The sequence below is a fragment of the Stegodyphus dumicola genome, chromosome 10 (assembly GCF_044657685.1).
Source record: "Stegodyphus dumicola isolate Sdum_Otavi_A_Nest chromosome 10, ASM4465768v1".
NCBI classification, from domain to species: Eukaryota; Metazoa; Arthropoda; class Arachnida; order Araneae; family Eresidae; genus Stegodyphus; species Stegodyphus dumicola.
In genome coordinates, this window is record NC_140777.1 from 93936642 (window position 1) to 94008730 (window position 72089).

General features: G+C 33.8%; 1 long non-coding RNA gene across 1 annotated transcript; it reads left to right on the top strand.

Moving 5' to 3' along the window:
* Nucleotides 1-17753: 17753 nt before the first annotated feature.
* Nucleotides 17754-43553, top strand: LOC146995036 (uncharacterized). The gene is made up of 2 exons (XR_015043484.1): nt 17754-18023; nt 43211-43553. It is a non-coding gene; the product is annotated as an uncharacterized LOC146995036 (long non-coding RNA).
* The last annotated feature ends 28536 nt before the right edge of the window (nt 43554-72089 follow it).

Below are 72089 nucleotides of genomic sequence, written 5' to 3' on the forward strand. Positions count from 1 at the left end.
GAAACTATGCAAATACTAAAAAAGAAGTTATGTTAAATTTACATATTTTGTACAGTAGTTTCTTGTTATAATGCTGTTCAATATATCTTCAATACTTTTGTAAATTTAACGACATTCTTTGCAATTACTGTGGGGCTTTAAAAAGAAGTTTCTTAGTTATGCTTTCTAATAAGAATGTGTTAAAAATTAAGTATTATGTATAATAACTAACAATTAAAAAAACTTGACTGCATGAAAATGCTGTTGCTGTGTAAAATAAAAAATAAGCTTTCTTTTATGCTTTGAAATGAATTACATGTGGTTAAGTTGTCCTTTTACAATTTAAGAATGTGGTTAACACACATTCTTAAATTGGACAGGTTTTATCTAAATTATTAGTATAAAATATATAAACTATGAATTATTTTGTAACATAACTCAAATTACAAAATTCATTCTATATACGTTCAAATTTATTATCTTTTATGGAATAACTGTTTTTTAATTTAGGTAAAAATTGGATTTTTAGAAGTATTACAAATACAATGCAACACAAAGGTGATCTGATTGGAGAGGAAGGACTTTTTATTACGGTTTCTAGTTCGTATTTATATTACATTTGGTGAAAGTCATCCAAAACACAGAATGCTGTACTTTCTTCTTCCATATATGTTATGAAATATTTCACACATTTAAAAGAAAGTGTTTCTTCAGAGTCTTGCACAATTATTTCCATATACCTCAGACTAAAATGACAACATATTCTTAAGTTATTTTTTTAGTATGAATTTACAGTGTTTTTATGGAAATTTTTGTTAAAATGTCATTAAGATAAATTTATTTGCACACTCTACGCTTTAACTATTTCCCCATTTGACACTATTGAAAGTTTTTATTCATATCTTATTTATTTTAGTCTGCTAACGAAACTGAAACATCTAAAGAATAAGTTATTTTGAATATGTTTACAAAATATACGCGAAATTTTTATTTAAGTGAAAACGTCTATATACTATTCGAGAATTAATTAATTATCCGAAAAGTTTATGTGCGCTGAATGCCGCGCGTCTATAAAATAAATCTTTAAAAAAAAAACAGCAGACATTCAGCCAGAGTGTGCGATAAACGCGCCAAAATTGGTAGCGCGTTCCCTCCCTCGCCAAGAGAGAAAAGTTGGTGATTCAGCCTGGTCTAGAGGAGCCTTAAGCCCTTCTATTTATCCCTGAGAGGTATTAGCTCCTCCTTCGCACCGCCCACATTTTGACGTCAAACGATAGTACAGCAACCAATGAGAAGAGTTGTTGAAAAATAATCGTAACTTTAATTTTTTTTTGTTGTAAACAGATTTGTAAACAACGTATCTTTTTGGAAGTGTCTACCCGTACGACGTCGGATGGCTAGCTCTAACATGGTAAAAATGCTAAACCTACGACTGGTTGCGCAGAGACCATCTGCGCATGAACATGCCTCCAATGTGCCATGCGAATCGAGCGCCATTTTGTTCTCGAACGTGGTCTGATGGTGTGGTGGTGAGTATACGAGTGATATCTATTGTTCCAAATTTTAAGTTGAAATTCAAATAAATTAAAATTCTAATGCTTTTTCCACTTAAATGAATAGCCTTTTTTTAATTTAATTGTCTTTTTGATTAATTTTAATCATTATTTTTTTTCTTGCACAGACCGCAATTATAGGCATAATTCTTTTTCTGCTGAATGTATAGGTAAGAATTATTTTTGATTTTGTAAATATTTAATTAATTTTGAATACAAAATTATTTATGAATTGTATATAGTTTATCGGTTGGTGTGTGCAGTTAAAAGGAAGAAAAAAAAATCGTGTCCTTTATGTACTTATTCACCCATTTTTCTTATTAAATACTGCGAAATGTAATATATTCTTGTATTTCTGTGTTCTTTTGAACAAATATACTCATTTTTTCATGTTCTCTTTGATAGCGTATTAATAGTAATGTTAAATATCTGGCTGAGCAAATATTTTGGTTATCTGCGCTCAACTTTCCAGACATTATTGGAAATCAGCTTTAATAATGCATCTAGTTGAACGTGCTTAGCCAGAAACATTAACATATTAACTTCAGCCTGGCTAGAGCGTGTAATAATAATACCAAAAGCCTAACATTCTATGTACATTTATTGTAAGCAATTCTAGTATTATTCTGTTATTTGTAGCGAAATTAAAAATTGCAGCAAGAAGCAGTAGCTTTTGCTGTGATGTGGTTTTGTTATTAAGCCCAGTTAAATGTTCTCTTGCCTGTATGCAGCGTGGTGTGGGTGTGATGCGGGTATTCTCATTCTTGATTGTAAGGTAAAATTTATAATCCATTATTTGCTTAAATGAATAGGTTTTCAGTTGTAATTATTTATGTTAATTCATTTTTTTAAAGCAAACTGGTGAATGCGATCTGGCGATCTTTTTTACCTGAATTTCTGCATGTATAGGTTAGTAAAAACTATCTTTGTAATTATTTAATTTCAGTACAAAATGTGTATTAAATGTATATAATTTGTGTGTATTATTAAATTTCAGAATGTAGTCGCAGATTAAATAATTACATGGTTCTGTTCGATTCAGGGTAAGAAATGAATATGGTGTACTTCAAAGGTATTCTTTCAATGCTGTGGGCATAACTCTATTTTCTTATTCAAATGTAATTGTATGGTGTGGCAGTGATATTGATGTGCCTTTTTTTTTTTTTTTTTTTTTCCCCTGCTGCTTATGTGCTTATTTACACAAATTTCTTATTACATTCTGTGAACAAATTTATAATTTTGTTGTTGTTATTGGATGAGCATTGGTACTAAATGTCTAGCTGAACAAATTAATATTTTTCTTAATATCAGCAAATATTTCAGTTATGTGTTCATTTGGCAGCATTTACTGCAAACCAGTTTTAATGTTGCTTCTACTTAACCAGAAACATTAACATCAAAGTTGAGCCAAAGTATGTTTTGCCAGGAAGCTAATGTGTGCTATTTTTTATGAGATTCTGGCCATGTCTAACCATATGCTTTTGCAGTGCCTTTTTTATTTTTTTGTCTGCCATGGTCCATATGATTTGTTTTTAGGATTACAGTATTTTTAAATTGTTAAACTTGTACTCATCTTCAAACATGTCTTTTCACAACAGCAATATGGTAAAACTAGATATTATGGTCCAGATTGGTGAGTTTTAAAAAAATTGCCAAATCGATTGTTTTCGTGCTATCATATCGCCGGTTACAAATTTGAATTAATTCTGTAAACATGCAAAAATATCTATAACAGGACTTCAAGAAAAACAATGAAGAATCGCCCACTGCTTGGTGCATTTTTAAGAATTACACATCCTCGGTATCCATGTACACATCGACCAATTTTTTACTTGAAGAAACATCTTAGAATTGCAGAACTGCAGAGTCGTAGGCGAGAAGTTGAGTATGCAGCTGAAATCATAGAATGAATGTCAGTTTGTGTTTGCTTCACTGTGTTTTAACAGTTGTGTTAAGTTGGCATTAAGGTAAAAAATTACAAGAAGAAAGCTTCAATGTAACCTTTGTATGTATTTATGGGATTTTGTCTGAAGTCCCTATTCTGTTTTGACATTCAAAGTTAAAATATGCATCAGATGATTGTATAGTTCATTAATGCCATATATTTTGTTAATTTCACAAAACTGGATCAAATTATTTCGTAACAGTAGTATATAAATTTCATAAAGTTGCCTGCTGGAATGTCCTCTGGAGCAGGATTTTTAATTTTCTTTTCTGTTTCAAGGGCAAACTTGCTAGCAAATTCCAATCTGTGTAATTATTATCATATATTAACCCATTAAATGCTGTGGTGCTCATTTGGTTATCATAAACAGTTAAAAGTCTTTAATTTGGACTCTTCGGCGATTTCAGATTATCGGTTTTTTTGTATTATAGCTCATCAGTTTAAAATCTTTTAAGATGGCATGCAGAAATTATAAAATTAAAAATATGAAATAAAGAGCAATTATGATCTAAAGGGTATCAAAATTTACAAAAAAAAGTTTAATATTTATTTGTTTACTTTATTAAACTTTTCTTTCAAAGTGCGCATGCGTAAAGCATACCTTACGCATAGTCGAAATTAGAAAATTGCAACCAGAAAGCTATTTCTTGTGTATTCATGATATTTATAATGATTAATTTGATTTAAATCATATCAAAGACGGAGTACATCGAGATAAAATACTACATTTAGTGAGGAATTATAAGCCGAATAAAATAGAAAAATATGCCCTGAAGATGATAGTGCTGACAGATCAACTTCCAGTTCATTGCGCGCTCCGACGTACCCCCCCCCTCTCCCGCAGAGCAGCGCGAAATTGATAAACAGATTTCGGAATGGTTAGAGAAACAAATCACCTCTCTGTCACTTTCTTCATGCCTCTAACCATTTTTTGCAGCAATTCCACTTTTTGTTTGATGGGCATCAAAACATGCTTTCGCTTGTAAATCCTTTGATATCTCCAGAATCGGAAACTCTTTTTGACATAATCGAAAGTTCAAGCTTACTTTTTATAAAATTGCTCTAACAGTCTGCAAAAAATAATAAGCCGGATCCAATTAGAAGATTAAGGAACAACGCGATATGCAACATTAACTGAAATAGATCATTTTAGCTTAGCTTATACCGTCCATTATACATTAAACGCATATGCGCATGCGTTTAAGCATGTGCAGGAAGTTTGTAGCTTTGAGGTCCGGATTATAGATCATTCCGGATTAAAGACTTTTGACTGTACTTTAAGCCACCTAGTAACACCATCTAGCTATCTTGGAGGGGAAAAAAGGCAACATTCAAGTCATCCACTGAATGTCATTTGTAGAAAACCTAAAGTGATCACTACCTATACGCTCTTATGCTGAGCTCATGTTCATTTCCACATTCCACTCTCCTCTTATCACAAAAGCGAAACGTGTTTTGAAAATGGATTAGACATAGTGGATTGAGGCTAATTTTGGTCATTGTGATTTCACTATATTATTTGTGAGTGTTGATTAAAGCGGTTATTTACTTCTAGCAACAGTCCCTGCTAGACGGGACTTTCCTGGGAAATAAGATTTTTAGTAGCACTGGTTTAAATGGGAGGATTCTTAGAAAAAAAAGAATCCCACCTAGTTACAGAAACAATGTAGCGGCTATGTGATAGTTCTTCAAACCTCGCCAAAAATGTCTCGGCTGAAACTCTGTCCTGGGTAGAAATGAACCAATCAGATGAAAGTTCTGCTTCTGAAGGATCACATGGTCCCAATCTGAGCGATAATCGATTATTGTTTGGCATTGTCTTTGTAGTAAGTGAAAATGGTAACCTAGCTACATGGGTTTCCTGGAAATGTGCGGGTTCTGAGAATTGCCCCTTTCGTCATCCAGTTCGGCATAGCCGAAAGATAATGCGATTTTAAAAATTAGATAATGCTTTTTTTTTTTTGTTTTTGGTCAGTGTAATTTGTATAGATGATGGACACAAATTCATAAAGCCACATTTGGAGATTACAGTTGATACTGAGTAGAATTTAAACAGGCATTTTATGATTGCATTGTACAAGAAAAGGCTTGAGAAAAGCTTTGAAAGAATTTAAAGATAATATTTGATTCTCAGAACCTCTGTAATTCTGCCTTTGAAGATGACGGCAAGGATTTTATAAACGTGGAGCTTCCTCCACAGCAGGTTCATGGAGTTTTCTGATGATGGACTAGAGGCAGAATGAGGCATTGCTAGGAGTGAAAAGTGTTATTTAAGATTCTGTGGTTAGCAATGAATCATTACGGGCATTTCAATAGAGATTAAAAATTGTCTTCAGTTAGTCATTTATCTTGAGTAACATACGAGAGGATGCTGAACAGGCACTGGAAGCTGTAGACACACTAATGTTTGTGAAAAATGCAACACCATGAAGGAATTGTTGGAAATGAATGAAATTTATTCCGCATATTACCGATAGTGATACAAGTAAATGATCACATTTACAAACGAAAGTTGGAAAATCAGTACTTTGAGTTTCTGTCATGCCGAGCGAGAGCCTGTACACATCGTGGCATTGAATCGTATAGGTTCTGAATGTAATCCTGGGGAATGGCTTTGACTTGATGTCAAAGTTCAGTTTCAGTGTGTGCCCCACTAGCTGTACGTGCAAGTCGCTAACCGATGAAATCCTAGGCATACTGATTGAGCAACATATCTGGGGAAGATGCAAAACCTGTTGTACCTTAAAGAAGGCTTGTGCACAGGTATTTTTTTCCCCTAAAATATAGTGCCTGGAATGCATCGAATAATGCATACTCTGTCATCATTATACTCCAGATTGTAGCCAGATTTGTTGGAGAAAGCAACTTGTTGCCACAGAGCACGCCACGCACTGAGTTGCAGTGCTCACTGAAGTCGGACGCATATGTTACTCAGTGACAGGGCAATCCTGCGTAGAGGAACCGTTGCATGCAGTTCATGTTGCAGCAGACAGTGACGAACACTTGTAACCGTGCTCCAATATTGTACTAACATATGAGAGGATGCTCTACAATCCATCACAGCCATGCAGATGAGGTGTTTGTCGTCCTGTGCTGTTGTGTGCCCCATTGCCAGGATTTCACCTTGTTTGGTTCTCGCTGTCCATTTCTTCCAAACATGCATCACTGTTGTGGCATTGTGCTGCATGCGGGCTGTGATTGTTTGATATGAAAGTCCACCCTCTTGCGTACAGACGATGTGGCCTCGTTCAAACTTGTTGTTATGGCATCCTCCGCTGTTGACGAGGCATACTGAGCACAAATTAAATGTTCACTGCAGACGGAGGATGATAAACAGATTTCAGCACAACTTTACAGTCCTTTAGTACTGCCAGTTCTCATTTCATGCATGCATAATCCCTTTGTAATTCTAATTCTTTATTTGTGTGTCTTAACTCACTTTACATTTCATGTAAGTTTGGTTCAAAGTGCATAATTTCTTCATGGTTGTGATATTCACAAACATGAGTGTATATTATGTAGTCCTAACTAAAAAAGCATCTTGAAATAAAAGTATGCAGTTGTACAGATCAAATGTTTGTTTTACAGAAAAATATAAACAGCTTATGCATACATGCATTGTTTTTATAGGATTCTGATCATACCTGAATAATAATTTTTCACTAAGTTGTATTTTACAATAATTCTTTCAAATAAGTAACAGTTACTTATCCATTATTTTAATTAAAAGAATTTTGTATATATTTTTGTTCTTATCAACTAATGAAAGGGATGTATATGTATTAATTTTATAAAATTCATGTGAATGTATGCAAATAAATTGTTTATAAATGCCACATAAGTTTATACCTCCTTAAACCATTTTCATGTGAAACAGAAGCCTTATTCATAACAATATAATCAAACATACCAAGGTATAATTTTATTAAGACCCTGAGTTACATCAGTATGAACTTATGATGGAACTATTGGAACAATACTCATCATGAGTTGAGGATTACTTATAATTTGTCAGTAGGCATGTATGAAAATGGGTTTTGTAATTAATATTGAATGTATAACTTTTTCTTTTCATATAAATACAGAAGGATTTCATGTCTGCAGATAATGTATTACAAGAGGCTGTTGTTGTGCCAGTGGACAAGCTGGTGAGAAGCTGAACACTAATAGCTTGAATCCTGGTGAATGGACTGCCTGCATAAGCGTCGTCATGATTTTTCCACGTGTAATATGAATGCAAGCCAGTTTGCCTTAAAGCATCCCTTCTTGGAAAATATCTTCTAGTGTTTCATCACAAAAATCAGTCAAAAACTTTTTCTCATGATTTGAAAAATGCGTATAAAGGAAGTCAAATTTAATTGATAAATTGTGCATGCTGGGATTGTATACTATATCATATACATTTTTAATATATTTTCTGTATCTCTAATGTTGAGAATTTTGGTGTTTTAATTTAACCCTGAATAAAATGTTAAGTACTATATGCAAAGTAAGCAGTATTGTATTTGATGTCAGAACAATATTTTTTTATTTTATACTTGTATATTTTTGCTTATAATTGGAATTTTAGTACAAATTATTTTGGCATGATGTGGCCTGTTCTCATTTAAAATGCATTTTGTATTTTTTTTCTTCTATTATTTGCATTATAATAGTTTGGCCATAACAACTATGGATGCCAAATCAACATGTATGGGAATAACTGTATTAAATTTTGAGAAAACCTTTAGGTGTCATTTATTATAAAGGTTGAGATGATTGTTTTTATAAATTCGTTCATTCTTATCTATTTAAGAATTATCATTTAACATAAAAATATGAAAAAGAATAATATATTATAATACTAAATAAAATATACTTTTATATATATATATATATATATCCAAGCTCACTATATGCACACTCAAAGAGATACATTTCTTTTTTGTGATGTATGTGATGATAATTTACTGTTAAGTATCTTAAGTTGTTCATAAATAGTGCTCATTTTTCATAATGCACCAAACAAACCTCACATAATTAATTTAATAAAATATTATTGCAGAGACATATTTTTGAAATTGACATTAGTCCTCTATCTGTCCGTCCCATAGGGATAACTATGGGCCAGCTTCTGGGCAGATTCCTACTGTCATCTACAATATGCCCAAGCCCTTTGCCAATGACAGCTGCTTCTCAATACCCGTATTTCACAATTAAATTCACGAATCTGATCTGGCTGAGTTTCACATCAGGGAAATTAAAAAAGCAAAATACATTCATTACCTAAAACCATTTTTCTCCAACTAGCTGGATGATTATGTGATTGGTGTGCATGGATGGTAATGTGAAAGGATATGATTAGATTTCTTCTAGGTCATAACAGTTTTTAATAATGAAAAGCTCTTGTTCTTTTTTCTTTAAATTCTTGTTTTTTTTTTATTTTTATTTTTTTATTTCAATGCACACTTTTTTAAAAAGTAAACTGAATTTGCTGGATGATCACTACGAGTTTCATGACATATTTAAAAGTAAAATATTGCATCTACATTCATTTTGAATAAATTGTTATTACTATAGTCTGCAATCATTGAGTTCATTTTAAGATTATTTGTCCTTTTTTTGTTTGTGGAATAGGAGGCTGTATTGTTTAGATTTTCTGTTTATTTAGCCAGTTTTCTATATAATGGCTAACATAAAATATAATTTATGTTAGCCATTATATAGAAATTTATGTGCCCTGTTTTAAAAATTATGTATATCTTAATTTAAGTTTGTCTCATGTCAGATGAACAATGCTGCTAGTCTGGTTGAGAAATTAAGAAAGTCTGACCATTCCATGAAAAATCTTTTAGAACAGCTCACTGATTAAAATACATATACACACCAATTAACTGTGCTCATCAAAAGTGCTGTATTGTTTAATGCTTCTTGTCATGAGCAAAATTCAAAGCATTATTTCTCTTGTTTTCTGTGTATGAAGTTTGTAGCAAAATGGAATTATTATTTTTTTTTAAATTTCATTCACTGATCTCACTATTTTTATATGTCTGATAATGATCTACTGCATAAGTAATATCTATATGCAAACATAAACCAAAATCTTGCTTTAGAAGAATTCCACCGGTTTCGGTTCTCGAATAGATAAGACCACAGAATACTGGTGATACAATTTAGGTTTGAATTCTATCAAATGGGTTAGTTACATCTCTGTTTTTACAGTTTTCGCTATGTTTAATACGAATACAAGTCAGTTTCATTCAAAAAGTGCTCAAAGAAGGGCATCTCTTCTTTTAAGCAGATAGCCCTCAGGACCTTTGCCATAAAAATTCAACAGCTGAGCTATATACAAGACATAAACTATATACTAAAAGATAACATAGTATACAGATGTCCATTTTATAACTTTCAAATGAAGTGGTCGATTTAAATTTCACATCTAGTGCTATAGCAATATATGTGACTTGGGTAAACAGCCAGTTGATATGGTCTAAGAACGGGGTTTTTAATTTTATTTTCTTTTTGTATAGCAAACTAGCTTGCCTATGCATATACGCAAGTCTAATTTATTTTTTACAAAAGATTCATATTAAAATACATACACATATGACAAAGAAATGTATGCACATAAACTATAACTAATAAAACAATTGAGCAATATGTGAACATAGATGCTAATGGTTCAAGTGTCGTGTAGCAGGGTATGACTGCAAACCCTATAGTGATGCTGCAAACAAAAATTAGTGTCTGATTCAAAGCAGGCATAAAAACTAGTATACAGTTTGTCCCCATATGACACAAAACAAAAAGTATGTAATCAGAAAAAATATCATGTAGACATTGATTTACCCAACTTATAAGCTTCGGTAAAGGCCTTATCATTCGCCTTAAATCTGTAGAATGATCAGCACCCTTCTGCTTTGGAAACATCTCCAGAAAGACATGTTAACCTAATCCACACTACAGTAGAACATGTGCCTCTGAACCATTACCATCGAAACTGCAATTTCAGAGTCACTATGTACACTAATCTCGATATTAAAGCACTGGTAGCTCTATTTGCGATTGTGCTACTGCAGATGAGTGTAGAGTACCATAGAATGGTGATGTATAATATTAGGTTTATTTAGGAGGAAAAAAAAAAAAAATCAGAAATGACCTATCCTGGATTCGAAATCTGGGCTTAAAGACTGCCATCCAGAAGTGCTTCTAATTACATCATGAAAGCATGCGTTGAGAAAAAAAGAAAATTCCGTACATTCTTCCCCATTTAAAAGGCAGTTGGGGAAGTGGTAACCTAATCGCCACCTGCTGGTGGTGAAGAATTATCGTCTACCACATTTTAGTTTGGGAACCACTTGGTTAGTTGGTTGAGCCTTTAGGTATTTATTTGAAATAGAAAATATCAACGAATGACCGCCCCAGGATTTGCATTCTGGACTTACCTATTGCCAGCCGAACGTGCTTCTAATTAGAACACGAAGCCAAGCGGTAAGGAAAGAGAAAATTAGTGACTTAGTATCTTATTTTATTTTGGCTGCACACAGTTCCTATATATAGCTAAGCGAATTTCCCGGTCAGTAGCATAAATCCCAACCTTCCTAGTGGACAGCGGGCTTCCGCTCCTGTAAAATATTGCGATTTAAGAAGTCATCCACGATAGCTGATCAGTTCTGCAATTATATAAATAATAAAAATTAAGAATGAAATGGAGAAATTAATGTAACGTTAGTACAAACAAGAAGATGCAACAAAAAGATCAATTAGGAGATCACTTAAGGTCCGGTATTGTACAGCATGCACATATACGTAGCATGACATCTATGGGGTGTAGGAAAGGGTATAAAGCATAATGTATGCTCAAAACATGAAAGGAAGCTACTGCACGGTACATTTGGTTTTAACAACACCGATTTGTAGTCTCAGCGTGACAGTTCTATAGACAATATCTGGACGACTTTGTCTCGAAGTTTGAAAGAAGGCCAAAGTGCGACTATACACATCATGTCAGTAGTTTGGATTACATTTCGAACAAAGGGAGCAGCTATCTGAAGGTTTAGTAATGCTCATCGCCAAATTAAGACTTTTATATGCTCGTAGCACTTCAAAGATTTTGCTGCCTCCACATACCCATCTATAGTATAACGCCTCTTTCTCATCATTCCCTCTTTCTTGGGCTTGGATTAACTGCACTATGTATTCCCTTCTAAAATCTGCAGTGAGAATTTTATTTTTGTGGAGCCTTTGCACTCTTTCTTTGAATCTTTAAGCACCTTTTTGTAACGCCGCTTTTACCTGATGCCCTAAGCACGTGCTTACTTTCCTTAATGGATAATCCAACTCTGGTAGTGGTTTTCCACAAACAACCACGCCAGGATATGAAGAACTGATATCTTCTCTTACAGATGATGAGTTGTGTTCAGTTTATTTAGTTATAGCGAAACATTTGAGGGCTACATGTCTAAGGGAAGGGATGGCTTCGTGAAAGACTTTCTAAGGGAAATTGGACTGTATATAGGTTACACATATGGAAACCATGAAAACGCTTAGTTAGCAGCCAATCTGCTCACCGGGATTCGAGCCCCGGCCCGAGTTTATCGGCTTTACCGCTCGGCCACTGGAGAGCCGTCTTTAGATGATGCGATATCTATGCTAATGACTCCCATCATCTGGTGGTGGTGACAGTGGTGACATCCTAAGATGCATGCAATCTATTACTAGACATCCAATATGGCTAAAGACTTGCTATAGTTTTCAGCGCCTAAAGACAACTGCAGATTTCGTACACCCTTCTGTTTTCTAAGTATGGAAACTGTTTCATTCTAAAACTTCGTCAGTTTGGCATTTCCGTGACACTACGCCCAGGGACAGTTGTCCACTCTAGCCCCTAGTCGGAGGCAGTGTCTTCTGTAGTGTTGCAAACAAAAGATTTGAGTAGCTCCAGTGGAGTGGCGAGCATAACTGGCGCCCCCTTCCCGAAAAAAACACAGTGATATGATGAAAATCTTGTTTGGAGACCATTTGGTGCCCCTCTGCGACCGGCGCATCATACACCCCCTTTACGCCACTGAGTAGCTCAGCAATCCAGTTGAGCTTTAAGGATAGCAGCAGTCGCTGGCAAGACTAAACAGGGAAAGGGGGGTGTCATCCAGTTTTCTAGGACAATAGAGCAGCCGCTGCAATATTATATGAGGGGTTATCATCCAGGTTCAAGAATAAGATAACACCTTTAATCTTCTGATATTTAGATTATCTAGCCATTCTGGAAGTCCAAATATCTAGATAAAGCAGAGATTACGCAGTCGTCCCTCTAAGATTATCGAAAGGAAACAGTTTGCAAGTGCTCAAATTTTCGTTTGTGGAAGTGAAATGCTTGGTCGCTATATGAAGCTCCATACATCTGAAGAAGATTAATTCACTACTGACTGCAGTTGTGCTAATGTTCTTCTCCTCACGTGCATCTTTTCCAAGATTCTTCGCGAACAATAGTGCTACACTTCATGGTGTACCAACTGTCGCTAGCTTGTTAAGGAGTGAAGATATAGTACCTGTCTTAGCGTAGGCATTCTGAAGGCTGTCGTTTGCTCCAACTTAATATATGGTGTATGGTCTGGGGACTTTTGACAGCCCGTCGCTAGTGCCTTTCAATGCTTTCATAGCTGTAATCAGCCCTGCAAGAAGAATTGAACATAATTTCTCAGAAATTCGTGGACGATCTCGTACAGAGCAAGAATATACAGTAGAGAGACTGCATCACAATTAAGTAGGATTATATTCCCTAGTGATAATTGAGTTTGTGTTACTCTTATCAGATGGGCATTCACCTTCTAATTTGAGTAGAATACAGATGTATTTCGAATCTGCTTTTGTATCTTTTGCATTCCTTTCTTAGTCAGGGTTGTCACATTTCTCACTGTCTAATACGTTGACGATGTTATACTATGCTTTGCACCATTCTAATTACTGCTTGCACATGAGACATAACATGCGAAAATCTGTCTGTCTCAACCAATATACACCAATACCTGACAAAGAATCCAAGCACGATATTTCAGTAGGATAATGAACGCCACTCATAGCTTATTGCCCAAGACTGGCTACGTCATTTACTGACACTTACACAACCTACCTGCTCCAAAAATATGTCCCTTGTTGAGCATAAACCTACCAGTAAATTTGGTGAATACTGTTAGTTCGACTGGTTTGAAATTCCAGCGAACGGACTGGTCGCATGGGAGTTTTTGATGTTTTCTCTTGCGCAATGTGAATGCCAGCTAGTTTTCTTCGAAAAGTCCATCCTGAAGCCATCAAGAATCTTTGCTCTTCTTATACAAATAGCCCTCAAGTGCTTTTCTAAAATCAAGCAAACCAAATCGAACCTTTAAAAAGTGCTCCACGAAAGCATCCCTGTTTTTAGGCAGAAAGCCCTTGAGTGTTTTGCAGTGATCAAAATAATGTGACTTAAGCTCTATCTGGCCTGCGTAGGCTCAGTGCTTCGATTCCTCAATGTGAAACACATTATCTAGCAAGTGTGGAATGTTTGCCATAGGATTATACGAGTGCCTGTTCAATTTTATGCCTCAATGCATTGTGGTCAGTACTTAATTTCTAAAAGAAAAAGGACTATGAAAGGTCGTCAACAAAGATAAAAATAAAGAAAAAAAAAATAAATAAATAAATAAATAAATAAATAAATAAAAATAAAATGTAAATTAATAAATAAAATTAGATAATTCAATTTAATTAATGAAAATAGTTCAGTAGAAAATTGAAATACTGGAGCTCATCTTAATTTAGACTCCAACAGGAATTATACTTTTGCTCAAAGAGTGAAAAGTACTGGGACTGGATTTTAGGTGAATTAAAGACGTGACTATGACTTGAGATCGTACTGAAATGATTGCACTGCATGCATATCCTTCTTTAATTGACCTGCTGCTCTGTTTTGAGGAGCAGATCTCAAAACAAGAGAATAGATAAACAAGAGCTAAGTTCAGAATCCAGAAAGCAAACAGAATTAACATTTTTTATGAAGAGCATTGCTTATAGATTATAGGTCACATAATATCATGATAAAAGGTGTTTATTACGCTAACCTGTTGACTCAACTTGTACTAGGCCCACCAGCGGCCGAGAGGTAAATCCGCTGAATGCTAGTAATTCGCTCAGAGTTTTATCTTGACGAATAGGCTGGCTCCAGAGGAGATTTTGCTGTTTTCCTCATGTTTAAAGTGAATCAGAGCCAGTTTTCCTTATATTGTTCCTTTGAAAAGGCATATCTTCTCTTAGACAGATAGTTCTCACATTTTTCTGACGTAATAATCCAATACAATTCCTATTAACTATAAAACTGTGTAGCAAACTCAGCAGTAAAATTCCGCTATGCATAAAAACGCTGCAGCACACAAGACTAAAATTTGCCAGATTGCTGTTCCAGGAATGATAATTTCAGCTTATACCCTATGCACAACGTTCACTAGACCTTGTCATCAAATGATTTCTTTTTTGTTTCAAAAACAGAAGAAGTATTTGTATATTTCATACTGCAGTTTGATGATGATTTGAATGATGTTCAGGAATGATCTGAAGGCTGTGATAAAAAATATTTTTATATTGGAATTCAATGCGTAATCGATTGCTGTACTAAATGCATTTAAGTCAACATAGGAAACTGAGAATGGAATTTTAAAAATTCATCTTCTACAAATTTATTATGCTTAAACTTACTGAATATATCTATATATGGAATAAAATTAAGCAGAGAGAAGGAATATTTCACAAATGGCTTGACATGACAAAACTAAAATGTACATAGGCTGTACAATGAAATTTTCTACCATTATGAAGATGTAAGACACAGAGCTCTTAAGTTGTCTGAATAATTTAAAAATAATACACTTGTTATGAATCCAGGTAAACATTGAAATTTAAAATGGAAGTTAGATTTAGAATGTTGATCATAAGTTTCAAGGCTATTAAGTTAAACTGCAGAAAACGTTTCAAAAGAGAAATTAAAAACTGAAAACAACAAATTACAGAATTAATGTATTCAAAAAAAAAAAAAAAAAAAAAAAAAAAATTCACAATAGTTCACCAGCAAACCAGGAAGTAGCTGTTATTTTGGAAACAAACGAACAAAAACTTTTCATTTGAATAATAATAAAAAAATATAGAGAGATTTTAAATCATTAGTGAAAAGATCATTAAAAATGCCAGTGTGGTAACTGTATTAGAAATCTCAGCTCTTCTACATATAAATCCATTAGTAACTTTAAATAAATAAATAAAGGTAGTACAAGACATTCTGGTGGTTTTGATGAAGTCATACATGTGTGCTGATTCATTGCAGTTAGCAATATTTCTTGAAATGTGTTGGTCCTGAAATCAGTTTCTCATTTCAAGGTTTTGAAAAGAAGTAAAAAAAGTATCAAATTGGTTAAAATTTATTCAAAGGGGTTAAAACAAAAAGAGTGGCATTTATCTCATGTACATATTTTAATTCTTTTAGAACTTGTATTTTAGAACCATCAAAAATTGTTTTCAGATTTTTTCATTAAATAGCTTCACAAAACTCACTTCATTCTCTGACGACTGAAAGTATTAAATTATATTGCTTGTATTATTTGTTACTGTACTAAAAATGGTCTGCCTTAATGGATGTTGTGCATTATTTATTTTTAGATTATTATATTAGATTAAGTTTATTCTTATAGGAAAAAAAAGTAATAATGTATATATGTGCAAGATAAGTTGATAGAAAGGTTAATTTTTTTGATTGTTTACTTAAAACATCCAACAGAAGTCATACACTTAAAATTTATATGTATAAATTGATTCCCATATTTGCATTAAACCGAATATCTTTAAATACATTATCTTAGAATAATAATGTACTTATGTAGAATTTACTAATATTTTACTCTATATACATACAAATACATTGCATTATTTCAGACTTCCATATTTAGATATTTGGATAAAAAAGGCCAAGCATTTTTAGATGTCCATCTGTAAATAGTATAAAGCAAAACTCTTACAGAAGAAGAAGGAAAAAAAAAAAAAAAAAAAAAAAAAAAAAGGAAAAGAAAAGGACATTTGAAGTACAGTTCTTATACTAGAAATTAGGTGCTTTGAACCTGTAAGTTCTTTTGATAAAGTTAATGACAAGACATAGTGCTGCCATTTATTTCTTAAATAGAATATATAAATATGTCATCTATTACTTGAATATAATATATATATATTAATATGTAAATATGCTTGAATATAATGTATAATTATTTTCAGGAAAATATTCATAACATTATAATTTTTCTAACAAAAATAATCATCTGTTATCATACTTCAATACCATAAAATATATTTGGAGGTAAAATGACTTTCCCTGTATAAAGTTTTATTTTTGAGCTTATGAGGGCAGGATATGATAATAAAACAAATACTGTATAAGTCATTTGTAAGGGATTATTTTTTCTATATTCAGAGTGTGTAATCAGTCACATATATTTATAAAAAATTCCTTAGAATTATCTTTATTATAATTTTGTACATATCCCCCTCCTTCTTTTCAATATTAAATATAAGAGAGTCAATTGTGTTTTTAATAAATCATCATCAGGTACACTATGAAAAGGTAAAAAATTTTCACGTCTTTATATTAAAATTTGAGTTCTTCTAAGAGTTTAAAACAAACCCACACACAAAAGTTTGCTGTAGAAACCAAAATTATGATAAAAAATTTCTAAACTGTTTTATTTTAAGGAGCTGGGTGGTTTGTTTACATTCTTTTTCAGCAAAACATTTTTCGAGACCAGACTCAAAAATGTATCTATGCATGTATATCTGTGCACACACACATACATATGCTACATGAACACCTACATCCGTACATACAAGCATATGCACATACATTTCTGAATTAATCTTCTGAACACACTCTTTATGTATATAAATGCTTCTGTATGCAATTTTATAGAAATATTTAGCAACGCATGACAGAAAAATTACACAAGGTTTTAAGACGATTTTTCAATTTCGTTTCATAAGAATGTGATTTTACTGCTTGCATGCATGATTTATTTAAATCTGCTGATAAGAATTTCAAGAAATTTTGATTATTTGTGTAAACTCCGCATCAGTATAAAATGATCAAACATTAGCAATTTAAAAGAAGAAGAATATTCAGATATATTCAAAGTTCTTTATTTTATATAATGTTTTAGATATCTATCAAAGAATGATAGTAATTAGTCATCAAACGAAATAAAAAATAACTTTTTCTTGACATTCTAGCACTACACGGTAAAGCAATTCACCCTTCCGATAATCAACACAAATGTAAACAAACATCTCTTTACGACTGGTCGGAATGCGCAGAAATCACGAAAGTGTCTCTGCGCAACTAGTCGTACGTTTAGCATTTTTACCATGTTTCAGCTAAACTTCCGACGTCGTACGGGTAGACACAGCCTATCTTTTTCCATCTCTGTTTAGAATAAGCCGTCATCCCGGATAACTTCTCGTCAGTTAGAGACATTTGTGTCTTTCATGGAAAAGCACCATGAAAGGTACTATTTTATACACATCACTCGCATGCATATTTATGTATTATTATTTAGATTGCTGTTATTCATTTTCACCATGACTAATCTTTAGAATTAAACTAATCTTTAGAATATGGTAACAGGTAGTTTGGCGACATTTTGGTAAGGCGATAAAGGTTACTAGCTAGGACTTTAGCAATAATCTGAGAAGTACACAGTTCGAATCCCAGATTATTTTGTCTTAGAGAAATAAGAGATCATGAGACATGTAATGTGACATTTTCCGGAAAATTCGATCGTTATTGTAGCTAATAAGCACTTAGAAACAATTTCGCTGCTAAAGTGCAGAATCGCCCACTTATTTGTTTGGCGATTTTTACAAGAGTAAGAAGAATTAGATTTTTGTCAATTTTCTTTGACTTTTTAAGTGAAAATAGGTCGATGTGTACATAGATAAAGTCAAGAGTGTGCGCAATGCCATTTTTGTGCAATTCTGGGATGTTTTTTTAAGTGAAAATAGGTGGACGTGTACATGGATACCGTGTATGTGCGATTCTTAAAAACGCGGCAAGCGGTTTGCGATTCTGCACTTTCTCCCAATTTCGCTCCTAATCTTCGACATGATTAAGCATTTATAGTCCATAAAAGTTCTAGTATAAACGTAATTCGGCTAGCAGATTGCTGGAAAAAAATGTTGAGTTAAAAAAAAAAATGCCTTTACTTCGTGAAAACAAAATGGCGTCCAAAACAAAACTAGCAGGTTGCTGTAGCAGGTTGGTCGCCAAAAAATCGCCAAGTTACCATAATGTAAAGATTCACCGACATTTCTTTCAAAAAATTTAGGATCATTAAATAACTGAATTTTTTGTAATCTTGTTCATTTGAAGTTCTTTATGCAGTTTTAAGTTTTTTAATCTAAGATGTACAAAATTTGTTTATTATTCTTTTTTTTTTTTTTTTTTTTTTTTTTTTTAGTTTAGGTCAGTGAATTTAGATCAGGTTTATATACTTTTTGGATACTTAAAAATGTCTACATATTTTTAAACAGATCTCAGAATAGAATTTCGATTATTTATAGTTTTTATTAACAGCAATATCTTGCAGCACAATCTGAAGATATATTCCAATAATTTATGTATAATTTGAATGACTAAAAAAATTGAGGCTAAAAATATATCATTTAATTATGAATTCCTAAATTGAAATGCAAGTTTTACATGTAAGGCAACTTTAATAACTCTGTTGTGGGTTGTTTGCTTGATTGCTAGAGCCTCTAAATCTATTTGTGTTCAACAGAATGATTCATGTGTTTGGACAAAACAAGAAGCAGATGCTCAAATAATATGTTATTGGAATTTGCAAATGTGAAAAAGACAATGTTAAATGAAAATGTACTGAGGAAACAAGAAAATATTAAATACTGAAGAAATAAAAAATTAGTATTAATTAATAAGTGTTAGAAGATAAAGTATGTATTTTAAATACTTAAAAAAATTAATCAAAAAGTTTTCAAGGTATATCATTTTAGTTTAGTTCTTTTTCTAGTAAAGTAGCTAATATAAGAGACTTATTTCATTTACATATATCTCATTAATATGTTAAAAATATAGCTTAAGTAAGTTTTATGCATATATGGAAAGGAGGGGGGAAAAAGGCCTCAAATTAAAGCAATAAGTAAATAAATAAAATACACTGGTTCTATTAACACCTCAAAAAAGTACTGTTATGTACTCTAAAAACAAATCCCAAATATCGCACCATGATACATAAAACTCTTACAAAAAAAAAAAAAAAAAAAAAAAAAAGAGAAGAAATATGTAAAGAAATTCTTCTTTAAAAGAAGAAATATGTGATTAGGAATATGCTGTTTGTATTTATTTGATAACAAAGAAGATAACATATGCAACATCACATTATGAAAAATCTTGCAAGTCATTTATAAGACATTGATTAGCAAGGTAAACATCAGGTGAACATTCTTTTACAGTAGCAATAAATTTTTTATTCAAAATTCTTAAAACGCCAAAACAAATTTATGATCGATGCCTCAGATGTAAGGTCACACAAAAGTAAATTTGATTTAGCAGACCATGAGAAATTTATGAACTATGTCATTTATGAACAAATTGACTTTCTTCAAAATGTACTAGCAAATTTAACAAAAGCATGCATGAAATTTAACATTAACATTTAAAGCACTAGTATTTAATTACAGTTACAGGTATTAAATGAATTTAATCACGCTTTTAAGAATGCAATTTTCTGGTAAATTTAAATTTTTATATGAAAATGGAACAAAATTAAGAAAAAGTAAGTTTGTAAAGCTACTTAAAACATACTTCCACACAATGAAAATAAATTTAAAGTAACTACAGTTAAAAATACAACATAAAGATTTACAACTAGATCAAGCATGATAATGGGATTAAAATGATTTGTCAAATATTTAAATTAATATTTAACTGCTTCAAAATACCTTAAAAATAAAGAATATATTTATCTTACTATAAAAGAAAAAGCAAATTCATTTATAATTTAGATCATACTATCCAGTTTTTAACATTGGCACCAACTAACAGATTTGGCGACAATACATCATAATCAAAACATAGGATGTTACTTTAAATCTCCAATCGTACAGTAGAATTAAATAATAATAAAAAAAAAGAACATCACTTTCCTATATGCTGTTTACAAAAATTACAATTTTACAAACAGTATAAACTATTCGTGATAATAAAAGGAACAATAACATCACATACAATATTATACTGCACAAACACACACATTTCATAATTGATTTTGTATTTATAAAAATCAGATGATCATCAATAAGTGGCAGTTAAATGAAAACATATATTTTGAAGAATTATGAAGAATAATTTTTCTAACATTCTATGGAAAAATACCAAGCTGAACTCACCTCACAAATACACGCTCCTGGGCTGGGAATCAGTTGAGCTCGACAAGAATTAATTATCCATTTTCTTCGTCTTTCTTTATTTCTCGGAAAAAGAAATATCCTTATGCTATTTTTAGAATGACTGGAACAATTTGGTGCAGCACATCCACCCGTGTTTCTCAAAATTAGGTCGGAATCAATCAACAAATATGTCAACATAATAATGCTGATCCAATGGCAGGATAGCAACAAGTGTGCTTTGTTGGCTACAAAATGGACTATGAGTCAGCTCCCTTTTATAGAAGCCCCTTTATAGTGTTGGGCTGTACATCAACACTCTGTGATGATGTAGGCAACGAAACCTTGATTTATGTACACCACTGTATCTTTCCACACAGTTCCTTGCTACTGCATGCTTTTGGTTATAATTTTCTTCTGTATATGAAGAGGGATTTACATGTATGGTGTCAAAAGCGAAAGTTCCAACGGATAACCTTTATCACTTGAAATACTAAAAAATAAATATATGGAAATAAAAATTCATTGTACAGTTGGAGATATCAGATTTCAAAAAGAAAAAGAAAAAAAAAAAAAAAAAAATGTCACCCATTACATTGCAAAATCATTTTAAACTCATTAATCCGAAAGAAAGAATGCCATAATTTTTAAGTACAACAATTTGATAAATGGAAGATAGATGTCTATAAAAGAATTGTCTTTTATCTGCATTTATTGAAAACACACAATTTTTTAACTTGCATGTGTATCTAAATGCATATAAATTAGGTACATTTCATGTTTAATAAAATTTAGTAATCTATTTCTTTCACATTCCACCAATATTTTAATTACTACTTACTGAAAAAAAAGGGTATGGGTAAATATTACTAAAGAACTAAAATGAAATCATACTTAGTATAATATACTGTATAAAAATTCTAAAACATAAAAAATTATATTTATTTATTATTTCTATAACCAATAATAATCCATCTATAATTTGAAAGGATAATATTATAACAATAATATCAAATACATTCTAAATGCAGACAAAATTAATCAAAACATGCTACAGACTGAAAAATTGGTACTCTGTTATCGGGACTGGATTAAGGAATGTATATATGTATGCATGTATGTATGTGTCTATATGCGTACACATATACATACGTATGTACATATAATATATATATACACTCATTTCTGAATCCAGTTCCGATTACAGAAGAGTACAGAAAAATCTCATTTCAAGATTACAAGAATTGAGGAAGTATTGATAACTGACATTCAGTTTCTTCCCCTGTCCCTGAAAAATACTTATTTGCGCTTCATTTAATTTCTCAGAGTACAAATATGTTTGACAAAATGTGCTTATTTCCTTCCTTAAATAATTTTATTATAAAATTTTGGGCACATATCTATAAGCCAATAGTTTTTCCCTCCCTGCAGTGCTAAGAAGTTATGAACTGCACTGTCTCCCTATGAATGTGTCATGAACACAAGAACATTTTGCATTTTATTGCCAAGATCTTCATATTATAATCAGCAACCTTCAAAATATTACTGTCGTACATAAAGATCTTATCTAAAGGCTTAAACAAGAATAAAGGAACTATATGCTATCAATAACAGGAAATATAATGTTTATCAGGATTATAGAAATACATATGTTTGATAACTTTTAAATGCTTTGAAACTTATTAGCTAAATGATAATAATCTACTTAATATGAAATAATATTCTACAATATAAAATTATTGAGGAGTGTTAATTAAAATCCTTGGGTTTACTAAGAAAATAAATTACATAAGCATTATACAAATCTTATTTCAAATTTATGGAAAGATACATATTTATAACATTATGAAAGCTGAGTTATTATTCAAAACTAATCCTACTTCAGAAAATTCTCAATACACAGTTTTATAGTTTTACATATATGTAACAATTATGAGTACAATCTCATAAAATTAACATAACCTTCTCATTTGTGGTGTCCAAAATCAAGATCCGAAAGAGATTAAAATGACCTACTCACACTTACTAATTGTTTTTATGGTTAAAATGCGGTTTAGCCCACTGCTTGGCGATTGTTTTTCAATGGGCAATAAACGCGCCAACATGGCTAACCCGATGTTTTGAAGCTGTGTTGTTATTCTGTTGCCACTAAATGTTATCGCCCTGTGTTATATTTAAAGAAATTAAATATTGAAAAATCTGCATAAATGTTTCTCGCATTGTGATAAAACAATGGTACCTAGAGCCATCAAATTTTGAATAACATACGTTTCCAACCTAATATGGGTATCTTTAAGCCCAAACTTGGAATTTTTTTTATTATCTGATTGATATTTTGTAAAACTTGAACGAAATTTTTATTAGCAAACTCAAAGATTTCAAAGCGAGCAACTGATACACAGTACCGGGGAAGGGGAAAAAAAAAAAAAAAAAAAAAAAAAAAAAAAACATTTTTTACGTGCAGAGCGCAAAACTGTGTATCAGAAATTCTAAAGATATGCTCATTTTAAAATTATTTTGCGATATTGCTGTTGAACTGAATTTTAAGGTTTAAGTGTAAAAAACATTATATGATAAAGAAATGTAACACACAAAACGTTAAAAAAAACGCCCTTTGGTCGTAATGTAAAATCTAAAGCTTTCATTATTTTTATTTTATTTATTATTATTTTTTTTTTTTTTTACTTGTTAATTCTGTTGCGGTTTGAATGTTCTTATGTGGTTTCTTTTTTTAATCCAGTGTTTTCCCCCCTGTGGGTTTTAGCCTTTTTTCTGCATATATTACAGAAACGGCGTATAAGCGTTTGTAAATTTAAAGATGAGGGGGATCCAAAAGGGTTTCCCCCTGAAATAAATTCATATAAAAAACCCCTCAAAAAGACTTTAAATTTTTCTTTGAAAGGGTAAGCGAAAAAATTTTTCTTGTATGGTTCGTTTTAAAGTTGCTTATTTTAATATTTTGTACTTCTTTTTGGCTCAATCCTAGAAGATTGGAAAAGCTAACGTTGTGCAATTCTCTGATTTTTTTTAATGAAAATAGATCGATATGTACATGGGCAAAGCCAATGTAGTGCGCAATGCCGACGTTGTGCGCGATGCCGAGTTTGTGCAATACTGAGAGGTTTTTTTTTAAGTGAAAATAGATCGATGTGCACAAGGGCAAAGCCAATGTGGTGCGCAATGCCGAGTTTGTGCAAATCTGGGATGTTTTTTAAGTGAAAATAGATCGATGTGCACATGGGCAAAGCCAATGTGGTGCGCAATGCCGAGGTTGTGCGCGATGCCGAGTTTGTGCAATTATGGGATGTTTTTTTAAGTGAAAATAGATCGATGTGCACATGGGCAAAGCCAATGTGGTGCGCAATGCCGAGGTTGTGCGCGATGCGGAGTTTGTGCAATTCTGCGAGGGTTTTTTAAGTGAAAATAGATCGATGTGCACATGGGCAAAGCCAATGTGGTGCGCAATGCCGAGGTTTTGCGTGATGCCCCGTTTGTGCAATTCTGAGATTTTTTTAAGTGAAAATAGATGAATGTGCACATGGGCAAAGCCAATGTGGTGCGCAATGCCGAGTTTGTGCAATTCTGGGATGTTTTTTTAAGTGAAAATTGATCGATGTGCATATGGGCAAAGCCAATGCGGTGCGCGATGCCGAGTTTGTGCAATTCTGGGATGTTTTTTTAAGTGAAAATAGATCGATGAGCACATGGGCAAAGCCAGTGTAGTGCTCAATGCCGAGTTTGTGCAATTCTGGGATTTTTTTAAGTGAAAATAAATCGATGTGCACATGGGCAAAGCCAATGTGGTGCGCAGTGCCGAGGTTGTGCGCGATGCCGAGTTTGTGCAATTCTGGGATGTTTTTTTAAGTGAAAATAGATCGATGTGTACATGGCAAAAGCCAATGTAGCCAGTGTTTCAAATTGTGGCCAACAAATATTATCGCCCTGTTTTATATTTAAAGGAATTAAACGATTAAAAATATTTATAAATGTATGTATGTTTCCCTCATTTTGATAAAACAGCGGTACCTAGAAACATCAAATTTAGAATAACGTCATCCTCCTGCGAATATGGGCATCTGGAAGCCCAAATTTGAAATTTGGAATTTGTTTTATTATCGTTTTCATATTTTGTAAAACTTTAACGAATTTTTGATTAACATACTGAGGAATTTCAAAGCAAGCAATGACAATGCTCTACAGATAAAAACATTTTTATCTCCAGCGCGCGAGACTGTGTATCGGAAAATCTAAAGATATGCTTATTTTAAAATTATTTTGTGATATTGCTGTTGAACTGAATTTTACGGTTTAAGTGCGAAGAACATGATATTTAATTAATAAAGGCAACACGCAAAGTGTTAAAAAATGCACCTTTTGGGCGTAATGTAAAATCTTAAATTTCAGATTTTATTTTGTTTTTTAATTTCATTATATTTGTTGTCTTTTTTTAAAATTTCCTATCGTTGACAGTATTACCTATCGTAGCTTTAGATATCGAAAAGCCATGGCTTTCACAGCGCTTTTTAATAACTAGATACGAATCAATTTCTTCGGAGAGAGCACAAATGTCCGAAAACAAATTGTCAATTAGCAGACGATAATTTATGCTTTCAAAACTATACTTGCAGTTAAAAAGAATTTCCAAGCAGACGATTTCTTTTGGAATTTTTACTTCGTAATTTGGGCAGTTAATTCAGTTGCCGTTTGAATGTTATTTGGTAGTTATCAATCGAGCGGTTTTATCTGTGTGTTTTTAACATTTTTCTGCATATATTTCGTTAAATAACAGTCGCTATGGATTTATCTGTGATGCTGAGAGAGGTGAGTGATTGTACATGTAAATTTATTACTTTATTGGAAATGCAAGGGAAACGTGCCGTCATTGTCAAAAAGACTTTTTATTTTCCTGAAAAGGGTAAGTGAAAATATTTTTTCTTTTTAAAATTGCTTATTTTTAATATTTTCTTATTTTCTTTCATTGTGAGAAATTAGATTTTTAAATTTATTAATGAGTAGAATTCTAATACGAAAGTATAGAACGTGGTTTAGGAATTTAAGAAACATGGAAATGAAAGCTGTGTATGATGTTGATATTCAATAATAAATATTTTCCCTTTTTTATTAATATAAAGCTTAAAAAGTTTTAGAAAATAATGAAGATTGTTTACTTACTAGTATGTAAGAGATAGTGTCGTTACGTAGCAATAAGGTAAAATTAAAAAAAATCTGTTTTTATTTGTATAAATACTAAAGCTTTAAAATATTCACCCTGTATGAGAGACTGCGAAGTTGTTTACAGTTTTAATAACTGTTACAATTCACTTACCGTATTTAATAGTTTGAAATAGAAAAAATTTAGTATGCTTATTTCTACATCTGTAGAGAATACATTGTGACGTCAAAATCTTAGTCCCACCCATTTATAAACGTCACATAGCTCCGCCTTCGCAACTTTGTTTATACAATGTTTACTGGCGATTTTCAAAAATTCCCCGCCCCTGAAAATCGCCAAGCAGTGGGCTAAAGCACATTTTCACCGTTTTTATAAACTGTATTAATCTATCACTTGAGAAACTTGCAATATTTTCACATGATGCTTCTAAAATAGCATAATAATATACTGGTAAAGTAAAATGGAGAAAAGAATACTTTTTTCGGTGAAAATGTGCTTTAGCCCACTGCTTGGAGACTTTCAGTAGCGGCGAAAATCGCCAGTAAACGTTGTATAAACCCAAGGCCAACTTATACTCAAGGCCTGCCAGTGTGAAAATATTCTTTTGTGTTTTCGGTTGCCTGAGTCATATTCCTACCGATCGCAAGATGGCGCTGCAATTCTGCTACATTTTGCGATGTTTACAAAGATCGGAAAAGTACCAAAAACGAATTCTGTCTTGTTATATGCAAAGTTTAAAAACGATTAATCCATAGTAGTCAGAAATTGTTGATTTCTTATTAGTAAAAATATTTTAATTAGAAGGAAAGCATAGAATTTTAAGCTATCTCACCTTTTTTTTTTTCACACATAAACACCAGCTCGATTTTAATTCCTGCTTTGATCTAGACATGCGCTATTCTGAATTGTACGCATTACAACTACTTATTCTAATTTAAAGGTAATTCAGAGTATACACCTTATTTTTTAATTATGTATATAGTAAGAAGTTAACAGATAGCTTCAGATCATGTACTATTTCAGTGAAAAATTTTCAAAATATTTCTATCGGCTGTACTGGGCCAAAAATTAATTTAGTATCCCCTATCAAAGATGTAATTAACATATTAATACACCGTGATCTAAAATTTGTATATCTGTTTCCACGACATTGAAGTAAAAATATTACTTAAAGAGATTAAAGTAAGAATATTACTTAAAGAGATTAAATTTTACATACTGAAGAATTTTTTTTTAATTATTAAATACCTGTTTTTAGGAAATCTTAAACAATAAAAGTTTAAATAATGCAGATTTTTATCTCTGTGCAGTATTTGCATTGCAGATATTCAAAGACATTATAAAATTATTAGTCAAAAAAAAAAAAAAAAAAAAAAAAAAAAGGGGGGGGGGTCTTACTGTGGCATAGATTTTGAATGAAACTCAAACCCAAAGTTGCTTTTTTGACTAATTTTAATATTACACAGGTGTGTTTCTCTTCACTTTCATTTGTATTCTAAATTTCATTGATGTTAACATTAAGAAACTAGTAACTGAATTAAGTGCACTGCATCAATTTACATTTTCAGTGTTAGAGAAACTTCAATTTTTCAAATGAAAATAATGACATTTTTGATAAAGCTATTGATCAAATCAATCTGTTTGTTATAAATAAAAGAGACACAGGCATTATAAAATATATTTTAACATCACACAAAAAAATAATAACTCTCATAATCACAATATATACTTAAGAAAAGTTCAGTTCTGTATATCAAGGATAAAATTTGAAAACTTGGAATGGCTAAATATAAATAATATATCCATCACACATGCCCACAATGCTAAGTAGAATGAGGTATATACACAATTTTAGATATATATGCATTTAAAGTTAGGCAAAAAAACAAGCTTATTAAATGCATCACTTAAATATACAGCAGGTAGACATTTTTACACACATACAACATTTATCAGAATGACATGTGTACAAAATTTTATTTACAAAATTTATTTATTTACACGCTGGCAGCGTGAGATACTGATATAGTTCATTATCAAGAATAATGTATACATGAAATAAAATTACTGAATTTCACAAAACAATATTATCACTATTAAGCACACATACACATAAGTGCCATCTTGATACATTACCTACATGACATAAATCCATGTGTAGCATTCCCATTCCAGATTAATCAGAAGATGATTAATAGTATAATAATAAGATAATAATAAATTCCACACAAAGTTTTGAAAATAACAGCATTAGATGCAGAAAGATTTCATAATTAAATAAGCAGAATGAGGAATTTCAGAACTGAGTTCGATGAGGTATATACACAATTTTAAACCTATATGCATATAAAGTTAGGCAAAAAAACAAGCTTATTAAGTATAGCCCTTAAATATACAGCAGCTAGACATTTTTTACACATATACAACATTAATCAGAATGACATGTGTAGAAAATTTTATGGCTGGCAGCGTGAGATACTGATATAGTTCATTATCAAGAAAAATGTATACATGAAATAAAATTACTGAATTTCACAAAACAATATTATCACTATTAAGCACACATATACATGAGTGCCATCTTGATACATTACCTACATGTAACTAGCTGACATAAATCCATGTGTATTATTCCCATTCCAGATTAATCAGAAGAAAGTTACAAACAAAGTTTTGAAAATAACAGCATTAGATGCACAAAGATTTCAGAATTAAATAAGCAGAATGAGGAATTTCAGAACTGAGTTCAATGATGTATATACACAATTTTAAACCTATATGCATATAAAGTTACGCAAAAACCCAAGCTCGTTAAGTATAGCCATTAAATATACAGCAGCTAGCCATAAAATACACTTTTTGTTAATAACGAACAACGTTACAAATAGTGAGCGTATAGCAAAATTTTAGCAGAATGCGAGCGCCACCTAGTGATTAATTTTGCGAAAGCCACTGAAAACTGGGAACCGGAATTTCGTTCAGTCTGGCAGGCCTTGAGTATAAGTTGGCCTTGATAAACCAAAGCTGTTTCAAAAGAAGCGTCGTCACTCCCCTAATACTAGCTGCCGCCAGATAGGTTGACTGCAGCGCTAATTCAGTGCAGCGGTTGCGCTGTGAGTTGAAACCCTTCCCACGTCTTTTCCTCCCCCCCCCGTCACTCGTAAACAGAACTGCAATTGCAACTTGCTCGTTTTAGCACCGCTATTATAAGGAAACTTCTGGTTTTGTTTAAAAATATAGTTTATTTAAAGTTAAACATTTAAATTGCAAATTACGTCGTTTTGGTTGAAAAAAATCCAGTAATATAAAAAATTTATAAAAATAATATAATGTAAAAAGAAGGTAAAATAAGAAAATAATATAATTTAAAAAGAAGGTAAAATAAGAAAATAATATAATTTAAAAAGAAGGTAAAATAAGAAAATAATATAATTTAAAAAGAAGGTAAAATAAGAATAAAATAAATTTCTAAATATTCAAATATTCTTACTTTGCATCAGATGATTTTTTATAATAATGATGTAACAACTACATATGTATATAATTTATTTTACAGCAAAAAATTTATAGAACCAATGTTTTTATATATGAGTAATTTTATTAAATAATTTCAAGAAACAGGCAATGAGTAGAAAATACTAAAAATTTTATTATTACTAGTAATAATACAAATAAAACTAACAAAATGTACTTAAAATTCTTTTACACCAAACTACAGTCTTTTTTTAAATAAAATATTAATGTATACATACAGTCAGAAAAACTGTTGATTTTAATACAAATAAATATTATTTTTGGATTTATTGCTAGATGATAATAACCTGGCTTGAAAACCAACTTACTTAACTCTTTATATCACCACACAAAATTGTAGCCATAACACCTTTAATTTTTTAAAAAACAAATGAGGAATTAACATAAAATAATTATGAAGCATTACTACACTTTTCAGCAACTTCTTGATTAGATGTTCCAGACAGTGGCGTAAATAGAACTCTTGGGCCCCTGTGCAAAAACATTTCCTGGGCCGCCTCTCCCAATAAATTTAATGTGCTTAAAAATAAAATAATATCAAGGATTCCTGAAGCCAATGTTTTCATGATGATTTTTATCACATCTGGATTAATTGTTAAAAAATAAAAGCACCTTCTTAGGGAACCAGTTAAAAGGTACATGAAGAAAGAATAAAAAGGAAAATATTTTCCCTTAACCAGCTGTTGAAATGCAAATTTGCTTTGGTCTCGGTATTTGACGCTAGATGATTTTAATTATTTAAGACTTTAATTTAGCAAACTTATAAATAATTAGTTATATTATAAACTGACAAATAAAATAATTGATAAATGTACAGAAAAGATATTACATTAATATATAGTACTCTGTGATTCACTCAGCTTACGAACATGATTTATGAAATAATATACAAGTAATAAATAAGAATTTTTATAATGTAAATGATACATTTGTTAAATATAAAACATATTTATCATAAACTTCATAAATAAAACTATTTGAATATATAATTTTTGTAGAAAATATGTATGGTAAAGTTTTTTTCTGTCCTTTTAAAAAAACTTTCAGTACACTCAACTACTTGAATACATTATTTTTATAAAAAAATATGAATGCTAAAGTTTTTTTCTGTTTCCTTTTAATTTTCCTCATCCTGTACTGCTTGTTCTTCATCTCTAATTCCTCCCCGTCTCAATAAGTGTAATTATAACGCTGGTGGTCAAAATTCATCATAAAGACAAAAATCCTTCTTTACTAAAATTTGTGTCTAACCTTCATTTCTGCAAAATTATTTATCAATACTTGAACATCCATTTCAGCTTCAACGCTCAATAGTGATAGATTTATTAACACCCAATCTTGTGTCATAGTGTTTCTTGAATATATTTTTATTATTGAAAATGACCTTAGTGAATCTTTACTTCATGGTAACTCGGCGATTTTTTGGCGACCAATCCTGCGAGTTTGTTTTTCGACGCCATTTTGTTTTAACGAAGCAAAGGCATTTTTTTTTTAAATTTTAACTTGGTATCCATGTACACAATGACCTATTTTCACTTCAAAAAAATCAGAGAATTGCACAAACTTGGTATTGCACATTCCCTTCACTTTAACCATGTACACATCAACCTGTTTTCACTTAACAAACACATAAATACTTGTTAAGGAAACAAGTATAAAGTTTCTTCATAATTAGTTAAAATAAAGTTGTATAAAACAAGTTTTGGATCAAAAAGCAAAAATCAGTTAGGAAAAGTGGATATATTTTAGGAGCATTAATATTTACGATCATTGCTGTTTTATTTGCATCTTGGAAAGCTATTTATGTCTCAGAAATTAATGATCTCAGATTTCCTGTCTTTACACTGCTTATAAATTAAGAAGTATCAATTTTTTATCTTAATCAATAATTATTATTATTTTCTTATATAAACAAAGTTGAGAAGTGGAAACATAAGCTGCTTCACTTTTATATCTCTGTTAAAAATTCAAAGTTTTGTAAATGTATATGTAACAAATATTTTCAATAATGCATTAAAACACTTAAAAAATAAATAACAAAATAATTGCCACCATAAAATACTGAAACAAGCATGAATACCAAAGTGATAATTAGATGTCATGCCATAATCGGTTCAAATGATTTGTATTGACACACAATTCACTTTGGAAATAAGAAAGCCCATTTTTGAAAAGATGTTTGGAAACTCATAAGAAATTACCTTCTGCAAATTTACCTTAAAATGGACATAATTCAATGCTGTACACATTAGAGCAATTTAGAATATCCAAAGTGAAAATGGAAAAAACAATATTTTCATTTCCATTTACGAAATAACAAGTTGAACATTATTTCAAAATAACATTTACGAAATAACTGTTGACAAGTTAATAATTAATTTATTTTTATTTTTATCAATACATTAAATTACGTTGTTTGCAATATAGAGCATAAAAATGACAGCTTTACAATAGTAATATACAATATAAATAATAAAATAGTATAATGGTTTAAGCAGTAGGTTAAATGAAAAGAAATATCCATGAGGAATATGCACACAATGTTTACAACAGAAAGAATATATATTTCACACATTATTGTAGCATACTAACCATGAATACATAATAATAATATGAAAAAAAAAAAAAAACCCTCAGCAATTCACACAAAGTAGCACATACACCCTTTGCTTTTAATTTAGTTAATTACATTTCTATTAATGTTTCCCCTTTTGTAGTTTTTTCAGATCTGTGTTATATTTACTAATTTTTCTATTTTTTTCCCGAAGATGAATTTTTAAAAAAAAAGCAGAGGCAAAAGATACAATCTTCTTTTTAACATCATTTGAATGAAGTTCACAGCACAAAAACTGAAACACTGGTAACTGTGATAACACATTTTTCAGATTTTGCAAAATGTTACATATTGGCAAGTGGTGGGAGAAAAAATTATTTGCTTTCTGAAGAAGTTCAGCAATGCATTTTGTCATGCTTTCTGACGGATGTGTCAACCCTCCTTCCGTTATATCCTGATTTTTATATTCTTTAAGGTATAAAAATAGAGTATGCTGCAGCATTGGCTTTGTTCTGTCTGTCAGTGAAATACTGCATATATCACACTCATTAAGATTCAAGGAATATAATACCTTTCTGGATAAATATCCACTCAGATAAGCAACAACATTTTGTGACAAATTATCAAGTCTTTCAAAACATGCATCCTGACAAGGGGAATCAAAATCAATGACAACAGAGTCATCAAAATCATCATTACTTGTAATTTGTCCTTCTTTCACCTCCTCCTTCTGTACTTCATTTTCCTCAATTGTAGTTGATGGTACTGCAGACAAAATGAAAAACATAAATTTATCCCCATCTGCCTCACAATTTGAAAACTTATTTGTGTTACGGAAAGAATTTACACATGCAATCTTGAAAAGTGAAGAAAATTCATAAGCAGATGGATTTGTGCGATTGCCCCCACTCCCTCGGATACGACTGAAAAAATTTTCAAGACAATCCTGATTGCACCTCTTTGTCATAAAATATTCCCGTTCATGTAACATTTCTTCAGAAAGTTTTAGTATTGCTCTGAGAGTTTGCAACCAGCCTATTCTGCTACGTGGTCCTGAAGCATGCTTTCTTGGACCATCTTGGTTTTGTGCAAGCGGTTGCAAAAGAACCCATGATTCAACATATGCTATCATCTCTTTCCAAAAATTAATATGTGCAGAACCTTCTTTCACTGCACAATGGAGCTGTTTTCCTCTTAAAGGATTCTTTCGAGTTCCATTCATGGAGTCAAACAAATTGTCAATCTTTAGAATGAACTCTACTGTTGGAGCAGCACTTGCTTCTATCAGTCCAGACAAAATACACAGGTTCATTCCTGCTGCTACTGTGTGGCTGAACACTTGTGCAGCAATAGCAACTTTCATGGAGTTTAATCCCATTGTATTTAAGTGTGCATCAGTCATTTTCGGTGCACAGCGGATAAGCAGTGTTTTATCTACTTCATGGAAGTCTCGAATGTATTTGAAAGATACGAATCCTTTACTTGTCTGCAGGTCATACTTCATAAGATTCCTCCTCAAATTTTTCAAAAGATGTGGTGGATCAAACAAACAATAAATAGTCTGTCCATTAAAATAAAAGAATGGTTTAAGAGAATCCACTCCTAAAATTCTAAACAACCTACTATTATTTCCCCCCTGGTCACAAACCAGAGCTTTAACTATGGCATTAGCATCCGATAATTTTGTTAAAGCTTCTGTGAGTATTTCTCTCAGTCTTTCTGCATTTATTGCATGGTTGGAGAAGTAAAATCCAAGTGGAAGTTTCTTCTTGCTGGTTAAACTTCTCAGCATTAATACTAGTACATGATTTGCAATTGAATCACTGGGAAAACCACCTAAGTCCTCAAATCCAACTATGCGATCATTTTGTTTATCATGCACTAGACAGAGTTTCAACGACATCTCATCAAAGACCAATGCAAACATTCTTTCGTGATTTTCCTTATTTTGTAAAACTTGTTTTAGTGCTGATATGATATCTGCACTGATTCCTGTACATGACAATTTTGATGAGACAAAACGTTGAAGAGTTCGTTCAGCTGGAAGTTCAAGGAACTCTTTCAAAACACGATAAGCTGCCCGACTTTTGCTGTAGATGCGGTAGGCGTCGATTTTATCTGAATGCGTAAAACGTCTTCTTTTTGTTTTCTGGGTATTCAGTGTTACCTGGCGTTGAATAAAAGAAGATAATTTTTTACTAACTCCTTGACTGGAAAGGGTTTTTTCAAGAGAATGAGCTGTAGAAAATTTCTTCTTAGATGACACAAATTTTAATTTCAGCCGTCTTGCCATGTCACGATATTTTTTAACTTTTTTTGACAATTGTGATTTTCTGGGTGTGTATTTTTTCCCAGTATAATGTGACTTCGGTGTGCTACAGCTCACTGGTGTTGAAAATGACTGCTGTGGAATGAGAGACATTAAAGATGCGTTACAAGTTGAATGTTCAGTGGAGCAGACATTTTGATAAAGATTATTGGGTCCTTGAACATTGGATATTAATTCCTGTTGAAAATCTGACTGATGATGTTCAGAACTTGGCACTGTGATATGATTTATCTCGGGCATTTTATCTCGAACTGAACCATTTGTCACAGAATTTGGCACTGTCATGTGACTTAACTCAGGCACTTTATCTGGAACCAAACCCTTTGTCACTTGGAGTTTTGTAGAACATGGTACTGCATTGTGTACTAAACGATGTTTAGTAGTGATATTAACGAAGCACCAGTCTTCAAAATGTACCACACATAGATAGGCTCTTTTGTGTAGGTCAGAGGCAGGAACACCCACAAGCTTTTCATTCTGCGAAGCCTTGACCCAAGCTTGACATCTAAAACAAAAAAAGATGGAAAATAAATAACTATACATACATAACTGCATTAGTTTAATGTATAATATAAATTGCATTAATTTAGTGTTCTGGAGATAACCCTAATACTGCCCCCTCTCCATGAAGCAATTTTACTTTTTTAAGCATCTATGAAACACCAGCATACTTTTAAATAACAGATAATGAAATATTGATTAATGTGAATTATCCCTCTTCCCTACATTTAAATTGAAGCCTGTATTTCCTGAAAAGATGAAAGCAAAACTAGTGTCTTCATTGAGCAATTTATTATAGGTTTGCCCCCAATCCTCTCCATGAAAATGTCATACGGACTAATAAGATTTTTTTTCTCATATCAAATAACAAAAATGAATAGAAAAAATAAATTTGACAATATTTTTTTCAATCTAAGGGGACCAACCCAAAACAGCAAATTTCATGGCCCACGGGAATCATCACGTTCACACAGTAAGAGTCATTTACTTTTTATCACTTCACTTGGATAAAACAACTTCATTATTCTATTGATACCCATTCTCCAATTACGTAATCGTTTACCTGTAATTTGGACATCCATATTTTGTTTACTATTGTAAACAGTGCATTTTGCCTACACCTTTATAATTGGTAAACTATTCCTAAAAATAGATTTACAAACTAAAAGCATGTTCTTTTATCAATCATTTCACCTTAACAATCAAAGATCATTTTTTTTTATTATTATTATAATTCACGCCAGTAGCTTAGTCTAGCATGCAGTTAATGTAAAAGTACTGTAATGTGTTTTGTTTCAAACATTTCTCTCTTAACACTTTTTGTTTATCCAGATCACAAACAAAAGCAATACATTAACAACTTTTAAGTTGCTTCAAAAATAACACCATTACTTTCAACAGGGTTAGGTGGCTATAATGTGCCAAACCTAAAGGAACTGTAATATAAATAACTCTGGATGTGCAATATTGCGGGAAGAAAAGGTCTAAGCTTCACTTTTTTTGTTTCTGAACCGGCAAATAAACGCCAAACAAATAAATGGGCGATTCTGCACTTTAGCCGAATTTTTAAATATCAATTTTTGTTTCCGAGTTTGAGGTACTTTATAAATTTTTCAGCAAAAGTTCAGGATGAGATACAAATAAATTATATTTAACGAAATAATTTTTTATGACAAAAGTGGAAAGAAATCATAAAATAATTTAGTACTAACCTTTGTTCTTCCTTGGGAAATCTGTAGAAATGTATTCCATCACTTTTTGATTCAATCTTTCTATTACAGCCTTTAAATCTGCAGTAGCGATAAGCCATTATGTCAGAAAAATGAAAATAATAATGAAATTGGTTCTGAAAAGATCCGTTTGATAGAAACTGCAAAGAAAAATGTACGTGAGTCAAATCAATGCAGGAGCTCTTGAAACCAGCATGGGCATTACGTTCAAAAACAACTGTAAATGGGGAGCATGCGCAGTTCAATTAATTGTGTTTCCACAGCGCAACCACCAGGAGCGCTGCGATCGCGAAAAAGCGCAGGTTCGTCCATTGAGCTTTTTTCCAAGTACCGCTGGATGCGCCGCTGATTAACTTGCAGGATTTGCAAGTTTTGTTCCGGCTGTCTGAGTTAGTTGCTATAGAGCGCTGAAAGTAGGAGAATACATGAGTGAGACCTAAGTCAGGATTGCAGATGTTGAGAGGGCGTGGCTACCTTGTCACGTGAGGTGTGAAGAAGTCGTTAATACGTTGCGAGATTTCAGGTTAGAAAGTCCATTGAGCTGACGACGCTTTATTATATATACAGCTTTGGTATAAACAAAGTTGCGAAGGCGGAGCTATGTGACGTTCATAAATGGGTGGGACTAAAATTGTGACGTCACAATGTATTCTCCATGGACCTTATAAGAAATAGAATCGCCGCTTTTTCAGACGGCCCAGACTTTCCTTTTACTATCGATAATGAAATGGCCGTTGTTTATCGATTACGAAGGTTTTAATGCTTTGATTTGGAAGTGTCTACCCGTACGACGTCGGACGGCTAGCTCTAACATGGTAAAAATGCTAAACGTACGACTGGTTGCGCAGAGACCATCTGCGCATGAACATGCCTCCAATGTGCCATGCGAATCGAGCGCCATTTTGTTCTCGAACGTGGTCGGATGGTGTGGTGAGTATACGAGTGATATCTATTGTTCCAAATTTTAAGTTGAAATTCAAATAAATTAAAATTCTAATGATTTTTCCACTTAAATGAATAGTCTTTTTTTAAATTTAATTGTCTTTTTGATTAATTTTAATCAATATTATTTTTTTTCTTGCACAGACCGCAATTATAGGCATAATTCGTTTTCTGCTGAATGTATAGTAAGAATTATTTTTGATTTTGTAAATATTTAATTAACTTTGAATACAAAATTATTTATGAATTGTATATAGTTTATTGGTTTGTGTGTGCAGTTAAAAGGAAGAAAAAAATTCGTGGTGTTTATGTACTTATTCACCCATATTTATTATTAAATACTGCGAAATGTAATATATTCTTGTATTTCTGTGTTGTTTTGAACAAATATACTCATTTTTTCATGTTCTCTGTGATATCGTATTAATAGTAATGTTAAATATCTGGCCGAGCAAATATTTTGGTTATCTGCGCTCCACTTTCCATACGTTATTGGAAATCAGCTTTAATAATGCATTTAGTTGAACATGCTTAGCCAGAAACATTAACATATTAACTTCAGCCGAGCTACAGCGTGTAATATTAATACCAAAAGCCTAACATTCTATGTACATTTATTGTAAGCAATTCTAGTATTATTCTGTTATTTGTAGCGAAATTAAAAATTGCAGCAAGAAGCAGTGGCTTTTGCTGTGATGTGGGTGTGATGCGGCTATTCTCATTCTTGATTGTAAGGTAAAATTAAAATTTATAATCCATTATTTGCTTAAATGAATAGGTTTTCAATTGTAATTATTTATGTTAATTCATTTTTTTAAAGCAAACTGGTGAATGCGATCTGGCGATCTTTTTTCCCTGAATTTCTGCATGTATAGGTTAGTAAAAACTATATTTGTAATAATTTAATTTCAGTACAAAATGTGTATTAAATATATATAATTTGTGTGTATTATTAAATTTCAGAATGTAGTTGCAGATTAAATAATTACATGGTTCTGCTCGATTCAGGGTAAGAAATGAATACGGTGTACTTGAAAGGTATTTTTTCAATGCTGTACGCATAACTCTATTTTCTTATTCAAACGTAATTGTATGGTGTGGCAGTGATATTGATGTGCCTTTTTTTTTTTTTTTTGTTGTTGTTGTTGCTTACGTACTTATTTATACAAATTTCTTATTACATTCTGTGAACAAATTTATAATTTTGTTGTTGTTATTGGATGAGCATTGGTGCTAAATGTCTAGCTGAACAAATTAATATTTTTCTTAATATCAGCAAATATTTCAGTTATGTGTTCATTTGGCAGCATTTACTGCAAACCAGTTTTAATGTTGCTTCTACTTAACCAGAAACATTAACATCGAAGTTGAGCCAAAGTATGTTTTGCCAGGAAGCTAATGTGTGCTATTTTTTATGAGATTCTGGCCATGTCTAACCATATGCTTTTGCAGTGCCTTTCTTATTTTTTTTGTCTGCCATGGTCCATATGATTTGTTTTTAGGATTACAGTATTTTTAAATTGTTAAACTTGTACTCATCTTCAAACATGTCTTTTCACAACAGCAATATGGTAAAACTACATATTACGGTCCAGATTGGCGAGTTTTAAAAAAATTGCCAAATCGATTATTTTCGTGTGTTTTAGAAAATCGCTAACTCATCATATTGCCGGTTACAAATTTGAATTAATTCTGTAAACATGCAAAAATATCTAAAACAGGACTTCAAGAAAAACAATGAAGAATCACACACTGCTTGGCGCATTTTTAAGAATTACACATCCTCGGTATCCATGTACACATCAACCAATTTTTTACTTGAAGAAACATCTTAGAATTGCACAACTGCACAGTCGTAGTCGAGAAGTTGAGTATGCAGCTGAAATCATAGAATGAATGTCAGTTTGTGTTTGCTTCACTGTGTTTCAACAGTTCTTGTGTTAAGTTGGCATTAAGGTAAAAAATTACAAGAAGAAAGGTTCAATGTAACCTTTGTATGTATTTATGGGATTTTGTCTTTGTAAGTAAGACAATGATTACTGCATCAACAAATACATTTTAAACTATAGGAAAGCTCATTCTAATAATGTATTGAAAAAGTGGAAAATGAGGGAAATATTTTTAATAAATTTCAGCACTGTAAAGTGCGGGGGGTGAATATAGCAATTCATCATTGGCAGGTCTTCGATAAAGCAACATGCATCATAATAATCATCTTTATGACTAAAGGTAAGAATCAGCCACAGTGCCAAAAAAAAAGTCCCTATTCTGTTTTGACATTCAAAGTTAAAATATGCATCAGGTGATTGTATAGTTCATTAATGCCATATATTTTGTTAATTTCACAAAACTGGATCAAATTATTTCATAACAGTAGTATATAAATTTCATAAATTTGCCAGTTGGAATGTCCTCTGGAGCAGGATTTTTAATTTTCTTTTCTGTTTCAAGGGCAAACTTGCTAGCAAATTCCAATCTGTGTAATTATGTCGTATATTAACCCATTAAATGCTGTGGTGCTCATTTGGTTATCGTAAACAGTCAAAAGTCTTTAATTTGGACTCTTCGGCGATTTCAGATTATCGGTTTTTTTGTATTATAGCTCATCAGTTTAAAATCTTTTAAGATGGCATGCAGAAATTATAAAATTAAAAATATGAAATAAAGAGCAATTATGATCTAAAGGGTATCAAAATTTACAAAAAAAAAAGTTTAATATTTATTTGTTTACTTTATTAAACTTTTCTTTCAAAGTGCGCATGCGTAAAGCATACCTTACGCATAGTCGAAATTAGAAAATTGCAACCAGAAAGCTATTTCTTGTGTATTCATGATATTTATAATGATTAATTTGATTTAAATCATATCAAAGACGGAGTACATCGAGATAAAATACTACATTTAGTGAGGAATTATAAGCCGAATAAAATAGAAAAATATGCCCTGAAGATGATAGTGCTGACAGATCAACTTCCAGTTCATTGCGCGCTCCGACGTACCCCCCCCCCTCTCCCGCAGAGCAGCGCGAAATTGATAAACAGATTTCGGAATGGTTAGAGAAACAAATCACCTCTCTGTCACTTTCTTCATGCCTCTAACCATTTTTTGCAGCAATTCCACTTTTTGTTTGATGGGCATCAAAACATGCTTTCGCTTGTAAATCCTTTGATATCTCCAGAATCGGAAACTCTTTTCGACATAATCGAAAGTTCAAGCTTACTTTTTATAAAATTGCTCTAACAGTCTGCAAAAAATAATAAGCCGGATCCAATTAGAAGATTAAGGAACAACGCGAACTCCAACATTAACTGAAATAGATAATTTTAGCTTAGCTTATACAGTCCATTATAGATTAAATGCATATGCGCATGCGTTTAAGCATATGCAGAAAGTTTGTAGCTTTGAGGTCCGGATTATAGATCATTCCGGGTTAAAGACTTGACTGTACTTTAAGCCACCTAGTAACACCATCTACCTATCTCGGAGGGGAAAAAAGGCAACATTCAACTCATCCACTGAATGTCATCTGTAGAAAACCTAAAGTGATCACTACCTATACGCTCTTATGCTGAGCTCATGTTCATTTCCACATTCCACTCTCCTCTTATCACAAAAGCGAAACATGTGTTTTGAAAACGGATTAGACATAGTGGATTGAGGCTAATTTTGGTCATTGTGATTTCACTATATTATTTGTGAGTGTTGATTAAAGCGGTTATTTACTTCTAGCAACAGTCCCTGCTAGACGGGACTTTCCTGGGAAATAAGAACCAATCAGATGAAAGTTCTGCTTCTGAAGGATCATGTGGTCCCAATCTGAGCGATAATCGATTATTGTTTGGCGTTGTCTTTGTAGTAAGTGAAAATGGTAACCTAGCTACATGGGTTTCCTGGAAATGTGCGGGTTTTGAGAATTTCCCCTTTCGTCATCCAGTTCGGCATAGCCGAAAGATAATGCGATTTTAAAAATTAGATAATGCTTTTTTTTTTTTTTGTTTTGTTTTGGTCAGTGTAATTTGTATAGATGATGGACACAAATTCATAAAGCCGCATTTGGAGATTACAGTTGATACTGAATAGAATTTCAACAAGCATTTTATGATTGCATTGTACAAGAAAAGGCTTGAGAAAAGCTTTGAAAGAATTTAAAGATAATATGGGATTCCCAGAACCTCTGTAATTCTGCCTTTGAAGATGACGGCAATGATTTTATAAACGTGGAGCTTCCTCCACAGCAGGTTGATGGAATTTTCTGATGATGGACTAGAGGCAGAATGAGGCATTGCTAGCAGTGACAAGTGTTATTTAAGATTCTGTGCTTAGCAGTGAATCATTACGAGCATTTCAATAGAGATTAAAAATTGTCTTCAGTTAGTCATTTATCTTGAGTAACATACGAGAGGATGCTGAACAGGCACTGGAAGCTGTAGACACACTAATGTTTGTGAAAAATGCAACACCATGAAGGAATTGTTGGAAATGAATGAAATTTATTCCGCATATTACCGATAGTGATACAAGTAAACGATCACATTTACAAACGAAAGTTGGAAAATCAGTACTTTGAGTTTCTGTCATGCCGAGCGAGAGCCTGTACACATCGTGGCATTGAATCGTATAGGTTCTGAATGTAATCCTGGGGAATGGCTTTGACTTGATGTGAAAGTTCAGTTTCAGTGTGTGCCCCACTAGCTGTACGTGCGAGTCGCTGACCGATGAAATCCTAGGCATGCTGATTGAGCAACATATCTGGGGAAGATGCAAAACCTGTTGTAGCTTAAAGAAGGCTTGTGCACAGGCATTTTTTCCCCCCTAAAATATAGTGCCTGGAATGCATCGAATAATGGATACTCTGTCATCATTATACTCCAGATTGTAGCAAGATTTGTTGGAGAAAGCAACTTGTTGCCACAGAGCACGCCACGCACTGAGTTGCAGTGCTCACTGAAGTCGGAGGCATATGTTACTCAGCGACAGGGCAATCCTGCATAGAGGAACCCTTGCATGCAGTTCATGTTGCAGCAGACAGCGACGAACACTTGTGCTGTTGTGTGCCCCATTGCCAGGATTTCACCTTGTTTGGTTCTTGCTGTCCATTTCTTCCAAACATGCATCACTGTTGTGGCATTGTGCTGCGTGCGGGCTGTGATTGTTTGATATGAAAGTCCACCCTCTTCCATACAGACGATGTGGCCTCGTTCAAACTTGTTGGTATGGCATCCTCCGCTGTTGACGAGGCATACTGAGCACAAATTAAATGTTCACTGCAGACGGAGGATGTTAAACAGATTTCAGCACAACTTTACAGTCCTTTACAACTGCCAGTTCTCATTTCATGCATGCATAATCCCTTTGTAATTCTAATCATTTGTATGTCTTAACTCACTTTACATTTCATGTAAGTTTGGTTCAAAGTGCATAATTCCTTCATGGTTGTGATTTTCACAAACATTAGTGTATATTAGGTAGTCCTAACTAAAAAAGCATCTTGAAATAAAAGTATGCAGTTGTCCAGATCAAATGTTTATTTTACAGAAAAATATAAACAGCTTATGCATATATGCATTGTTTTTATAGGATTCTGATCATACCTGAATAATTTTTCACTAAGTTGTATTTTACAATAATTCTTTCAAATAAGTAACAGTTACTTATCCATTATTTTAATTAAAAGAATTTTTTATATATTTTTGTTCTTATCAACTAATGAAAGGGATGTATATGTATTAATTTTATAAAATTCATGTGAATGTATGCAAATAAGTTGTTTATAAATGTCACATAAGTTTATACCTCCTTAAACCATTTTCATGTGAAACAGAAGCCTTATTCATGACAATATAATCAAACATACCAAGGTATAATTTTATTAAGACCCTGAGTTACATCAGTATGAACTTATGATGGAACTATTGGAACAATACTCATCATGAGTTGAGGATTATTTATAATTTGTCAGTAGGCATGTATGAAAATGGGTTTTGTAATTAATATTGAATGTATAACTTTTTCTTTTCATATAAATACAGAAGGATTTCATGTCTGCAGATAATGTATTACAAGAGGCTGTTGTGTGCTAGTGGACAAGCTGGTGAGAAGCTGAACACTAATAGCTTGAATCCTGGTGAATGGACTGCCTGCATAAGCGTCGTCATGATTTTTCCACGTGTAATATGAATGCAAGCCAGTTTGCCTTAAAGCATCCCTTCTTGGAAAATATCTTCTAGTGTTTCATCACAAAAATCAGTCAAAAACTTTTTCTCATGATTTGAAAAATGCGTATAAAGGAAGTCAAATTTAATTGATAAATTGTGCATGCTGGGATTGTATACTATATCATATACATTTTTAATATATTTTCTGTATCTCTAATGTTGAGAATTTTGGTGTTTTAATTTAACCCTGAATAAAATGTTAAGTACTATATGCAAAGTAAGCAGTATTGTATTTGATGTCAGAACAATATTTTTTTATTTTATACTTGTATATTTTTGCTTATGATTGGAATTTTAGTACAAATTATTTTGGCATGATGTGGCCTGTTCTCATTTAAAATGCATTTTGTATTTTTTTTCTGTTATTTGCATTATAATAGTTTGGCCATAACAACTTTGGATGCCAAATCAACATGTATGGGAATAACTGTATTAAATTTTGAGAAAACCTTTAGGTGTCATTTATTATAAAGGTTGAGATGATTGTTTTTATAAATTCATTCATTCTTATCTATTTAAGAATTATCATTTAACATAAAAATATGAAAAAGAATAATATATTATAAAACTAAATAAAATATACTTTTATATATATATATATATCCAAGCTCACTATATGCACACTCAAAGAGATACATTTCTTTTTTGTGATGTATGTGATGATAATTTACTGTTAAGTATCTTAAGTTGTTCATAAATAGTGCTCATTTTTCATAATGCACCAAGCAAACCTCACATAATTAATTTAATATAATAATATTGCAGAGACATATTTTTGAAATTGACTGTCATCTACAATATGCCCAAGCCCTTCGCCAATGACAGTTGCTTCTCAGTACCCGTATTTTACAATCAAATTCACGAATCTGATCTGGCTGAGTTTCATATCAGGGGAATTAAAAAAGCAAAATACATTCATTACCTAAAACCATTTTTCTCCAACTAGCTGGATGATTATGTGATTGGTGTGCATGGATGGTAATGGGAAAGGATATGATTAGATTTCTTCTAGGTCATAACAGTTTTTAATAATGAAAAGCTCTTGTTCTTTTTTCTTTAAATTCTTGCGTTTTTTTTTATTTCAATGCACACTTTTTTAAAAGCAAACTGAATTAGCTGGATGATGACTACGAGTTTCTTGACATATTTAAAAGTAAAATATTGCATCTACATTCGTTTTGAATAAATTGTTATTACTATAGTCTGCAATCATTGAGTTCATTTTAAGATTATTTGTCCTTTTTTTGTTTGTGGAATAGGAGGCTATATTTTTTAGATTTTCTGTTTATTTAGCCAGTTTTCTATATAATGGATAACATAAAATATAATTTATGTTAGCCATTATATAGAAATTTATGTGCCCTGTTTTAAAAATTATGTATATCTTAATTTAAGTTTGTCTCATGTCAGATGAACAATGCTGCTAGTCTGGTTGAGAAATTAAGAAAGTCTGACCATTCCATGAAAAATCTTTTAGAACAGCTCACTGATTAAAATACATATACACACCAATTAACTGTGCTCATCAAAAGTGCTGTATTGTTTAATGCTTCTTGTCATGAGCAAAATTCAAAGCATTATTTCTCTTGTTTTCTGTGTATGAAGTTTGTAGCAAAATGGAATTATTATTTTTTTTTAAATTTCATTCACTGATCTCACTATTTTTATATGTCTGATAATGATCTACTGCATAAGTAATATCTATATGCAAACATAAACCAAAATCTTGCTTTAGAAGAATTCCACCGGTTTCGGTTCTCGAATAGATAAGACCACAGAATACTGGTGATACAATTTAGGTTTGAATTCTATCAAATGGGTTAGTTACATCTCTGTTTTTACAGTTTTCGCTATGTTTAATACGAATACAAGTCAGTTTCATTCAAAAAGTGCTCAAAGAAGGGCATCTCTTCTTTTAAGCAGATAGCCCTCAGGACCTTTGCCATAAAAATTCAACAGCTGAGCTATATACAAGACATAAACTATATACTAAAAGATAACATAGTATACAGATGTCCATTTTATAACTTTCAAATGAAGTGGTCGATTTAAATTTCACATCTGGTGCTATAGCAATATATGTGACTTGGGTAAACAGCCAGTTGATATGGTCTAAGGAACAGGGTTTTTAATTTTATTTTCTTTTCTTATAGCAAACTAGCTTGCCTATGCATATATGCAAGTCTAATTTATTTTTTACAAAAGATTCATATTAAAATACATACACATATGACAAAGAAATGTATGCACATAAACTATAACTAATAAAACAATTGAGCAATATGTGAACACAGATGCTAATGGTTCAAGTGTCGTGTAGCAGGGTATGACTGCAAACAAAAATTAGTGTCTGATTCAAAGCAGGCACAAAAACTAGTATACAGTTTATCCCCATATGACACAAAACAAAAAGTATGTAATCAGAAAAAATATCATGTAGACATTGATTTACCCAACTTATAAGCTTCGGTAAAGGCCTTATCATTCGCCTTAAATATGTAGAATGATCAGCACCCTTCTGCTTTGGAAACAGCTCCAGAAAGACGCGTTAACCTAATCCACACTACAGTAGAACATGTGCGTCTGAACCATTACCATCGAAACTGCAATTTCAGAGTCACAATGTACACTAATCTCAATATTAAAGCACTGGTAGCTCTATTTGCAATTGTGCTACTGTAGATGGGTGTAGAGCACCATAGAATGGTGATGTATAATATTAGGTTTATTTAGGAGCAAAAAAACAAAACAAAAAAAAATGTTAGAAATGACCTATCCTGGATTCGAAATCTGGGCTTAAAGACTGCCATCCAGAAGTGCTTCTAATTACATCATGAAAGCATGCGTTGAGAAAAAAGAAAATTCCGTACATTCTTCCCCATTTAAAAGGCAGTTGGGGAGGTGGTAACCTAATCGCCACCTGCTGGTGGTGAAGAATTATCGTCTACCACATTTTAGTTTGGGAACCACTTGGTTAGTTGGTTGAGCCTTTAGGTATTTATTTGAAATAGAAAATATCAGCGAATAACCGCCCCAGGATTTGTATTCTGGACTTCCCTATTGCCAGCCGAACGTGCTTCTAATTAGAACACGAAGCCAAGCGGTAAGGAAAGAGAAAATTAGTGACTTAGTATCTTATTTTATTTTGGCTGCACACAGTTCCTATATGTAGCTAAGCGAATTTCCCGGTCAGTAGCATAAATCGCAACCTTCCTAGTGGACAGCGTGCTTCCGTTCCTGTAAAATATTGCGATTTAAGAAGTCATCCACGATAGCTGATCAGTTCTGCAATTATATAAATAATAAAAATTAAGAATGAAATGGAGAAATTAATGTAACGTTAGTACAAACAAGAAGATGCAACAAAAAGATCAATTAGGAGATCACTTAGGGTCCGGTATTGTACAGCATGCACATATACGTAGCATGACATCTATGGGGTGTAGGAGAGGGTATAAAGCATGGTGTATGCTCAAAACATGAACGGAAGCTACTGCACGGTACATTTGGTTTTAACAACATCGATTTGTAGTCTCAGCGTGACAGTTCTATAGACAATATTTGGACGACTTTGTCTGGAAGTTTGAGAGAAGGCCAAAGTGCGACTATACACATCATGTCAGTAGTTTGGATTACATTTCGAACAAAGGGAGCAGCTATCTGAATGTTTAGTAATGCTCATTGCCAAATTAGAATTTTATATGCCCATAGCACTTCAAAGATTTTGCTGCCTCCACATACATCTATAGTATAACGCCTCTTTCTCATCAGTCCCTCTTTCTCGGGCTTGGATTAACTGCACTAGGTATTCCCTTTTAAAATCTGCAGTGAGAATTTTATTTTTGTGGAGCCTTTGCACTCTTTCTTCGAATCTTTAAGCACCTTTTTGTAACGCCGCCTTTACCTGATGCCCTAAGCACGTGCTTACTTTCCTTAATGGCTAATCCAACTCTGGTAGTGGTTTTCCACAAACAACCACGCCAGGATATGAAGAACTGATATCTTCTCTTACAGATGATGAGTTGGGTTCAGTTTATTTAGTTATGGCGAAACATTCGAGGGCTACCTGTCTAAGGGAAGGGATGGCTTCGTGAAAGACTTTCTAAGGGAAATTGGACTGTATATAGGTTACACATATGGAAACCATAAAAATGCTTAGTTAGCAGCCAATCTGCTCCCCGGGATTCGAGCTCCGGCCCGAGTTTATCAGCTTTACCGCTCGGCCACTGGAGAGCCGTCTTTAGATGATGCGATATCTATGCTAATGATTCTCATCATCTGGTGGTGGTGACAGTGGGTGACATCCTAAGATGCATGCAATCTATTACTGGACATCCAATATGGCTAAAGACTTGGCTATAGTTTTCAGCGCCTAAAGACAACTGCAGATTTCGTACACCCTTCTGTTTTCTAAGTATGGAAACTGTAGGCACACTCTTGTTTTAGGAGATTATAAAAATTCTGTTGTTATTCCCTTCTTTCCATCAATTAGCTATAAAGTTGCACATATTTTGCAGAAATTTAACTTTCGGGTTGTTTATTCTCCCATCAATAAAATTCCGAGTTCCATACTTAAGGACCCTATTCCGGATATAAATTCCTGGGGTATTTATAGGATTCCTTGCCAGTGTGGTTTAATTTACATTGGCCAAACTAAGAGAGCCTTAAAATTTCGCGTCAAGGAACATGACGCTTATGTTAGAAAAAAGGAAACACAGAAGTCTTCTGTTGCGCAATATTGTTGGTCCGAAAATCACACTTTCAATTTTTCTGCTGCCAAAATTATTAAAAAAACATCTTCCAGTGGAGAACTGGATTTTCTAGAGGCATTTCACATTCATAAAAATCTTTCTGTTCTAGTTAACGATCCTAATTCCAATCCAAATTTGCCTTCGGCCTTTAAAGAAATTATGTTTTAGTTCTGGTTTCACCAACAGATGGCGCCACTTGCTTATTCTTGTCCAGGCTCTCTTATCTTATCTAATCATTTTTTTCTGTCCTGTTCATTTGCGGTTTTGCAGCTGAAGATGGTGGTTCGGTAAAACCATCGAAACTAGTCCTGTGAAAATTTTGTAAATATAACGCTGATTTTTGTTGTTTGTCTTCTGAATTAGTATTTATTCGGCTTGTTATTGTGTCTTAATTATGGAAACTGTTTCATTCTAAAACTTCGTCAGTTTGGCATTTCCGTGACACTACGCCCAGGGACAGTTGTCCACCCTCGCCCGTCTCTAGCTATACCACTGATATCACTACGAAACAATCTGATGGTGTTTTGATCGCTTTGCGGACATTCATGCCTTCTCGTCGGAGGCAGTGTTTTCTGTAGTGTTGCAAACAAAAGATCTGAGTAGCTCCAGTGGAGTGGCGAGCATAATTGGCGCCCGGGGAAAAATACCTTTTTGTCGCCCCACTTCCCCGAAAAAAACACAGTGATATGATGAAAATCTTGTTTGGAGACCATTTGGCGCCCGAGGTATCATACACCTCCTTTACGCCACTGAGTAGCTCAGCAATGGAGTTGAGTTTTACGGATGATAGCAGCAGTCGCTGGCAAGACTAAACAGGGAAAGGGGGTGTCATCCAGTTTTCTAGGACAATAGAGCATCTGCTGCAATATTATATCAGGAGTTATCATCCAGGTTCAAGAATAAGATAACAGCTTTAATCTTCCGATATTTAGATTATCTAGCCATTCTGGACGTCTAAATATCTATATAAAGCAGAGGTTGCGCAGTCGTCCCTCTAACATCATCGAAAGGAAACAGTTTGCAAGTGCTCAAATTTTCGTTTGTGGAAGTGAAATGCTTGGTCGCTATATGAAGCTCCATACATCTGAAGAAGATTAATTCACTACTGACTGCGGTTGTGCTAATGTTCTTCTCCTCATTTGCATCTTTTCCAAGATTCTTCGCGAGCAATAGTGCTACACTTCATGGTATACCAACTGTCGCTAGCTTGTTAAGGAGTGAAGATATAGCACCTGTCTTAGCGTAGGCATTCTGAAGGCTGTCGTATGCTCCAACTTAATATATGGTGTATGGTCTGGGGACTTTTGACAGCCCGTCGCTAGTGCCTTTCAATGCTTTCATAGCTGTAATCAGCCCTGCAAGAAGAATTGAACATAATTTCTCAGAAATTCGTGGACGATCTCGTACAGAGCATGAATATACAGTAGAGAGACTGCATCACAATTAAGTAGGATTATATCCTATAGTGATAATAGCGTTTGTGTTACACTTATCATATGGGCATTCACCTTCTGATTTGAGTAGAATACAGATGTATTTCGAATCTGCTTTTGTATCCTTTGCATTCCTTTCTTAGTCAGGGTTGTCACATTTCTCACAGTCTAATACGTTGACGATGTTATACTATGCTTTGCGCCATTCTAATTATTGCTTGCACATGATACATAACATGCGAAAATCTATCTGTCTCAACCAATATACAACAATATACCTGACAAAGAACCAAGCACGATATTTCAGTAGGATAATGAACGCCACTCATAGCTTACTGCCCAAGATTGGCTACGTCATTTACTGACACTTACACAACCTACCTGCTCCAAAAATATGTCCCTTCTTGAGTATAAAACTACCAGTAAATTTGGTGAATACTGTTAGTTCGACTGGTTTGAAATTCCAGTGAACGGACTGGTCGCATGGGAGTTTTGATGTTTTCTCTTGCGCAATGTGAATGTCAGCTAGTTTTCTTCGAAAAGTCCATCATGAAGCCATCAAGAATCTTTGCTCTTCTTTAGAAAAATAGCCCTCAAGTGCTTTTCTAAAATCAAACAAATCAAATCGAACCTTTAAAAAGTGCTCCACAAAAGCATCCCTGTTCTTAGGCAGAAAGCCCTTGCGTGTTTTGCAGTGATAAAAATAATGTGACTTAAGCTCTATCTGGCCTGCGTAGGCTCAGTGCTTCGATGTCTTCAATGTGAAACACATTATCTAGCAAGTGTGGAATGTTTGCCATAGGATTATACGAGTGCCTGTTCAATTTTATGCCTCAATGCATTGTGGTCAGTACTTAATTTCTAAAAGAAGAAGGACTATGAAAGGTCGTCAACAAAGATAAAAATAAAGAAAAAAATAAAAATAAAATGTAAATTAATAAATAAAATTAGATAATTCAATTTAATTAATGAAAATAGTTCAGTAGGAAATTGAAATACCGAAGCTCATCTTAATTTAGACTCCAACAGGAATTATACTTTTGCTCAAAGAGTGAAAAGTACTGGAACTGGATTTTAGGTGGATTAAAGACGTGACTATGACATGAGATCGTACTGAAGATGATTGCACTGCATGCATATCCTTCTTTAATTGACCTGCTGCTCTGCTTCGATGAGCAGATCTCAAAACAAGAGAATAGATAAACAAGAGCTAAGTTCAGAATCCAGAAAGCAAACAGAATTAACATTTTTTACGAAGAGCATTGCTTATAGATTATAGGTCACATAATATCATGATAAAAGGTGTTTATTACGCTAACCTGTTGACTCAACTTGTACTAGGCCCACCAGCGGCCGAGAGGTAAATCCGCTGAATGCTAGTAATTCACTCAGAGTTTTATCTTGACGAATAGGCTGGCTCCAGAGGAGATTTTGCTGTTTTCCTCATGTATAAAGTGAATCAGAGCCAGTTTTCCTTATATTGTTCCTTTGAAAAGGCATATCTTCTCTTAGACAGATAGTTCTCACATTTTTTTGACGTAATAATCCAATACAATTCCTATTAACTATAAAACTGTATAGCAAACTCAGCAGGAAAATTCCGCTATGCATAAAAACGCTGCAGCACACAAGACTAAAATTTGCTAGATTGCTGTTCCAGGAATGATAATTTCAGCTTATACCCTATGCACAATGTTCACCAGACCTTGTCATCAAATGATTTCCTTTTTGCTTCAAAAACAGAATAAGTATTTGTATATTTCATACTACAGTCTGATGATGATTTGAATGATGTTCAGGAATGATCTGGAAGCTGTTATAAAATATATTTTCTATTGGAATTCAATGCGTAATTGATTGCTGTATTAAATGCATTTAAGTCTGCATAGGAAACTGAAAATGGAATTTTAGACATTTATCTTCTACAAATTTATTATGCTTAAACTTACTGAATATCTCTATATATGGAATAAAATTAAGCAGAGAGAAGGAATATTTCACAAATGGCATGACATGACAAAACTAAAATGTACATAGGCTGTACAATGAAATTTTCTACCATTATGAAGATGTAAGACACAGAGCTCTTAAGTTGTCTGGATAATTTAAAAATAATACACTTGTTATGAATCCAGGTAAACATTGAAATTTAAAATGGAAGTTAGATTTTGAATGTTGATCATAAGTTTCAAGGCTATTAAGTTAAAATGCAGAAAACTTTTCAAAAGAGAAATTAAAAACTGAAAACAACAAATTACAGAATTAATGTATTCACACACACACACACACACACACACAAAAAAAAAAAAAAAAAAAAAATCGCAGGAGTTCACCAGACAAACTAGTTAAGAAAAATAATAATTGAACTAAGGAGGTAGCTGTTATTTTGGAAACAAATGAACAAAAACTTTTCATTTGAATAATAATAAAAAAATATAGAGAGATTTTAAATCACTAGTGAAAAGATCATTAAAAATGTCAGTGTGGTAACTGTATTAGAAATCTCAGCTCTTCTACATATAAATCCATTAGTAACTTTAAATAAATAAATAAAGGTAATACAAGACATTCTGATGGTTCTGATGAAGTCATTCATGTGTGCTGATTCATTGCAGTTAGCAATATTTCTTGAAATGTGTTGGCCCTGAAATCAGTTTCTCATGTATTTCAAGGTTTTGAAAAGAAGTAAAAAAAGTATCAAATTGGCTAAAATTTATTCAAAGGGGTTAAAACAAAAGAGCGGAAATTTTAGTTCTTTTAGAACCATCAAAAATTGTTTTCAGATTTTTTCATTAAATAGCTTCACAAAACTCACTTCATTCTCTGACAACTGAAAGTATTAAATTATATTGCTTGTATTATTTGTTACTGTACTAAAAATGGTCTGCCTTAATAGATGTTGTGTATTATTTATTTTTAGATTATTATATTAGATTAAGTTTATTCTTATAGGAAAAAAAAAAGTAATAATGTATACATGTGCAAGATAAGTTGATAAAATGGTTAATTTTTTTGATTGTTTACTCAAAACATCCAACAGAAGTCATACACTTAAAATTTATATGTATAAATTGATTCCCATATTTGCATTAAACCGAATATCTTTAAATACATTATCTTAGAATAATAATGTACTTATGTAGAATTTACTAATATTTTACTCTATATACATACAAATATATTGCATTATTTCAGACTTCCATATTTAGATATTTGGATAAAAAAGGCCAAGCATTTTTAGATGTCCATCTGTAAATAGTATAAAGCAAAACTCTTACAGAAGAAGAAGGAAAAAAAAAAAAAAAAAAGGAAAAGAAAAGGACATTTGAAGTACAGTTCTTATACTAGAAATTAGGTGCTTTGAACCTATAAGTTCTTTTGATAAAGTTAATGACAAGACATAGTGCTGCCATTTATTTCTTAAATAGAATATATAAATATGTCATCTATTACTTGAATATAATATATATATATTAATATGTAAATATGCTTGAATATAATGTATAATTATTTTCAGGAAAATATTCATAACATTATAATTTTTCTAACAAAAATAATCATCTGTTATCATACTTCAATACCATAAAATATATTTGGAGGTAAAATGACTTTCCCTGTATAAAGTTTTATTTTTGAGCTTATGAGGGCAGGATATGATAATAAAACAAATACTGTATAAGTCATTTGTAAGGGATTATTTTTTCTATATTCAGAGTGTGTAATCAGTCACATATATTTATAAAAAATACCTTAGAATTATCTTTATTATAATTTTGTACATACCCCCCTCCTTCTTTTCAATATTAAATATAAAAGAGTCAATTGTGTTTTTAATAAATCATCAGGTACACTATCAAAAGGTAAAAAATTTTCACGTCTTTATATTAAAATTTGAGTTCTTCTAAGAGTTTAAAACAAACCCACACACAAAAGTTTGCTGTAGAAACCAAAATTATGATAAAAAATTTCTAAACTTTTTTTTCTAAGGAGCTGGGTGGTTTGTTTACATTCTTTTTCAGCTAGACTTTTTTCGAGACCAGACTCAAAAATGTATGTATGCATGTATATCTGTGCACGCACACAAACGTATGTACACACATGTACATATGCTACATGAACACCTACATCGGTACATACAAGCATATGCACATACATTTCTGAATTAATCTCCTGAACACACTCTTTATGTATATAAATGCTTCTGTATGCAATTTTATAGAAATATTTAGCTACGCATGACAGAAAAATTACACAAGGTTTTAAGACGATTTTTCGATTTCGTTTCGTAAGAATGTGATTTTACTGCTTGCATGCATGATTTATTTAAATCTGTTGATAAGAATTTCAAAAAAGTTTCATTATTTGTGTAACCTCCGCATCAGTATAAAATGATCAAACATTAGCAATTTAAAAGAAGAAATAATATTCAGATATATTCAAAGTTCTTTATTTTATATAATGTTTTAGATATCTATCAAAGAATGATAGTAATTAGTCATCAAACGAAATAAAAAATAACTTTTTCTTGACATTCTAGCACTACACGGAAAAGCAATTCTCCCTTCCGATAATCAACACAAATGTAAACAAACATCTCTTTACGACTGGTCGGAATGCGCAGAAATCACGAAAATGTCTCTGCGCAACTAGTCGTACGTTTAGCATTTTTACCATGTTTCAGCTAAACGTCCGACGTCGTCCGTGTAGACACAGCCCTTTGATTTCGTGTATGAACTTGGAAGTGTCTCCCCGTACGACGTCGGACGGCTAGATCAAACATAGTAAAAATGCTAAACGTACGACTGGTTGCGCAGAGACCATCTGCGCATGAACATGCCTCCAATGTGCCATGCGAATCGAGCGCCATTTTGTTCTCGAACGTGGTCTGATGGTGTGGTGGTGAGTATACAAGTGATATCTATTGTTCCAAATTTTAAGTTGAAATTCAAATAAATTGAAATTATAATGCTTTTTCCACTTAAATAAATAGTCTTTTTGATTAATTTTAATCAGTATTATTTTTTTCTTGCACAGACCGCAATTATAGGCAATTCGTTTATTATTCGTTTTCTGCTGAATGTATAGGTAAGAATTATTTTTGATTTTGTAAATATTTAATTAACTTTGAATACAAAATTATTTATGAATTGTATATAGTTTATTGGTTTGTGTATGCAGTTAAAAGGAAGAAAAAAAATTTGTGTCGTTTATGTACTTATTCACCCATTTTTCTTATTAAATACTGCGAAATGTAATATATTCTTGTATTTCTGTGTTCTTTTGAACAAATATACTATTTTTTTCATGTTCTTTTTGATATCGTATTAATAGTAATGTTAAATATCTGGCTGAGCAAATATTTTGGTTATCTGTCAACTTTCTAGACGTTATTGGAAATCAGCTTTAATAATGCATTTAGTTGAACATGCTTAGCCAGAAACATTAACATATTAACTTCAGCCGAGCTACAGCGTGTAATATTAATACCAAAAGCCTAACATTCTATCTACATTTATTGTAAGCAATTCTAGTATTATTCTGTTATTTGTAGCGAAATTAAAAATTGCAGCAAGAAGCAGTGGCTTTTGCTGTGATGTGGGTGTGATGCGGCTATTCTCATTCTTGATTGTAAGGTAAAATTAAAATTTATAATCCATTATTTGCTTAAATGAATAGGTTTTCAATTGTAATTATTTATGTTAATTCATTTTTTTAAAGCAAACTGGTGAATGCGATCTGGCGATCTTTTTTCCCTGAATTTCTGCATGTATAGGTTAGTAAAAACTATATTTGTAATAATTTAATTTCAGTACAAAATGTGTATTAAATATATATAATTTGTGTGTATTATTAAATTTCAGAATGTAGTTGCAGATTAAATAATTACATGGTTCTGCTCGATTCAGGGTAAGAAATGAATACGGTGTACTTGAAAGGTATTTTTTCAATGCTGTACGCATAACTCTATTTTCTTATTCAAACGTAATTGGATGGTGTGGCAGTGATATTGATGTGCCTTTTTTTTGTTGCTTACGTGCTTATTTACACAAATTTTTTATTACATTCTGTGAACAAATTTATAACTTTGTTGTTATTGGATGAGCATTGGTGCTAAATGTCTAGCTGAAAAAATTAATATTTTTCTTAGTATCAGCAAATATTTCAGTTATGTGTTCATTTGGCAGCATTTACTGCAGACCAGTTTTAATGTTGCTTCTACTTAACAAGAAACATTAACATCGAAGTTGAGCCAAAGTATGTTTTGCCAGAAAGCTAATGTGTGCTATTTTTTATGAGATTCTGGCCATGTCTAGCCATATGCTTTTGCAGTGCTTTTCTTATTTTTTTGTCTGCCATGGTCCATATGATTTGTTTTTAGGATTGCAGCATTTTTAAATTGTTAAACTTGTACTTATCTTCAAACATGTCTTTTCACAACAGCAATATGGTAAAACTACATATTACGGTTTAGATTGGCGAGTTTTAAAAAAATTGCCAAGTTGCCAAATCGATTGTTTTTGTGTGGTTTAGAAAATCCCTAACTCATCATATCGCCGGTTACAAATTTGAATTAATTCTGTAAACATGCAAAAATATCTAAAACAGGACTTCAAGGAAAACAATGAAGAAAGTGAAGAATCACCCACTGCTTGGCGCGTTTTTAAGAATTACACATCCTCGGTATCCATGTACACATCAACCGATTTTTTACTTGAAGAAACATCTTAGAATTGCACAACTGCAGAGTCGTAGGCGAGAAGTTGAGTATGCAGCTGAAATCATAGAATGAATGTCAGTTTGTGTTTGCTTCACTGTGTTTCAACAGTTCTTGTGTTAAGTTGGCATTAAGGTAAAAAATTACAAGAAGAAAGGTTCAATGTAACCTTTGTATGTATTTATGGGATTTTGTCTTTGTAAGACAATGATTACCACATCAACAAATACATTTTAAACTATAGGAAAGCTCGTTCTAATAATGTATTGAAAAAGTGGAAAATGAGGGAAATATTTTTATTAATTTGAGCACTGTAAAGTGTGGGGGGGGGGAATACAGTAATCCATCATTGGCAGGTCTTCGATAAAGCAACATGCATCGTAATAATATTCTTTATGAATAAAGGTAAGAATCAGCCACAGTGCAAAAAAAAAAAAAAAATCCCTATTCTGTTTTGACATTCAAAGTTAAAATATGCATCAGATGATTGTATAGTTCATTAATGCCATATATTTTGTTAATTTCACAAAACTGGATCAAATTATTCCTTAACAGTAGTATATAAATTTCATAAATTTGCCAGTTGGAATGTCCTCTGGAGCAGGATTTTTAATTTTCTTTTCTGTTTCAAGGGCAAACTTGCTAGCAAATTCCAATCTGTGTAATTATGTCGTATATTAACCCATTAACTGCTGTGGTGCTCATTTGGTTATCATAAACAGTCAAAAGTCTTTAATTTGGACTCTTCGGCGATTTCGGATTATCGGTTTTTCCGTATTATAGCTTGTCAGTTTAACAGGTTCAATGTTCCTTCTAACCTTCTTCGGGAACATACAAGGACCTGACTCGGAACAGAGAGCTTACTAAAGCTATGTTCACTAACTGTGGTAAGTAGACAGGATACAGACGAAGGGTATACAAAACCCTTTATTTTTCTCTATATACAATAACTTCCGTACTTCGGAATACACTGACCCTCCACTCGGGGTCTAACGTAAAAAAGTATAAAAATAAAACTGAACTCTAATTTAACTTTAGAATAATACACGTGGAAGATTGGCCTTATAATAACAGGAAGCGTATGTAGCACAGAGACTGTGAACACTACAATACGTTTAATTTATCAAGAGGATTAAAACCTCTGGCCTGGAAGGCAAATAGCAACTGCGTAACTTCTAAGGTAAGCGGCCTGCTTCGAACTCACTGCTTCCTCTCTTTCGCTTGGCAAAAAGGCCACACTTAAATACTTGGCGTTCGCCAGACAAACTTTGCATAAAAACCTTCACGCTTATAATTCTGGCCGGAAGTAGAAAATAAGAAGTGATAGTAAAGATTTAAAATAAAATAAACGTTAGTAAAACTTAAGATCCTTACATACTTCCCGCCAGAGTTAATTAGTTTGAAACTGAGGTCTAAAACGACCTTGTTGAAAACTTTTAGCTCTAGAATCTAACGCGAGGCCAACCTTTTACAAACATAACTTCGTTAGAAACTAGAAAATTTAAAAGAAAGAAATTTGTTACAATAGCAGCTCCCAGGATATACAACAATCTTTTTTTCATCTGTACTGCATCTAACCAGGAGCTTTTATTCAATTCTGGTTCCTTCCAGAGATCTGGAAGGAAAACTAGTTTAATGAAATGTTACACAATGACATGGCAAGTAACATATAGAATTGTACTGCTCTTAACATTCTTATTTCATTCATGACTATTTTAATTATCTCTCCCCGTGCTCTCTGACATGTGTTGTAAAAGAACACCAAACACGAATGTGTTTCTGTCTACGTGTGCCACACTTCCTCCTACAATCAAAACACTAACGTGTTAAAATTCAACATAACGAGAGCTCTTAACACACCCTAATTTCAACTCTAAACCCTGAGGTACTATTCTAAAAGTGGCTAACTCTAAAGTGTAGCGTCAGAGAGCCTAACTACATCATTCAACCTTTACCACATATTCGCCATGATTTAATCTTTACAGTCACACGAATAACAAATTTTTAACATTACTTTCACTTTTACCATATCACGGTATTTCTTAACATTTAAAATAACAGAACATATCAACATGCCGTTAATTTTACAGATTTGAAAACATACATTAGTAGTACATTGTTAACTTCTATTCTTTTCAAAGCAAGTGCCAATTCTTTCTACATTGAAATAATACATTTCAAAAAGTCTTTCAGACTAAAACTTCTCTCTTGCTAGAATGTTTTAAATAAAATTTATACAATAACATTTTTACAATATTTAAGTTTTTACACAACGCTATTATACATCAACTTTAGTTTTACGCGCGAGTAATTGAAAAACATAATAAGAAAATCGGTCACAACTCATTTCTCGCCCTTTTGGCGATAAAGGTAGAACTCGCATTAGGTAAAACTTCTTGAAATCTGCCACTTGCAGTAAGAATGAAAGATTAACTTAAGTTTGCAAAGTAACATAAAATTTTACTTATCTTTGTAATATTCGGACATCCTTTTCTGGGCCCAGTCTTTAAAGGTACTGCAGATAGTAGCTTGGTTTATCCTCCTTCTTGTACGGGCTCGCCCTTCAGTGCTTTCCTCTGGAAGCTTCCTTTTTTCACCAGTACGGCCACCCTTGAATACTTTCCTTTTCTCCTCTGCTTGTGGTCTTTGCCGTTTGATGGCAGCTGGTCTTGGCGGAACCGGGAAATTTCTTCCGTGTTCTTGCTTGGACCTCGTTGCTGGCCGTTCAAACTTTCCTTGAACTTTTTCCTCCGCCGCTGATGGCCCTTCCGCAGTTCGGCGACTTTTGCTGCGGAGAGTTCTGTCGGATGAGTAGATCTTCCGTTTTAAAGCCGGGTTATAGTTGCCGTCATTTCTCCTGGTCCTCTTCACATACGTCGTCCTTCTCCCTTCTTCATTCTGGGGGTGTTCGTGAACTCTGTTTTCTGGACGGTGGAACGGCTTCTTTTTCTTGTTACATTCAATTTTTCCGCGGGGCAATTTTCTTTTCACTTGTTTCTGTCTCTCATTGGCTTGCCCTTGTACTTGTCGTTTTCCCACCTCTGGAGCTTGTACCTGCGGTGTCTGCCGTGCCGGATCCTGCAAAAGATCTGAAAAGATTTGCATTTTATTACGATCGAAGTAGGGCTTAATTTGATCAATGTTTGCGGAACAGGTTTCACCATTTCTGGCTTTTAACACTACAACAGCGTGAGTTATTTTTTCTATAACATATGGTCCTTCAAATCGTGGAAAAATTTGGCAGTTTTATCTTCTGGTGCTGAAGAAAGTGAATGCTTAATTTTTAAAACTTCATCCCCTACTTTATAAGTTACTCCCCGTCGTTTCAAATCATAATATAACTTCTGTTTTCTTTGTGCTACTTCCGTATTCTTTTTTTGCTTCTTTTATTAGTTTTTCTATATCACCCATTTTAAATTCTGGGGCTCTTTGTTGCACATAAAATAATTTATCTAACGGCGTTATAATCTTTCTACCTAAAAATAACTCAGCAGGAGTTTTGCCCGTTGTATCATGTTTTGCAGTCCTAAGGGCGAAAGCAAATTCATTGACATAGTTATCCCAGCTTTTATGAAAATTTTTAACATAACTACGGATAATTTTCACTATATTTCTGTTGACCCGTTCCGCTATATTTGATTGCGGCCGATACGGGACCATTTTTAAATGACGTATGCCCAGTTTTTGGCACATGTCTTCAAATATGTTACTTAGAAATTGAGGACCATTATCCGATATAACTTTTAGGGGCGCCCCGTATTTTAAAATATATTTATTTAAAATAGAATCGGTAACTAATTTCGCGGAGGCTCGTTTTAAGGGAACAATTTCGGTCCATTTACTAAAATGATCAACCATAACAAGGAGATAGCGACTTTTATTTAACTGACTTTTTGGGAAAGGGCCCAATAAATCGATGCCAATTATTTCATTTGGAAATTCGGATTTAATACTATTTAGAAACCCGGCCGGGCGGAAATTAATATAATTAACTGCTTGACATGTTGGGCAGGACTGGACATACGCCCTTGTTAACTTTTGCAGTTCAGGAAAGTAGACTGCCTCGCGTACGCGTTGGATAGTTTTTCGAATACCAGCATACCAGCATGAGAAGCTAAAGGGCTGTCATGGAGCTCCTGCAGGATATTTAATCTAAGAATAGCTGGGATAACAGGTCGAAATTCGTTGTTGGAATTCGTAGTTTTTGTATAAAATAATAGACCATCTATTAGTTCGTAATGGGCCGCCCTATTTCTTATCGCCACAATATCTTGGTGGCTAAAATTTCTAGGATCCTTCAAATACTCATAAATACTTCCAAACTCAGGATCCTTACCCAGTTCGGTTATTACAGTTTCTCGGGAATTTATTGTACACGCTGTCAGCATTGCCATCTTTACGGTATTGCCTTGTTCGTCTGTTTTAACCCTTGATAGGGCATCTGCTACGATATTTTCCTTTCCAGGGGTATGCTTGATTACCAGATTATATTCTTGCAGCTTGAGTGCCCATCTTATTAACCTTGGGGATAAATTTTTCCCTGAGTACAATCTAGATGATCGCCGCATGATCAGAGTATACTGTTATCGGCGCCTTTCCAAAATAGACTCGGAACTTTTGCACTGCTAACAGAACTGCAAGTGCCTCTCTCTCGGTCGCGGAATAGTTTCTTTGTGTTTGATTTAAAGTTCGGCTAAAAAATGCAACGGGCTGCTGATTTTGCGAAAGTACCGCTCCTACCGCATAATCCGAAGCATCTGCTGAAATTTCTAAATTTTCATCCTTTTCAGGAAATTTCAACACAGGGGCTTGCGTTAATGCTTGTTTTAATTTTTCGAAAGCACTATTGGCTTCGGCCGTCCACGAGAATCTTGCCTTTTTCCTTTTTAATTTTAACAATGGCTCAGCGATAGCCGCAAAATCTTTTATAAAGGACCTATAATATGAACAAAGTCCTAGAAAAGAAGAGAGCTTCTTTGCCGTGTTTGGAGTCGGATACTTTTGTACAGCGATTATTTTTGATTCATCTGTCTCGATCCCTTTTTGCGATATTTTGTAACCTAAATATTTTAATTCAGGGGCTGCAAATTTGCACTTTTCGACATTAACTTTTAGACCGGCCTCATTTAATAAAGAAAACACCTGTCTTAAATCCTGTATATGTTGGTCGAGATTATCACTAGTAATAATGATATCGTCTAAATAGATAAATGTGGACTTTCCAAGAACAGGTCTTAACACAATGTCCATGCATCGCTGAAATGTTGCCGGGGCGCCTGAAAGGCCAAACGGCATACGCAAAAATGCATAAGTACCAGACTTGGTTATAAAAGCAGTCTTAGGCACGTCCTCAGGCCTCACCCCTATTTGAAAATAACCAGTCGTTAAGTCTAAAGTCGTCATAAATTTGGTTGATTTTATGTTCCTTAAAATTTCTTCTATGATCGGTAACGGATATACCGGATATTTCGTTATGGAATTTAATTTACGGTAATCAATAGCGAATCTCCACCTTTTTGGATGCTCCAAAGGATAATCATTATTTTTCTTACATAAAACCACCGGGCTAGCATAACTACTTGAGATGGGCGTTATGATCTTTTTACGTAGCATATTGGTAATATGCCATTCTATAATTTTTTCCTTATTCTTATCATACCGGTATGGTTTTTGACGAACTGGCAATGCATCTCCGGTGTCAATACTATGGTTAGTAACCTGAGTAAATCCTGGAATATCACTAAATAACGAAGCAAATTCACTTACCACTTGTCGGATTCTATCTTGCTCGTCATTAGGCAGGTGGTCAAGATTTAACCTTGGCGGTTCAACCTTTTCTACACGCACTGGTTTCATTGTCAGCTTAAGGGACGCTTCATTAAAATCCAGTGTAGCTTGTGCGTCTGAAAGAAAGTCTATTCCTAAGATTAAATGTGCTTGCAGATTCTTTACTATAAAAAACATCACCTTTACTTGTTCGTCCTTGATACGGATATACAAAGGTACTTTACCTACGCACTTACATTTTTCTCCTTGCGCCGCTAACACTGTTGTATTATCCGCATTATATATGCGGTATTTGCGAAAATACTTTCTAAAAAACTCCTCTGCCACACAGGAACACTGCGCGCCGGTATCCAGGAGTGCGGTGGCCGGGATATTATTCACCAAGACTTCAATCTTCGGAAGACTCAAATTTTTCACCATTACTGTATTTATCTTGTAGGAAGAGGGGTTTTCGTGGCCTTCGGATTTCCGCACCCTCTCGTCAGCAGAAATCCGTTTTAGTTTAAATTATTTTTCCTTTCCGTGCTTTCCTTCTTTTTCCCCTGGCCTTGAGACTTTTTTCCTGGGTTGCTATTGAACTGTCGACGTTCGCCGGCTGTTTTTGAATTCTCGGGTTTCCTTGCCCACTGATTCGCTTTTTCTCCGTAGCCGTATGCTTGAGTTTGCTGTAGTCTTGGCGTACCAAATTGGTTTCGCTGTTGATATTGGCGTCTTCTTTCGACGTCCGCCGTTCTTTTACTTTCAAACTGGATTGCTAGCTCAAATAACTTTTCCAGTGTAGTCGGATTTCTTAATTCAATAAAGTCTTGCACTTGGGGAAGTAACCTCGGCAAAATCCCTTGAATTATTTCAGGATCCGGACGGTTTCCATACAAGAGCTTGAAAACGTGAATTTTTCTTAAAATAAAGCTCGAGAGGTTTTCGATTCTTTGTTGATATATACTAAAAAGTTCCGTTTCTAATTTCGCACGATCCCTTACAACAGGGAAGGCTTTTAGTAGGGCAGTCTTGAAATTTTCGTAAGTATAGGTTGGACTTCCTGCTTGACCCAAGAGACATCTGCCGATACATTTGAACCAGTTAAGCGCTTGGCCCCTCAAAGCGCTGGTAGCTAAGGTAACTTTTTGAAACTCGTGCACGGGGTAGAGCATGAAGTGGTCATCCAATTTTTCCAAAAAACTGGTTACCGGTGAGTTTCCATTAAACGTTGCTTCTGGTTTCATCGAAGCGCGCATGGTCTGGACGATGTAACCGAATCCTTCCAGGGCGGCAGCTGGCATTTCTGGATTCTGAGCCGTTTCTGCAGGCAGCACAGGTTCTTCTTGAAACTCGGCCATGGTTATTCTTCTTCGTTGGGCGCCACTATCAGGTTCAATGTTCCTTCTAACCTTCTTCGGGAACATACAAGGACCTGACTCGGAACAGAGAGCTTACTAAAGCTATGTTCACTAATTGTGGTAAGTAGACAGGATACAGACGAAGGGTATACAAAACCCTTTATTTTTCTCTATATACAATAACTTCCGTACTTCGGAATACACTGACCCTCCACTCGGGGTCTAACGTAAAAAAGTATAAAAATAAAACTGAACTCTAATTTAACTTTAGAATAATACACGTGGAAGATTGGCCTTATAATAACAGGAAGCGTATGTAGCACAGAGACTGTGAACACTACAATACGTTTAATTTATCAAGAGGATTGAAACCTCTGGCCTGGAAGGCAAATAGCAACTGCGTAACTTCTAAGGTAAGCGGCCTGCTTCGAACTCACTGCTTCCTCTCTTTCGCTTGGCAAAAAGGCCACACTTAAATACTTGGCGTTCGCCAGACAAACTTTGCATAAAAACATTCACGCTTATAATTCAGGCCGGAAGTAGAAAATAAGAAGTGATAGTAAAGATTTAAAATAAAATAAACGTTAGTAAAACTTAAGATCCTTACATACTTCCCGCCAGAGTTAATTAGTTTGAAACTGAGGTCTAAAACGACCTTGTTGAAAACTTTTAGCTCTAGAATCTAACGCGAGGCCAACCTTTTACAAACATAACTTCGTTAGAAACTAGAAAATTTAAAAGAAAGAAATCTGTTACAATAGCAGCTCCCAGGATATACAACAATCTTTTTTTTCATCTGTACTGCATCTAACCAGGAGCTTTTATTCAATTCCGGTTCCTTCCAGAGATCTGGAAGGAAAACTAGTTTAATGAAATGTTACACAAGGACATGGCAAGTAACATATAGAATTATACTGCTCTTAACATTCTTATTTCATTCATGACTATTTTAATTATCTCTCCCCGTGCTCTCTGACATGTGTTGAAAAAGAACACCAAACACGAATGTGTTTCTGTCTACGTGTGCCACACTTCCTCCTACAATCAAAACACTAACGTGTTAAAATTCAACATAACGAGACCTCTTAACACACCCTAATTTCAACTCTAAACCCTGAGGTACTATTCTAAAAGTGGCTAACTCTAAAGTGTAGCGTCAGAGAGCCTAACTACATCATTCAACCTTTACCACATATTCGCCATGATTTAATCTTTACAGTCACACGAATAACAAATTTTTAACATTACTTTCACTTTTACCATATCACGGTATTTCTTAACATTTAAAATAACAGAACATATCAACATGCCGTTAATTTTACAGATTTGAAAACATACATTAGTAGTACATTGTTAACTTCTATTCTTTTCAAAGCAAGTGCCAATTCTTTCTACATTGAAATAATACATTTCAAAAAGTCTTTCAGACTAAAACTTCTCTCTTGCTAGAATGTTTTAAATAAAATTTATACAATAACATTTTTACAATATTTAAGTTTTTACACAACGCTATTATACATCAACTTTAGTTTTACGCGCGAGTAATTGAAAAACATAATAAGAAAATCGGTCACAACTCATTTCTCGCCCTTTTGGCGATAAAGGTAGACCTCGCATGAGGTAAAACTTTTTGAAATCTGCCACTTGCAGTAAGAATGAAAGATTAACTTAAGTTTGCAAAGTAACATAAAATTTTACTTATCTTTGTAATATTCGGACATCCTTTTCTGGGCCCAGTCTTTAAAGGTACTGCAGATAGTAGCTTGGTTTATCCTCCTTCTTGTACGGGCTCGCCCTTCAGTGCTTTCCTCTGGAAGCTTCCTTTTTTCACCAGTACGGCCACCCTTGAATACTTTCCTTTTCTCCTCTGCTTGTGGTCTTTGCCGTTTGATGGCAGCTGGTCTTGGCGGAACCGGGAAATTTCTTCCGTGTTCTTGCTTGGACCTCGTTGCTGGCCGTTCAAACTTTCCTTGAACTTTTTCCTCCGCCGCTGATGGCCCTTCCGCAGTTCGGCGACTTTTGCTGCGGAGAGTTCTGTCGGATGAGTAGATCTTCCGTTTTAAAGCCGGGTTATAGTTGCCGTCATTTCTCCTGGTCCTCTTCACATACGTCGTCCTTCTCCCTTCTTCATTCTGGGGGTGTTCGTGAACTCTGTTTTCTGGACGGTGGAACGGCTTCTTTTTCTTGTTACATTCAATTTTTCCGCGGGGCAATTTTCTTTTCACTTGTTTCTGTCTCTCATTGGCTTGCCCTTGTACTTGTCGTTTTCCCACCTCTGGAGCTTGTACCTGCGGTGTCTGCCGTGCCGGATCCTGCAAAAGATCTGAAAAGATTTGCATTTTATTACGATCGAAGTAGGGCTTAATTTGATCAATGTTTGCGGAACAGGTTTCACCATTTCTGGCTTTTAACACTACAACAGCGTGAGTTATTTTTTCTATAACATATGGTCCTTCAAATCGTGGAAAAATTTGGCAGTTTTATCTTCTGGTGCTGAAGAAAGTGAATGCTTAATTTTTAAAACTTCATCCCCTACTTTATAAGTTACTCCCCGTCGTTTCAAATCATAATATAACTTCTGTTTTCTTTGTGCTACTTCCGTATTCTTTTTTTGCTTCTTTTATTAGTTTTTCTATATCACCCATTTTAAATTCTGGGGCTCTTTGTTGCACATAAAATAATTTATCTAATGGCGTTATAATCTTTCTACCTAAAAATAACTCAGCAGGAGTTTTGCCCGTTGTATCATGTTTTGCGGTCCTAAGGGCGAAAGCAAATTCATTGACATAGTTATCCCAGCTTTTATGAAAATTTTTAACATAACTACGGATAATTTTCACTATATTTCTGTTGACCCGTTCCGCTATATTTGATTGCGGCCGATACGGGACCATTTTTAAATGACGTATGCCCAGTTTTTGGCACATGTCTTCAAATATATTACTTACAAATTGAGGACCATTATCCGATATAACTTTTAGGGGCGCCCCGTATTTTAAAATATATTTATTTAAAATAGAATCGGTAACTAATTTCGCGGAGGCTCGTTTTAAGGGAACAATTTCGGTCCATTTACTAAAATGATCAACCATAACAAGGAGATAGCGACTTTTATTTAACTGAATTTTTGGGAAAGGGCCCAATAAATCGATGCCAATTATTTCATTTGGAAATTCGGATTTAATACTATTTAGAAACCCGGCCGGGCGAATATTAATATAATTAACTGCTTGACATGTTGGGCAGGACTGGACATACGCTCTTGTTAACTTTTGCAGTTCAGGAAAGTAGACTGCCTCGCGTACGCGTTGGATAGTTTTTCGAATACCAGCATGAGAAGCTAAAGGGCTGTCATGGAGCTCCTGCAGGATATTTAATCTAAGACTAGCTGGGATAACAGGTCGAAATTCGTTGTTGGAATTCGTAGTTTTTGTATAAAATAATAGACCATCTATTAGTTCGTAATGGGCCGCCCTATTTCTTATCGCCACAATATCTTGGTGGCTAAAATTTCCAGGATCCTTCAAATACTCATAAATACTTCCAAACTCAGGATCCTTACCCAGTTCGGTTATTACAGTTTCTCGGGAATTTATTGTACACGCTGTCAGCATTGCCATCTTTACGGTATTGCCTTGTTCGTCTATTTTAACCCTTGATAGGGCATCTGCTACGATATTTTCCTTTCCAGGGGTATGCTTGATTACCAGATTATATTCTTGCAGCTTGAGTGCCCATCTTATTAACCTTGGGGATAAATTTTTCCCTGAGTACAATCTAGATGATCGCCGCATGATCAGAGTATACTGTTATCGGCGCCTTTCCAAAATAGACTCGGAACTTTTGCACTGCTAACAGAACTGCAAGTGCCTCTCTCTCGGTCGCGGAATAGTTTCTTTGTGTTTGATTTAAAGTTCGGCTAAAAAATGCAACGGGCTGCTGATTTTGCGAAAGTACCGCTCCTACCGCATAATCCGAAGCATCTGCTGAAATTTCTAAATTTTCATCCTTTTCAGGAAATTTCAACACAGGGGCTTGCGTTAATGCTTGTTTTAATTTTTCGAAAGCACTATTGGCTTCGGCCGTCCACGAGAATCTTGCCTTTTTCCTTTTTAATTTTAACAATGGCTCAGCGATAGCCGCAAAATCTTTTATAAAGGACCTATAATATGAACAAAGTCCTAGAAAAGAAGAGAGCTTCTTTGCCGTGTTTGGAGTCGGATACTTTTGTACAGCGATTATTTTTGATTCATCTGTCTCGATCCCTTTTTGCGATATTTTGTAACCTAAATATTTTAATTCAGGGGCTGCAAATTTGCACTTTTCGACATTAACTTTTAGACCGGCCTCATTTAATAAAGAAAACACCTGTCTTAAATCCTGTATATGTTGGTCGAGATTATCACTAGTAATAATGATATCGTCTAAATAGATAAATGTGGACTTTCCAAGAACAGGTCTTAACACAATGTCCATGCATCGCTGAAATGTTGCCGGGGCGCCTGAAAGGCCAAACGGCATACGCAAAAATGCATAAGTACCAGACTTGGTTATAAAAGCAGTCTTAGGCACGTCCTCAGGCCTCACCCCTATTTGAAAATAACCAGTCGTTAAGTCTAAAGTCGTCATAAATTTGGTTGATTTTATGTTCCTTAAAATTTCTTCTATGATCGGTAACGGATATACCGGATATTTCGTTATGGAATTTAATTTACGGTAATCAATAGCGAATCTCCACCTTTTTGGATGCTCCAAAGGATAATCATTATTTTTCTTACATAAAACCACCGGGCTAGCATAACTACTTGAGATGGGCGTTATGATCTTTTTACGTAGCATATTGGTAATATGCCATTCTATAATTTTTTCCTTATTCTTATCATACCGGTATGGTTTTTGACGAACTGGCAATGCATCTCCGGTGTCAATACTATGGTTAGTAACCTGAGTAAATCCTGGAATATCACTAAATAACGAAGCAAATTCACTTACCACTTGTCGGATTCTATCTTGCTCGTCATTAGGCAGGTGGTCAAGATTTAACCTTGGCGGTTCAACCTTTTCTACACGCACTGGTTTCATTGTCAGCTTAAGGGACGCTTCATTAAAATCCAGTGTAGCTTGTGCGTCTGAAAGAAAGTCTATTCCTAAGATTAAATGTGCTTGCAGATTCTTTACTATAAAAAACATCACCTTTACTTGTTCGTCCTTGATACGGATATACAAAGGTACTTTACCTACGCACTTACATTTTTCTCCTTGCGCCGCTAACACTGTTGTATTATCCGCATTATATATGCGGTATTTGCGAAAATACTTTCTAAAAAACTCCTCTGCCACACAGGAACACTGCGCGCCGGTATCCAGGAGTGCGGTGGCCGGGATATTATTCACCAAGACTTCAATCTTCGGAAGACTCAAATTTTTCACCATTACTGTATTTATCTTGTAGGAAGAGGGGTTTTCGTGGCCTTCGGATTTCCGCACCCTCTCGTCAGCAGAAATCCGTTTTAGTTTAAATTATTTTTCCTTTCCGTGCTTTCCTTCTTTTTCCCCTGGCCTTGAGACTTTTTTCCTGGGTTGCTATTGAACTGTCGACGTTCGCCGGCTGTTTTTGAATTCTCGGGTTTCCTTGCCCACTGATTCGCTTTTTCTCCGTAGCCGTATGCTTGAGTTTGCTGTAGTCTTGGCGTACCAAATTGGTTTCGCTGTTGATATTGGCGTCTTCTTTCGACGTCCGCCGTTCTTTTACTTTCAAACTGGATTGCTAGCTCAAATAACTTTTCCAGTGTAGTCGGATTTCTTAATTCAATAAAGTCTTGCACTTGGGGAAGTAACCTCGGCAAAATCCCTTGAATTATTTCAGGATCCGGACGGTTTCCATACAAGAGCTTGAAAACGTGAATTTTTCTTAAAATAAAGCTCGAGAGGTTTTCGATTCTTTGTTGATATATACTAAAAAGTTCCGTTTCTAATTTCGCACGATCCCTTACAACAGGGAAGGCTTTTAGTAGGGCAGTCTTGAAATTTTCGTAAGTATAGGTTGGACTTCCTGCTTGACCCAAGAGACATCTGCCGATACATTTGAACCAGTTAAGCGCTTGGCCCCTCAAAGCGCTGGTACCTAAGGTAACTTTTTGAAACTCGTGCACGGGGTAGAGCATGAAGTGGTCATCCAATTTTTCCAAAAAACTGGTTACCGGTGAGTTTCCATTAAACGTTGCTTCTGGTTTCATCGAAGCGCGCATGGTCTGGACGATGTAACCGAATCCTTCCAGGGCGGCAGCTGGCATTTCTGGATTCTGAGCCGTTTCTGCAGGCAGCACAGGTTCTTCTTGAAACTCGGCCATGGTTATTCTTCTTCGTTGGGCGCCACTATCAGGTTCAATGTTCCTTCTAACCTTCTTCGGGAACATACAAGGACCTGACTCGGAACAGAGAGCTTACTAAAGCTATGTTCACTAATTGTGGTAAGTAGACAGGATACAGACGAAGGGTATACAAAACCCTTTATTTTTCTCTATATACAATAACTTCCGTACTTCGGAATACACTGACCCTCCACTCGGGGTCTAACGTAAAAAAGTATAAAAATAAAACTGAACTCTAATTTAACTTTAGAATAATACACGTGGAAGATTGGCCTTATAATAACAGGAAGCGTATGTAGCACAGAGACTGTGAACACTACAATACGTTTAATTTATCAAGAGGATTGAAACCTCTGGCCTGGAAGGCAAATAGCAACTGCGTAACTTCTAAGGTAAGCGGCCTGCTTCGAACTCACTGCTTCCTCTCTTTCGCTTGGCAAAAAGGCCACACTTAAATACTTGGCGTTCGCCAGACAAACTTTGCATAAAAACATTCACGCTTATAATTCAGGCCGGAAGTAGAAAATAAGAAGTGATAGTAAAGATTTAAAATAAAATAAACGTTAGTAAAACTTAAGATCCTTACATACTTCCCGCCAGAGTTAATTAGTTTGAAACTGAGGTCTAAAACGACCTTGTTGAAAACTTTTAGCTCTAGAATCTAACGCGAGGCCAACCTTTTACAAACATAACTTCGTTAGAAACTAGAAAATTTAAAAGAAAGAAATTTGTTACAATAGCAGCTCCCAGGATATACAACAATCTTTTTTTTCATCTGTACTGCATCTAACCAGGAGCTTTTATTCAATTCCGGTTCCTTCCAGAGATCTGGAAGGAAAACTAGTTTAATGAAATGTTACACAAGGACATGGCAAGTAACATATAGAATTATACTGCTCTTAACATTCTTATTTCATTCATGACTATTTTAATTATCTCTCCCCGTGCTCTCTGACATGTGTTGAAAAAGAACACCAAACACGAATGTGTTTCTGTCTACGTGTGCCACACTTCCTCCTACAATCAAAACACTAACGTGTTAAAATTCAACATAACGAGACCTCTTAACACACCCTAATTTCAACTCTAAACCCTGAGGTACTATTCTAAAAGTGGCTAACTCTAAAGTGTAGCGTCAGAGAGCCTAACTACATCATTCAACCTTTACCACATATTCGCCATGATTTAATCTTTACAGTCACACGAATAACAAATTTTTAACATTACTTTCACTTTTACCATATCACGGTATTTCTTAACATTTAAAATAACAGAACATATCAACATGCCGTTAATTTTACAGATTTGAAAACATACATTAGTAGTACATTGTTAACTTCTATTCTTTTCAAAGCAAGTGCCAATTCTTTCTACATTGAAATAATACATTTCAAAAAGTCTTTCAGACTAAAACTTCTCTCTTGCTAGAATGTTTTAAATAAAATTTATACAATAACATTTTTACAATATTTAAGTTTTTACACAACGCTATTATACATCAACTTTAGTTTTACGCGCGAGTAATTGAAAAACATAATAAGAAAATCGGTCACAACTCATTTCTCGCCCTTTTGGCGATAAAGGTAGACCTCGCATGAGGTAAAACTTTTTGAAATCTGCCACTTGCAGTAAGAATGAAAGATTAACTTAAGTTTGCAAAGTAACATAAAATTTTACTTATCTTTGTAATATTCGGACATCCTTTTCTGGGCCCAGTCTTTAAAGGTACTGCAGATAGTAGCTTGGTTTATCCTCCTTCTTGTACGGGCTCGCCCTTCAGTGCTTTCCTCTGGAAGCTTCCTTTTTTCACCAGTACGGCCACCCTTGAATACTTTCCTTTTCTCCTCTGCTTGTGGTCTTTGCCGTTTGATGGCAGCTGGTCTTGGCGGAACCGGGAAATTTCTTCCGTGTTCTTGCTTGGACCTCGTTGCTGGCCGTTCAAACTTTCCTTGAACTTTTTCCTCCGCCGCTGATGGCCCTTCCGCAGTTCGGCGACTTTTGCTGCGGAGAGTTCTGTCGGATGAGTAGATCTTCCGTTTTAAAGCCGGGTTATAGTTGCCGTCATTTCTCCTGGTCCTCTTCACATACGTCGTCCTTCTCCCTTCTTCATTCTGGGGGTGTTCGTGAACTCTGTTTTCTGGACGGTGGAACGGCTTCTTTTTCTTGTTACATTCAATTTTTCCGCGGGGCAATTTTCTTTTCACTTGTTTCTGTCTCTCATTGGCTTGCCCTTGTACTTGTCGTTTTCCCACCTCTGGAGCTTGTACCTGCGGTGTCTGCCGTGCCGGATCCTGCAAAA